Source organism: Delphinapterus leucas, chromosome X, assembly GCF_059928025.1.
Source record: "Delphinapterus leucas isolate spDelLeu-1000000601 "Yukka" chromosome X, BTC_Dleu_Yukka2, whole genome shotgun sequence".
NCBI lineage: Eukaryota > Metazoa > Chordata > Mammalia > Artiodactyla > Monodontidae > Delphinapterus > Delphinapterus leucas.
The window spans coordinates 119,912,119-119,984,207 of NC_143150.1; the positions used below are offsets into that span (position 1 = coordinate 119,912,119).

The window sequence follows — 72,089 nt, forward strand, 5'->3', positions numbered from 1 at the left end:
TAATATTTGCCTAAAAGGCAGAATTGATGAACGCTAACTCTTCCTACTTCACTTTGCCTGCTCGTGCTGGAGGCTGTGGTTGTGAGAGACTGACCACATAGAGCTCCGCAAAGGGGTTTTTTGGATTTTTTTGAGGAGGAGGGGGAGAGGGGAGGGGGAGGGAAGGGAGGGAGGGAGGAGAAAAGATTCCTGCCCCTAAAGTACTATGTTAGTCTCATGCAGGGGTCAGCAATGACAGCTCTCAGGCCAAAATCTAGCCCACCACCTGTTTTTGCAAATACAGATTACTTAAAACACAGCCACATTCATCCATTACGTATTATCTGTGGCTACATTTTTTTTTTTTTTTTTTTTTTTTTTGCAGTACGCGGGCCTCTCACTGTTGCGGCCTCTCCCGTTGCGGAGCACAGGCTCCAGACGCGCAGGCTCAGCGGCCATGGCTCACAGGCCCAGCCGCTCCACGGCATGTGGGATCCTCCCAGACCGGGGCACAAACCCGTGTCCCCTGCATTGGCAAGCGGACTCTCAACCACTGCGCCACCAGGGAAGCCCTCTGTGGCTACTTTTATGCTACAAGGGCACAGTTGAGTAGTCTTGACAGAGACTGTATGTCCCACAGTGCCTAAAATATTTACTCTCTGGCCCTTTATAGAAAATGACTGTCAGTCCCTGATCTACCAGGAGAGACCAGCATTCACACAAGTAAATATAATTCAAGGCAGGATATGATAAAAGCTGGGACCCACAGAGGAAGTGCTGTGTGAGCAGAGGAGAGCAGGAGGGCTTCTCGGAGGGAGAACACCGGAGCTGAGCTTTGAGGGATGGGGTGGATTCGGGCCAGCTGAGATCCAAGAGGGCATTGCAGGTGAGGTGGTCCTCAACCTTGCCTGCTCATTGCAATCACTTGGGGAGCTTGGAATAGGGATGCCTGGTTCTCCCCCCAAGCCAGAGATTCTGACTCAGTTGTTCTGGGGCAGGGCCTGGGCATCAGGCTTTGTTAAAGCTCCCCGGATTATTCTAAGGGTGGCCCAGGTTGAGAAGCAGTGGGCTATAGAGGTGTCGGGGACCACTCAGGAGCAAAGTGTGGATGGAAGAACTCTCTAGGTGCAGGGGGAAGGGTAGTGAGTGGGACACAAGCTTGGGGAGTAGGGAGTTGACATCCAGGCCAGAAACATTGGATTTTGTCCCAGGAAAAGGGACAGTAACAGAATGTGGGCATGAGAGCAACATGATTAGAGGTATACATAAGGAAGCATAATCTAGAAGAAATGTGAAGAATAGATAGAAAATAAGAGCCAGTTAGGGACTATTTGCAAGGGTTTAAGCAAAACAAGGAGCATATCTTATCTAGGGCAGTGACATGTGGCTGGGCAGATTCAGGGGTGAGGGTCAAAATTATAACAAGTTGGGCGTGACATGGGTGCCAAGCCATCAGAATGGCCTCCACTTTCCAGCCTCAGAGACCCCTGCTCTGGGGACTTACTCCCTTAGCTTGTGGATCATGGAGAAGTGTGGGGCCCTGGAGCAGAAGAAGTATTTTTGAACTGGAAGAACATAGCCTTTGGGAAACGGCTGCTACCCGAGACATTTTGGATGGTCATTTGCAGGCGTTGGGGGCTAGTTGGATGTGGGTGGTGCTGAATGGATGGAGCCAGAGACGATGGTGAGGTTTTGAACTTAAGTGATTGGGGGAGTTTTGACGGCCCTTAGAAGGCAAAAGGGCCACAAAAAGAGGTGAAGGATCTTGAGAGACAGTGATTTTGGTCGTGAATATAAATAACCAGTTGGCATCAAAGGAGGACTGGCTTTCATTATTAGGCACCTGCCCAATTTGGAGTGATCCCTTTTCTGTGTTCTCTTAAAATGTGCAACAAGGCAGAAACTTCAAGAGACCTAGAGACCAGTAAGGGGGTGATGCCCCTTCATCCTTGCCACGACATTCAGATAGGACCCAACTGGTTTTAGCCCTTGGCTTGTGAGATGTTTTTCTTTTTCATTTGTTCAAGCAGAACTGCACCCCCTGCTTTAAAGGAACAGCAAAGAAGCTTTTGCCTGCAGTCAGGATTCCACTTCTGAAAAGGCAGGTACACTGGACTTAGAACAACCCCTTTTGACCTAGGTAAAATTGGAAAAGCAACATCTAATCAGGAAAGCAGTACCTTCTTTGAGGTGGGTTTAATGGGCAGATAGCTCTCAGTTCTTTAAAAGAAACATTAAGCAACAAGCAGATACAACTTTTTGTTGTTGCTGTTGTTGTTTTACAAAGGTTTCTCATGGGAACGTGGGAAGCATGACATGTCCCATTAGTTGCTATCAGGTAAAATTAGTCTTTCTGAGTAAGGCATGACTTGAGTACAACAGACAACAGCCACTGTTGGTTGACCTCATTTGTGTACCACCCAGAAAGGAAAAACAATCAATTGTGTGGTGAGTTCTAAGATGACTCTAGGTCGATAAGGGCGAGCAGTCCTGCAAGGCTGATGTCCTCAACTCATATACTCCCAGCTCTTAGAGAGCAGGGATGGGACGCTGGGGGACCTTGCCACTCTGTATGGACAGAGTTTAGGTCCAAATGACTAAGGTGTTGAATTGAACTCAGGCCATATAAGGAAAGGGATTCCAAGGCTCTCAACCCAGGTGCTTTGGGGAAATGTGTAGATATCACCAGATGGCACAGAAAAAAATATCAAGCCCAATGTGGATTTCTTCACAGTAAATGATGTCCTCTGCCAGTGACCACAAATTGAATATGCATGGGATTCACTTGGGCATCTGGTGGGATTCACTTGGGCATCTGGTGGGATTCACTTGGGCATCTGGTGGGATTCACTTGGGCATCTGTTAGAATTCTGATGCAATAGGTGTGAGGCCGGGCACAAGAGTCTGCATTTTCAACTAGCTACCAGGTGATGGTGACACTGCTGGTCCACTGACCGTACTTTTGCAATACCCTGGGAAACTTCTCAAGAGTGGACACACCAACATAGAGTGTTCTAGCAAACAGCACCCTAGTGAGTCAGAGCTAGTCTAGTCCCTTTGAGAGGCACTGAGGTGGGAGGGACACACTGGGTAACACACTGGGTAGGTGTCAAAGTTGACAAGTGATAGGAAGCAAAATGCTTGACCTCCTTAATCTCAGCTCTGGGAAGGGGGCTGTGCTTTTATAAATTCATTTCTGTAATACTGAGCACAGTTCAGTCCATATTTAAGGGGAAGGACTCCTGCTTTTGTGTCGTTCTCTTGACAACATATTATCCCATTTCTCTTGTTTCTCAATATTGACCCCAGTGAACAGGAAGGTTCTCTGCCTGGTGTGTGATAGGACAGTCCTGCATGATTCACCTTCCCTCTAGCAGAAGGGCCTGATGACCTCTCCTCATCCAAGTCATCTCCAAGCCAATTAGTTTTCATTTTCCCAAAGCCTGATGACGTGTGGAAACACAAATCATGACACTTTCCTTTAACTTCCTCATTTGTGAGATGTGGGGTTGGGTCTGGGCATTCTCTGGGGTGTCTTCCAACTCCAATAATCCATGACTCTAAGAGAATATTAAATTCTCAAACTACAGCCTGTGCATTAATAAAGCTTTCTTTTCTGACATAGTAGGCAGCATGCTTCAGAGTTTCTAATAGGAAAAATCACCTGTGCTTTGAGTGGAGCTCTGAGCAATTAACATGGATCAATCTTAAATGTCAATTTGGGTTTTTATGCCCTGGGTGCCTCAAAGATTTTAGTCTTCCCATGTAATACAGGAGAACTAGAGATACAGAGTCTACTTCAGGCACAAATATGAATCATCACTTTTAGCTATTTAAAGCGTTGACACTTTCAGAGAGCATTTACAATTTAACCAGGGGGTGTACGTGCTATACTTCACAAGGGTGGGGTGCGTGGCAGGGGAGGTGGTGATATACCTGAGAATAGAGAGCCTTCTCCCAAGATGACCCCATGGTGGTGGTTATACACACCTCCACACGCTGGAGCCCCTGGGCCTGGCTGGCAGTGTGCCCCTCCCGGAATTGGCTGACTGCATCTGATGGGCATGCCTGGTTACCCCTTCTCACCTAGGGTGCAGGGAGCCTCGACAGCCCCCATTTGCGGCCAGCTGTTGTGTCGTTTCTTTGTGGCTTTCCTGCTCTCTGATGATTAGGATTATCCCGGAAAGCAGAGGCTCTCAAACTTTGGTATTCAAGCCCTAAAGAGAAAAATTTGGAATAACTGTCAAAAATATTAAGATACATGGTCTTTGGTTTCACAGTTCCACATTTAGGATTTCTTTTTCCAACACTTGCTCATGCATGAAATTATATATGTGATTCACTGCAACAGTGTTCGTAATAGCAAAATATTGGAAACAACCTAAATGTTCATCAATGGCAGACTGGATAAATAAATTAGGAGATACTCTGCAGATGTAAGAAAGAATGAGGGGACTTCCCTGGTGGCGCAGTGGTTAGGACTCTGCGCTCCCAACGCAGGGGGCCTGGGTTTGATCCCTGGTCAGGGAACTAGATCCCACACGCGTGCCACAACTAAGAGTTTGCACGCCACAGTTAAGGAGCCCGCGTGCCGCAACTAAGACCTGGTACAACCAAATAAATAAATAAATATTTTTTTTAAAAAAAAGGAAAGAAAGAATGAGGAAGAACTTTATATAATGATATGGAAAGATCGCCAAGATACAGTGTGTAGTGAAGCAAGCAAGAGGCAAAACAATGCATATAATATGCTACCATTTCTATAAAATGTAAAACGGTGGTGGGATACAGGAAAGCACATATTTGTATTTATTTGCATATGCACAAATAATGTTCAGGGGTATACACATGTAAGGAACTAATAACAATGGCCACCCTTTGGAGGAAGGTGGTGATGGATGCTGAGAACTGTGAGGACAGGGGACTACAGTAGCCTAGTGTCTTTTCACTGAATACCTTTCTGTGTTTTCAATTTTGAATCATGAGAATGGCTTACTTATTCAAAAGTTAAATACGTATTTTAAGTTTAATGAAACAAAACTCTCACGTTCTAAGGAACCCCCTAGGGTGCTTTAAAATGCAGATTTTTAGGCCACGCCCTCAGATGTTCCAGAGTCAACAGGGATCGAATTGGGGAATCTGCCTTTTGCAACAAGCAGCCTGGGTGCTTCTGGTGTACTGATAGATGGTTCTGGAACCAAGGAACTATGGGGCATATAGCCACAGACTACATTCATGCAACAGCTATATTTTTATTGAACATTGCATACATGCATCTGTCCATTTCATAAATTATGCTTTATTATATTAAGAAATAAAACACATTTCTTATCTTCTGTGACTTGAATATTCAGCTTACTACGGTGGATTTGACTTAATGTCATACAGACCAGGTACAATGTGATAGCACTGGGAACATTTCTTGAAAAATAAGAGTACAATCAATGAGCACGATTCATAGACAAAATTTTACATGGTCACACAGTTAAGTTTGCACATTTAAGAGGATCTGAATCATTCACATTATTATTGTGAAGTTCTTATAAATAATTCATTACTCTAAGGAGTCTGGGCAAATCCAAGCCATGACATTATTTATACTAAGTACCACACCTAGAACTTGTTCCGAGTTATTTAATACAGAGCACATTTTTAATGTAATAAATATTTACAGTTAATAGTAACAAGTACAATTATAATTTACAAAATATGAGTATAATATTTAAAACAAAATGGAAAATGACATTAAAGAAGTTTGTGCCAGGTATTTTTACAACTCACTAAATTGACCATTTCAACAAACTTTATTACCCAAAACCCTGCTGACTCGGATGCAAAAAGGTCATGTTTGAATCAGTTAAGCCCAAATTAAAGGAAAAAACATTTTTAAAGAAAATCAGTTTAACTTTCTTAATGTTGTACATGGTCAATATTGATATATCAATATCAGTAGGTAAAATTGAAGCAAAGTGATGAAAAATTTAGATTCACAACAGGCCCAAATTATATAATGTACTTTGAACACTCAACTCCTGGATTATACCAAAATTTTCAAGCTTGTCTGGGAATTAATGAGGTGTTCAGTGTGTGAGGTTTTACTATCCATTAAAATGATCCTTTTAAAAGGCCATAAAATTACGTGTGTCCTTCCATGGCATTATATAGCTCTGGGAATGAAATTTAAATTTGGGTAAAAAAAGGAAAATAATCTTATTTTCTAGAACGTGAGCTCAGAGAGAGCAGAGAGACAGTGATGTCTGGGATTATAACAGGGCACTTAGGGCTGGGCACTCAGATAGCTAGGTCCATACCTGAGCCCATGACTTGGCCCCTTAGTCCAGGAGATCGTTTTCTATTCAAGGCTATTCATGTAGCCTGCATCTCCAGACTCCAGGAAACCATCCACTGTCATATCTTACTCTTTTGAGGGGGAAGTGGGTGGTTCCACCTCTTCCTGACACCTTTTCGCCAACTAATCCTGATTTGAAGAAGGATGCCTGGACTGATTACTCTCACTGGGGTCCTCTCTCTGAACATGGCACTTCACCAAGGTTTTTTTCTCCTCAGTTAATCACATAACCAGGTGGGAAATTCTTCCCAGGGCCTTCGATTGCAACTGAATTGTGTCTCTGGGGCTAACTGAACTAAGGGACCTCCTTGCCCACCTACTTTGTGCTGCATTTCAGCCTCTGCCTGCAGTGAGTCCTTAACTTATATGCTTAGAAACATCTTCGATGCCCTTTGTGCATATTCTTTGACTTTATCACTAGTTCAGGCCTTTGGACAAAATCTAGAGTAGGGAACAGGACGGTCTATTATGTTCCATGGACTGAGTTTCTCATGTGGGCTGGATTTGGGAAGCAACGCTGAGCAGTGGACTGGACGAGGACGTAAAAGAGATGCAGGCCCAGGTTAATGCTCTGTCATTCAGCTGTGCCATGTGGCCTTGGCATCGTGGAGCGATCTCCCTGAGCCTTGGCTTCATCTTCTGAAAGCTCTCCAAGGTGCTGGTTAGGATGAACAGCAACGTGCTCAGCACTGCATGTGGCACGTCCTCGGGGCTTGGGGAAGTTGAGCCCCTTCCTTCCAGCACTTCTAGAGCCACAGGACTCCATTCAGACGCGGAATGCCATTCCCAATAGTATGCCTCTCCTGAGGCAACCATCGACAACTCCATTCACTCCCTCGTGCCAAGTTAAACAGAGTCACTTGCGGGGGCAACAGACTATCCTGTAAACTGGGGTGGCGACGATCAGCACTGTTCTTCAATAGCACAGAATGGACCATGAGAATGAATGAGATCAGGTTACGTTGAACCATATGAAATCATCTTTTTTAATGTCAATCTGGTCCCATACCCACACTTTCATGCTTCGGTCTCATAGTTCCCTGGGCCTTTTAATCTAATAGTGAATGGTCACTAGTCAATGTCATTTACAAATTTCCACAGTAAAGGATGTAAAGCAGCTCTCTGGTCAGCAGCGAAGGCTTGGATTAGATGAGGCAATGTAGACCATGAACACTAGGTCAATGCAAAGTATATTTTGAATTAATTGTGACTATGTAATATTTTAACCGAGGGGCTCTTCAACTTTTTAAAAATTTAGATAAATTCCACCAAATGCATTTCTGATGTGAACTTTCACGTGAGAAAAACTTGTTCTCAGTGTGCGGTTTGTTGATTGCTCCTAAAAAAGGGTGTCTTTGAAGGCCAAATATCATGGTAAGAGATTGCTTGATATTACAGTGTTTGTGTTTGGCGTGTATGTGTGTCAGGGGCGGGGGGCGGAGTTGTCCAGGTTGGGGCTGAGAGAAGTGACCATCCAGATACAGAATGAAGTAGAGCTTGTTAGGGCTCGGTTTCATTGACTAGCTCACACAAAGCCTGGTCCCAGGAGAGTGACTAATTCCTTTGTTTTCAGCTGTTAATCCATTTTATGAAAATTCAGCCAAATATTAGACAAATGTTTCAAATGTGCTCCATTCCTCTCAGCAACGCAGGGTTAATTCTAAGCTACTCTTTAATGGGAGCTCCTTCCTGGTGTGGGTGTGAAGGGCACAAATGGCAAGAAAGTTTGCACCTCCCCATCTCATCACAACAGCGTATGTACAATTATTCCACTCTCATACAGTCAGGTTCCCGGGGCCATCGTTTCTATCTGGCTCCTGGGAAAAGTGACTTAGCCACCTTGCAGTCCACAGATTGAGGGTGTCATTCAACTTGTAGTCCCCAAACAAAGCTAATCACTATTACCAGAAGCTACTTGGCACATGAGTAGACTCCGAAACCAGTAACCAACGGCTACTTGGGCACAAACGAAGACTTTATAACTTAAGTGTGCCCATGTCTTGTGGACAAGTTTATTTATTTTTATTTAACGTATATTTTCATAACAAGCTGAACTTGGTCTGTGTGAAGTAGCCTCTAAACTGTTTATTTATCTAAGGGCTCTCCATCCTTCAAGATGAACCCAAGTTGTTTGTGGGGCAAAGCAGAGAAATCCAGGGCTTATTAATGAGGCGGAAGGCCAGGTTCAGTGGGGGAGTGAGGGCAGCCAGAAGAACAGGGTGCAGCCATCTGCACTTATGGGGAATCATCACGTCAACAACAGGGCGGGGCCAGGATCTCTTGCTGTGGAAAATCCCTCCGAGCAGCAGCCATTGGTGGGAAGACTGCTTTGTTTATTGCTTAATCTGTCACTGTTGAGCTGCCTGCCTCAGGGAGGCTCAATTTAAGGTAGATTGAAAGGTAGTGTCTGAATAAACTGAATAAACACAGATGGTTTTCCACAGCCAAAATTGATTTTTTTTTTTCCCTCACCAAAGACATTAGCTCTAAACGTGATTATCTTTGGAGGCGAGGAGTGAAATGTCTTAGCTCCAGCCGCTGCCACACTCAGCCCTAACAGAGGGGTGATACCACGTGTGGGCTTGGGTCTCCCTCACCGTGATTTTAGGTTCCGGAGGTGAAATAAAAATTTGACTTCCCTAAAGAAGGGCCCGGCTGAGTTCATCCCAGTGAGAAAGTTGGAGTCAATCCATCAGTTGATTCACAAAATAATTTGATCAGTCCTCTAGGTCACTGGCTGGCAAAGGCCTCCTCCAACCTTTTCACTGAAGAGTCTCAAAGAGGTTGATAAGATTTGCCTAAGGACACACAGCTAGACCCAGACATCGATCTCCTGTTTATTCAGAAGCTAGAAGGGAGGCCAGACACAGTCTATGCCATGATGTTAACTGAGGGAGGCATTAAGATAAGTCCTACTCCCAAAATGTCTTCGGAAGCAGGGAGATCAGAGATGCTTGAACAAGTCATGCTAGGAACCCAGAATGCTATGCACTTTAGCAACTAACTAGGTATGGAGTCACTTATACTCAAGAGTTTTGAAGAAAGCCAAGGGTAAAATTGTGGAGCAGCAGTTCAAGATAACAGGTGCGTGGAGGTTGAAGAAGTGTGAATAGGAAAGGTACTCTTTGTACAAGGAGGAGATTGAGCAAGGTGTTTTCTTCTATCTCTTTCAGCTCTAATTACAAAACATAACAAGCTAACGGGATATCATTCATACAAATTATTCGAAGCAATGGAATTGTCTGTCTCCTTCCATTCCACTATTGGGAACATGCATGTAGAATGGTGGTTGAAGGATTTCTCAAGAGGAGTTGCTGCAAAGGTGGCAGAAGTGGGACACCTGTGAGTAGGTGGCTACATAAATGCTTAAGAGACAGAAATCGAATGATGGGGCTCAGAGGATCTCAGCAATAGAAGGGACTGTCCTCTCATTCTAGAGATTTAAAAAAAATGATAGCCATATATATATGTATATATATATATATATATATATATATATATATATATATACACACACACATATATGACAGAGTTGGGATGTCAAGCTAAAAATCTTGGTTCTTTCAGCTATACTACCTGTCTTCTTTTCAAACTGTCCCATGTAATTATGGAGCACCAGGAAAGCAGGTGTGTACGGTATGTAAGTGCATGTAGTAAACAGAAGTGCAGAGGTTCACTCCAGCTAATACAACTATAAATACAGATCTTTACAACAGTCTTGGTCCCAACTGCTAAAGCTCTGTAGACAGTGAGCACTTCCTTGTATCAAGACACAAAAATCTTATAAAACTCTCATGTGGAAGAGAGCTGACTGTTCTATCTCACCTGGATAGAGAAAACCAGAACTAAAACTGTCTTAGTGTGTAAGGGCTACACATGAGGGCACATTTGCAGAATTTGGATTTATCTGAAAGTGGGGTAACACATTTGCAATCTGTCAGAATTGGCCTGTCCTTGAGTCAAGAAAAACTTGATTCAGGGTATCTAAAGAAAGAGAGTCAAATCCTTTTACTCACTTAGAAAACAAAAAAGATTTAAGTCCAGTATTTTTCTGCACATGGGCTGTTCCATAAATACTCTTCATAAGTAGAAACTTAATGTATCTGTAGCTGTCTTTCAATCAGTTCTTAAAGCTGAGACCTCCCCCCACAACTTTCTTACACACACTGAGACAGAAACACATATTACTGACATTGAATTCATTTCCTGCCACAGACTTTAGGTAAAGCAGGCATTAAATGTAAACATGTTTCTATTTCCACTCAAATATGATCCCTTTCTTCTCATGTGAAACTACTTCTTCACTGTAGCAGACAAGGGCAGCCAAACAGAAGTAAATACATTTGTCTGAAAACCTATATGCCTAAAATAAACACTATACTTTATGCACTTCTATAAATGTTTGATGAATGGATAGTATGATCAATTTTCCCCGCGAAGGATTTCTCTGATATGGTGGAACCGCACCATGGATGATTGCAATTGGGTAACAGCAAAAAGGACCTGCATTGAGTAAGAATTCGGAGTGTGAGCTATCACTCCCCAGCCACACCTGGACCTCAATATATGTGTCAGTGTGTTTGGTTGTGTTTTTGCCTTAGAATGATGTGGTGAGTGTTTCTCCTACGTCCTCAGCAATGTCTTTTAAAAACAATCGACACTCAGGGATTTGTTTTAAATTGGCTTCCGGTGTTATCAGTTTGGGGACGGTCCCTTATACATGGGACTCGCCTAGGGTTGACTTTTCATATTACAAGTGTAAAAAAAAGTTCCTTGGTTTGTGATTATAAGTATTCCTGAAAAACGACTCAAATCGTATTCTTAAAGCACTGACTTCTGCTTAAAGAAATGACAAAGTGAAGTCTTTCACAGAGTGGACATTCAGTGTACAATTTCTCTGCTATATAAATCTGGTTGTTCATATAGTTTCTATGACTTAGTTGAGCACATCTGTATGTCAGGGTTTAATGCTTAAAATAATGATTTCCTATTTGTTCCCTTTTCTAAAAAAGGGAAAGTTTGCTCTGCGTCAGAAGCAGCATTCACAAGTTGAAATGGAAAACACATGCCTTGATGGGCCTTTCCAACATAATGGTGACCCATTTGGGCCTCCCCCCAACCCGCCCACATCGCTCATGAGCCTGCCAAAGGGTCTTCGGAGGGTACAGAGACAACAACAGAGGCGAGGGTTCCTTACCAGCCATAAGGCAAAACCAGGAGTCCCTAGGGGGCAGGGTCAAGGGTCAGTCTAGACGTACCCCTCGTGACAGATGTTTCCGTTGATGAGGCTGAAGGTGGCCGCGGAGGGTGTGGTGCTCTTGAAGGAGGTCATGCAGGTGGTGCTTCTGCCGGAGCTGTGAGACCGGGTCATCAGGCTGGGCCGGCAACAGAGGAGCTGGGTGTTGAACTGTTTCCTGAAACTCTTGCTCAGCAGGTAGAGGGCAAAGGGGTTCACGCAGGAGTTGGTGAAGGCCAGGAGGCGGGCGCAGATGCTGGTGACGAAGTGGAGCACGGAGGTGTCCACCTCGGAGTAGTGGTAGGAGCGGTACAGGTAGATGACATGGTTGGGGAGCCAGCAGAAGGCAAAGAGACCCACAAACACCAGCACTGTCTTGGCCAGGCGCTTCCGGGATTTGATCTGAGGACAGAGTGACACAGAGGCAAAGATGTAGGCAGAGCAAAAGATGGGGAAAATGAATTAGGGAAATGGACGGGCTCACAAGGCCACAGAAAACAAGTTCAATAGTTCCAATGTGCCTCTGAGCTCTTTAAACAAAGTTGATTACATGCTTGAGTGGACTGCACAATGAAATTCTAGTAAGTGCCCCCTTTGTCCTCAGGAGGGCATTGGTGCAGTTATCAGCCATATGACTTCATGTCTTTCTCGGCTCCACAGTTAATAATTTCTTCTTCCCTCTGATGCTTACAAAAGCAGCCAGCTTTGTTCTTCCTCATTCACCAAACCAAGATAACTGCCTATTATTTTTTTTACTCTCAAGTTTTTCTGGCCTATATAACACAGGAAGGGTCTCAGAGAAAAGCGGGCTGAACATCTCCTTTTTTTCCCAACTCCCTCTGCTATGGCAAGGGGAAACATTGTTCTCTTTAAAGAATCTGGGGTACAATGGATGTTCACCATTGAGAGGTCTTTCAAGCAGGGAGACAGTTTCACTGAGAACTGCCATTTTCCCCCCATAATTGATGAGGGAAAAAAAGAATTTTAGAGGGTGAAGCCTCTAACTGAGTCAGCTACACGTTTTAAATGGAGGGAGAGTCTTTCTGCTTTTCCATCATAAATACCACACGACCTACATTTGGACTAGAAGACAAAAACTGATGAAGACGACAAAGCCAGAGCCCCTGGTTTCTACCATTTATACCACAGGATGAAATTATGGGGGTGACAGGGGGATTGGGGAAGGGAGCCTAACACATAAGGAAGGCATTCTGCACTCTGGGCCATCTGGGGGTACATGTATCTCTCTTGTGATCCTCCAACAGCCTTACAATATATGGGTTATTACCCTCATCATGGATAAAAAACTGACTCTCAGAAAGGGTAAGTAAGTCAGGAAGCCTGGATTTGAACTCAAACCAATGTGAACCCATCTTAATCAAACTAATGCTTTTTCTTCAACCAGCCTCGTTTTCCTGCCCTTTCTGCTTTATCACATGTGGTAACTGTCTTCCTACCCAAACAATGTGATTGGAGCTTAAAGAAGTCACATCCCTAGGAGCCTCAACATTTTATTTTTTAAAAAACAACAACAGATTTTTCTCAAAAAGAAACCCATACTCCAAAGCTTTCAGGTTCTCCACACCTCGCTAGCCTAGGTCTCTTTAATAGGAGAACCAGATTCTTAAAGAACACCTGCATGCCAAGTCTTCTGAAGCTAGGAGTTCCTGTTTACCATCTGGCCACAGATCACTCACCACTTCTACTGCAGAATCAGGCAACATGACCACCCAAATACTGAACTTGTCAGTGGAGTCCTAAAGAAACGCAAGGAATCAAATCCCCAAGGAGGAAATGAATCACTTCTAAGCACCCACCTGCTTCTTGACGTGTATATTCCCTTCCACGGGTAGATTGTAAGCACTCTGGATCAGATTTTTGGCGATGAAGTAGTAGTAAACAGAGATGATCGACAGCGGGATGATGTAGAAGACCAGGAAGGAAGCCATGGAGTGGATTCTGGGGTGCAGCTCATTAGAGTGTGGGTACGGGGCACAGCTAATGAAGGTCTGGTTGGTGCTTTCCTCGTGGAAGGGATGTAGGTCAGAAAATACAGCCTCTGGGATGGCCAGAAACATGGAGATGATCCAGATCAGTGCGGCTTTGAGGCAGATCTTCATCAGGGCATGAGAGGCCTGGATATCCATTGGCCGGACGATGGCTTTGTACCTGGGGCAGGGAAGAGGGAAGTTATCTATTACTATTATGGGTGCCAGGGCCGGGACTAGGGTGAGGCCAGTGAGGCCCCTGAGGTGCAATACTTAAGGAGGCGTTGACTGTCAGGTTCATGCAAGCGCTGACTCTGAACTCACAGCGAGCGCCTCCTTAAATGCTGCACCCCAAGTACCTGGCTCACTTCATCCTAGTCCTGGCCCTGAAGGGTGCTGCTCCCTTCCCCCTGCAGTAATATTCTGCCCACATTCTTTCTTGATTTTAAGAATACTTCTCAGAAAAGTTGAAGCTCCATTTATTTTTCTTCTTAAATCACAGAAATGAATAACAACGCATGTTTAACAAAGGATGCTGGAACAAGAAGGTTGGCTTTTTTATTTTTTATTTTTTGGCAAAGCCTTCATTTTGAGTATTCAAATGCAGTTTAGGAAACCTTTAGTCACTGAGTATTTACATAAGCCTCTTTTCTTTTTCAAAGTTTGCAGAACAAATAGTCCGCTGAAAAAGTCACACACAGAAGCATCCGTGTAATTAACAAATGAATCTCCCCGCCCCCCCCTACTCTCTTTCAGCCTTATCTTCTCTTGCAATATTTAGGTCCTTCCTGGTTTCTGTGCTACCTGTGCCCCTGTTGTGGGTCGAGTGCTCTGGGAATGAGACATGGAGATGTAGTCAGGAGGACACAGAGTTTATTGTTGATGAACACCTGTGGGGAAAGGGAAGGAGGCAGGACTGGGCAGAGGGAGCTGTCAGACCCTGATGCAGATCTGACAAGGTCTACACCAACCAAGGTGACCAACCATCCTAGTTTGCCTGGGCATTTCCCAGTTTTAGCACTGAAAGTCCTATGCCCTGGGAAACTTCTCACTCCCAGTGACCGTTGACAGCTGGTCACCCTACAACAGCCCAATGAGAAGCTCAGGAGCAAAGATTGCCCAATGAAGGGGTCCTGTCTTCGTGGAAATGGCCAAGCCCTTGCATCATCACCTTCCTTGGTCGCTGGCTGGGGCCACCCAAAAAGAAGGTGACCTCAGTTGCTACCTGGTTCTGTCACTAGGCAGGAGCTGCCCAAGAAGAGCATGACCATAGCTTGAAAGGTGAAGTGGACCCAGAAGGAGCTGAGAGCTGAACAGCAAGTCTTTCCTTCAAGGGAGGTCTGAGCAGAGCATCTCCATGCCTGCTACAACTCCCCATACAACGCCTAGCACAGTGGGCCACACACTTATTTTGGGTCCACCTGTTGAGAACCCACTAGAGGATGAGCCTTTGGTGGGCAAAGACTGGGTCTTTTTCTATCTTGGTATCTGCCAGCACTGCGATTTGCACACATGGCACAAACATTTGTTCTACTGCACATGAGCTGCTATAGTGTAGAAGGTAATATGAGTTGGGACCACCTAAATGTGAGGGTGTTCATTGTTGAAAACGCCGTGCTGACACTGGGTTCTACCTGTGATACTCTTTTATATAGTGGACTTCAGTGAGAAAGGAACAGTTATTTCCACTTATTTCCATGTTGATTAAACATCCATTGAGTTACCACTCTTGGCTGCACTCTGACTCCTCGCTCACTTTCTGCGTCCCTCCAGGGATGGGGAGTGAGTTTTGAGTGGTGAGTTTGGGAAAAAGAACCCAGCATGTGCATTGGGCTTCGAGAGGCCTGTGCTTATCTAAGTGTCCCTGACAAGGGGAGTGGCATATCTAATATAGGAGATCAGAGTGTCTGCAAGTTCATTATTGCTGGGCACCTAGGTCACATTCTCCAAACAGCTTTATGAGATATAGAAGTAACTATTTCTATTGTCATCTGTCTTATTTCTACATCTAGTTCTCTGTTCCCACTTCAGGTAGGGGAGAAAAGGTGACTATTTATCAGATATCCCCAACACTCCAGAACAACACTGTAGTCCTGCTTCTGTGTACCCGGGTTTGCTTTTCCGTCCATAATTTGTATTAGTGCATTTAAAACAATTACAGGGACTTCCCTGGCTGTCCAGTGAATAAGACTCCGCGCTTCCAATGCAGGGGAGGGGGGCGGGTTCAATCCCTGGTCCGGGAACTAAGATCCCACATGCCACACGGCGTGGCGAAAAAAACAAAACAAACAAACAAAAAAAACACTTATTAAAAAAAAAAATTTCAAAGGCGGTTCTACTGTCCTGTGGTGCTTTCTCTAGTCACTAGTCATTTCAAACATTTTAATTCCTAGTTTAGAATGTAGGCAAGGAATTGATTTTTTTTTTTTTTTTTGCGGTACGCGGGCCTCTCACTGTTGCGGCCTCTCCCGTTGCGGAGCACAGGCTCCGGACGCGCAGGCTCAGCGGCCATGGCTCACGGGCCCAGCCGCTCCGCGGCATGTGGGATCTTCCCGGACCAGGGCACGAACCCGTGTCCCCTGCATCGGCAGGCGGTCTCTCAACCACTGCGCCACCAGGGAAGCCCGGAATTGATATTTTTAATGAAAGATATGTGAATATCCTCAGCCAGAGATGTATATGACTAAAGATATCTCTGATAAATCCATTAGAGATAAACTGGTAGTTATGACTTCCATGTGCATTTTCTGGCAGATAGCAGTCACAAGTACCATTAACTCTCCAAGGGAAGGTGATTCCCTCAGGCATGAAGCAGAAACCAGAGCCAGTGGCTTACCTCCTTCTCTCTTGGGAGTCTTGTATTCCTAAGTGCAAAATGCCATGGGAACTATTGAGCTACTATTTCAAATTCACAACTTTTAAAACATAAAAGATAGTATAAAATATTTCTTTTATAGCTTTGCCAGAGAAATAATTTGAATCTAAATCTAAATAAGCCTCTAGATCTATGTACCAGTTTTCAAGAAATGTGGGGATAGAAGAACCTGCTAGATGATGCAGTCAGTCAAATCCTGGACTGGAAAATTCTACAGGAATAATGACCCCATTTTTTCAACAAATATATGGCATAGAAGAGCAGAGAAAATGGTTTATAGACTGACTGATATCAGTGCAATATGTAGACTCCTTTTGGATTTTGATCCAAACCAAACAACCATAAAAAGATATTTTTGAGACTATTGAAGAAAATCAAATATAGATTTAGTACTGGTGATATCAAGGAATTATCTTTAATGTATTAGGTATAATAGTGGTATTGTGGTTCTGTGCTTTTTAAAAATCTTTATTTATTAAAAACACACCCTAGGAGTTCCCTGGTGGCGCAGTGGTTAGGAATCCGCCTGCCAACGCAGGGGACACGGGTTTGAGCTCTGGTCCAGGAAGATCCCACATGCTGCGGAGCAACTAAGCCCATGTGCCACAACTACTGAGCCTGCGCTCTAGAGCCCGTGCTCCGCAACAAGAGAAGCTACTGCGATGAGAAGCCCGCGCACCGCAACGAAGACCCAACGCAGCCAAAAAAAACCCCCCAAAACAAAAACACACCCTAAAATATTTATCAGTGAAATAATATAATGTCTAGGGTTTGCTTTAAAATATTCATATATATTCATATATCATTTGTACAATTAAAAAATAAGTAAAAATGCATTGCCAACAGTTTTCTATTATGAAATATTCATAAAATATCAAAGAAATTACAGAAATCCCATTTACTAAGCTCTTGCCTTGTGCCAAGCAGAGAATAGCATTGAAATCATCTCATTTATGTTCCAGACAACTCCAACAGGTAGGTGCTATTATCCCCACTCTACAGGCAACAAATTGAAGCTCAGATGGTTTCAGAGGTGGTGAAGTCAATATTCAATTTGGGACCAGCTCTTTTCAGGATAGTACAGCTCTTTAAGAAGAAAGCTCTGGGAAAATCCTTCCTAGAGATAGAAAAATAGAACAGCCATTTCCCAAATGTGTACGGAACATACCAACTGTTCCCTGGAAGTCTAATGGTTCTATAGAGCTTGGAACATAGCAGTCTATATCTTCTGGTTTGGGCTGCTCTGCCTGGAGCTCCCAATGAAGGGAGACCCCACTGGGCGGTTCTTGTTTAAGAGTGATGACTGGTTGGACTAGGATGGATACCAGCCAATAATAATCGAAACCAGCCAATAAACTGCCTGGCCAACTACCAAAGAGTCTCTCTTTCTCTTAAGCATTTAAACTGAAAAATTGAGAGGATGTAGTTAGTCAATCGTAGATGATGGAAATAAAATATTATGATGCTGAGTAAGGGATCAGTGCAAGATGAATAAGCAAAGTAGGTAGAGTGAGACAAAGAGAATGAGGCAGATATAAAAGCAGAAGGAGCTGAGATGATGTGGCTCTAAGTCATGCAGAGGGTCCTTGGTTCCTGGCCCACAAACCACTTTTGAATGTCCAAGAGGTGTTCTGTTATAATCTTACAATTCTCCCGTTCCCTTTTCACTTGAGGTAGTTTAAGTGGCAACCATTCTTTGTCAACAAAAGAGCCTTATTTAGAACAATTAGACATGGTGGTCATTTAAAGCCATCATCAGATTTTATTTCCAGGATCATTTCGCATAGATTATCCCCCACTTCCGGTCCTTTGAAAGAAAGAGCTGTCAACTTTCGATTGTACTCAAGAGAGAGACTAGTCTATGTCCTATTCTTAAATTCGCCATCACTTTCTTGCCTCTGCCCTTTCGTCATGCCTGATTCCAGAGTCTCCATTCATCTGAAGCCTGTCCTTCCAAATTCCAGCTTATAAATATCATCTTGAAGCTTTTGCTGATCAACCTAGGCCTCGATAATTCCCGTTCCTTCTCCCAACCTGTGTAATTTTACTCTTCTCGTGTTACGCTTACTCTGCACTACCTTGAATTGCTTGCTAGCTTTCCATGGGCATGTCTTTTCTACCTGACTTTCTCATAAGTTCCTGAGGTCAGAAGCTTATATCTTCTCCTCTTCTCTTCTTTCTGTATCACTGAAAATGCTCCAGGTCCTCTGTCCCTCTTACCACTTATTTCAAAGTAGAGGCTCAGCAAATACTTGCTAATCAATTAAGATTAATAATATGTGACTTGCAGATGTGTCTTTTATTTTCAACTTCTCATAAGTAAGCGACAGCAGATTCACTTTCGCACACCTAGTAAGAGTCATTCTTCCACAGAATGACCAATTCACTCCTCTGACAATATGGGGCCAAAGACAATTGCTTCCCACTTCTGAAAACATCCGGTGCTTCATTTTTCTTATGCAAACACCGGAAAGGTCAAAAACATTCTCTGTGCAAGATTAACGTGTCAAAGGGATTCTTGGCAAGTAGAAGTAGCTGGCTTCCACACCCAGGGTTGGCAACCTTTGCCCACAGAAAGGTATGTCTTTTATTCAAACACGGGCAGTTTGTTTAGTTTTAAGGGTCCAGCATTTCAGCCCCTATTTGTTCACAATTACCTACCGAGGTCTGTAGGAATTGTTGAACAACAATATTTTAAAACCTCGATTACAATCCTAATGCACGCTACCTGGAGAGGCCTGAGGTGAAGAGAAAACGAAATGAACTAAATGTTCTCTAGGGTAATTGACACATTGTCGGCATTTAAATTAGAATCCTAATACCTAATAAGATTTGACAAGACTATTAAACATTGGCTTTATTTCCTCCTGAGAATAATGCCAAGAACTTTTCTGAAGAAATGTGGGGCAATTATTAGCTGGTTTGTAAAATGACTGTAGTCCAGAGCAATGGAGTCTTACCTCCTTTGAGCTATTACACCGCAAATGGAGAGTTTGCTGGTCCTTGGTACCCATCAACTGTTATCTTTAGTTATGTAACAGATTGTAGTCATCCTTTTCTGTTCTTCTCTCTGGGCCAAATAACTCTAATGCTCTTTTTCACTCCTTCTTAATATACTCCAGTTTCCTTGGGGCTCTAATGTGAATTTGGGAGCAGAGACACCTAGTTCCTAATGGTGATTCTACCCACTAGCTTTATGATCTTGGACAAATCACAGACTCCTTGCACCTCAGTATTCTCATCCCTGAACAGGACATAATTCCTGCAACCTTCAATGTAATAACTGATTCAAGCAAAAATAGTAAAACCACTGAGGGAGAGGTTTTCGGGGAACAAGATATACACATAGTCTCAAAGAGTTTCCCCACAGATTACTATTTAATTACAAAAGGAAAATGCACCTTTATGTTGGGGAGGTCCAGAGGTCACCTCTCTAATCAAGGGGTCAAACCCAGGGCGAACTTCTCCATTAGGCAGGCACGGGTCTGGGGCCCATGATAACTTTAGAGGCTCGGGAAAATGTTTTAATTTCTTTTAAAATCAGGAAAAAAATAAACATAATCCACAATGGATTTATCTTTGTGCCAATACAACTATAAAATATACTTTTTTATATGTTTTATGGCGATAGGATCCCATGAAGGTAAAAGTGCAAAGGGCCCAGGAAATTCATAATGTGGCCCTGATCAAACTTAGCATCACTGATAGCAGGACAATCTGCGATCCTGTGCCTCCTATGCAATGCAATGGGAAGGACATAACATTGCCTATGCAGTGTTCTTGTCTCCAATTTTTAACCTGAATCTACTTTGAAGAAACAATCAGACAAATCCACTTCTGGCACATTCTACAAGATAACTGGCTTGGATTCATCAAAACAGTCAACATCATTGTCTTAGACGAATGTAGGGGAGCTACTATTCTACCTCAAAGGAGATTAAAGAGATATAACAAGTAATCTTTTTCATAATATGTCCTATGTCAAATTATTATGTTATACACCTTAAACTTATACAATGTTATGTGTCAATTATATCATAATAAAACCAGAAAAAAAGAGATATAATAACCAAATGCAATGCATATGCCTTGATTTGGTCCTGGATTTAGGGGGCAAAAAAAGCTATAAAAGACATTTTGGGGACAATGGAGGAAATTTGATCATGGATTACACATTACTTGGTATTAAGGAATTATTGTTAATTTCATTGGGTATGATAGCAGCATTGGGGTTATGTAGAAGAGTGTCCTTGTTCTTAGGAAATACACAAACATACTTAGAAGTGAAAGGTCAGGATGTTTGTACCTTACTTTCCAGAGTTCAGCAAAATAAAACAAAACAAACAAACAAATATATATACTAGAGAGACATATAATTATTATATACTTTATATACATATGTGCTACAAAGAGAGTAAGAACAAAATCTAGGAAATGTTCATTGTGGAATGTGGGTGGGTATTAACACAAGAGTTCATAAACAGGTTGGGGAGAAAACTTACTCTAAAATATAGAATTTTTAAAAGACGAGCAAGTAGTAAAATAATAATCTTAAAATAATGTGGTATATATTTTATTAACAGTAAATGCTGTTGTCATGGGAAAAACTTTATTATAATTATAATTTCAATGGGATTGAATGTGTCATATCTGATTAGCGACTCTACCAGGAATGAGGGAAGTGTCTTCTCTGCTATGTTCATATTGTTCTCTTGGAGTTGCAATTTTAGTATCATCTACAATCTGTGGGGTTTTGTTTTGCTCTGTTTTGTTTTGGCAGGAATATTTTTAAGCTAATGTTCATTTAGGGAGGTTAATTAAAACTAGATCATGCACAAGCAGATGTCAGTCTGTAATGCCTCTCCATTAGCTGAAAGTGCAGGGAAGAGTAAGGTCATTGTTGAGACTTGTACATGGTGGGAACCCCACTCCTGCTGCCTGAGCTGCACATGACAAGGGACCCTCTGACGTGGACTCAGTGACAGGTTGAGCCTCAATTTGGATACTACACAGTATTAACTTTTAATTCATCCTTATTTTTAAATAAAAATCAAAATAAGTAGAAGTGAACTCCACTTTGGGGTCCATTGTCCCAGAACACACTTTCCAGAAAATTTAGCTAAGGTTTCAGGGGGCTTTCTAAGGGTCTGCAGTGAAGACCTTCTTGTCGCCGGAAGAGGGGAGCTTAAAACTCAGACCAAGACAGAGGATCAAGATCCACATTACAAAGTGTACTCATATTTTTTCTTATTTTCTTCAGAAAGATCCAGATACAGATCGTGGATCCACGCAGGACCACCTCTGAGTAAAATCCTGAAGTTACACCTTTGTGAATCAAAATTTCCCCTCCATTGTGTTCTCCCCCTGTAGGAGCCCACTGTCTCCCTGCTTTGAGGAAGGGAGTGTGTATCAGTCATTTGCTCTTTAGTATGGATTCAAGTCAATGAGATGACCTTCCTGTATGTAGAGTTCTACCTCTGATTATGTAAGGAAGGCTCTGTTTCCCAATCAAGGTATTTTTGTTTATTCCTCCATCCAGCAGATGGAAGAGACATTTGGGGTACAATGGATGCAGGCAGTTAGACTTCTAAATATTTACTTTCTTCAAAGGCTTACTCTGTAACTATCATGTGGGGATTCTTTCTTGTAACAGATTGCGGAGGAACAAGACCATTTTGTACCTGGGTTTCAATTAGATTGATTCTGTTAAAAACAACAATAATAATAGCTAAAACTTACTGGAGACTTCCTGTGGATCAGGTAACTAAGCTATGAATTTTGTTTAAAATGTTGCCTTTTATCCTCACAACAGTTCTAGTAGTAAAATAATATGTGGCAGGTACTAGTATTATTGCTCTTTTACAGATGAGGGAAATGATGTGAAGTACGCTTTCCACGGCCATCAGTGCTAAGCAGTGGAAACAAGATTTGAGCCCATGCAGGCTCTCCCCTAAGCCTCTACCACCAGGCCCTACTGCTTCCTATAATGATGGTCCTGTGGTTGACCAGGCAACCTGGGCTTTCTAATGTAGGGGAAGAAAAATCATTTTCCCTCTACCCTTCTAGGTTCTTGACTAAGACCCCATACAATAAAAGGCAGCTTAACAGGAGAAAAACAAACAGAAGTTTAATAACGTGTATACCTCCTTGACAACATGGGAGAGACCCAGGAAAACTGAGTAACTCCCTGAAAAGACCCGAGCCATCACCTTAAATACCATCTTCAGCTAAAGGCCAAAGAAGTGGGTGAGGGCTTCCCTGGTGGCGCAGTGGTTGAGAGTCCGCCTGCCGATGCGGGGAACACGGGTTCGTGCCCTGGTCCGGGAGGATCCCGTATGCCGCGGAGCGGCTGGGCCCGTGAGCCATGGCCGCTGGGCCTGCGCGTCCGGAGCCTGTGCTCCGCAACGGGAGAGGCCGCAGCAGTGAGAGGCCCGCGTACCGCAAAAAAAAAAAAAAGAAAAAGAAGTGGGTGGGGGAGCCAGTCCTAGGAGGTTACCAGGCAAAGAACAGTAAAGTATAAGCTCATTCTACAGATTTCAGTCCATGCCTTCTACATTGATAAGTTTCTAGAGATTTACAGTCATCCTCTTTTTCCTGGTACCAAAAGGGAGACACCCTTACAAATGGAGATTTCCCTTATAAATGTAAATGTTTCCTATAACAGGGTAACTTCTACTCAGTTTTTAGAGCTTCTCCTATATGTGCTATTTTCTTTTTAAAAATTTATTTATTTATTTAATTTTGGCTGTGTTGGGTCTTCATTGCTGCACGCAGGCTTTCTCTAGTTGAGGCGAGCAGGGGCTACTCTTTGTTGCGGTGCGTGGGCTTCTCATTGCAGTGGCTTCTCTTGTAGCAGAGCATGGGCTCTAGGCGCATGGGCTTCAGTAGCTGTGGCACGTGGGCTCAGTAGTTGTGGCTCGCGGGCTCTAGAGCGCAGGCTCAGTAGTTGTGGCACCCGGGCTTAGTTGCTCCGTGGCATGTGGGATCTTCCCGGACCAGGGCTTGAACCCATGTCCCCTGCATTGGCAGGAGGATTCTCAACCATTGCGCCACCAGGGAAGTTCCTGTGCTATTTTCTTAAAGAATAAAAAAAAAAAAGCCGAAAATTATCCTTATGCCAATGAGGCACATTTTGGGGCAAATTCTGCTCCCCTTTACTGGTATTGGAACTAAGGAAGAAAACCAAAGAAAGGATCAGAGTGTCTCTTCCCTGCCTGCTGCAGCCATGGGGAAAGTAGTGTCTTTCTAGACAGACACAAAATTTTTATTCTTCCTCCTTGAGTCTGTTATACCTAATCTCCTGCATTTTCACCCCCATATATACACCCTGAAGTTCTCTGTGGCCTGAGGCCAAGAGTGAGGTCTGGACTCTTTCATATATTCAGAACTCGCAGGGCTTAAAGAGGCCATCTCAGTGAGACACTGGAGCAGAGGTAAAAAGGCATCAGGGAAGGACTAAAAACCAAAGGCTGGAAGGAGGCTAGAGAAAGAGCCAATGACATGGGGAAGGTTTCAGAAGTGTAGGGCTCTGAGGGATGTAGAAGCTGAGGTATAAAATGGGAAGACAAACACAGGCAACTGTTGGACATCTGATGGTGCTTTGGCAGAAAGAGTTGAGCAACTATTGACCCTTGGGCCCAAACTGGGTTTCAGCAGGATGATCTAATTCCAAAGCTCAGTGCTAATCCTGTAAGGAGCCCATCAGAAGGGGTATAAACAGGATGAAATATTACAGTTGCCAGAGGGTATGTTTAAAACGACAAAGGAAAGCAGTAACCCAGTTAAATTTCAGTAGGTGTGCAAACATCCTGGCACAAGTTGTTCGAAGGCCATTCCTCAAAAATGTTACGGAGAGAGGAACATATATTTATAACTTGTTAGAATTTTTCAGCAATTTATTTATTTATTTATTTTTTCTTTTCCTGCGGTACGCGGGCCTCCCACTGCCGCGGCCTCTCCCGTCGCGGAGCACAGGCTCCGGACGCACAGGCTCAGCAGCCATGGCTCATGGGCCCAGCCGCTCCGCGGCATGTGGGATCTTCCCGGACCGGGGCACGAACCCGTGTCCCCCGCACCGGCAGGCGGACTGCCAACCACTGCACCACCGGGGAAGCCCTCAGCAATTTATGAGCCAAGAAATTTGAAGAACGTTTATAAATCCCATCTCAAATTATAGTTACGCGGCCTGCATTTACTCTACTGCGTGGCATAGAAGATACACAGAGAATCGGGAAAAAAATCACAAAGACAGAAAAAAAATCACCCATGCTCTAGCGTGGAGGGTATAGTAGACTCTGGGTAATTAACTGTCTATATAAATTGTCATTCACCCCCAAACAGACCCTGAGACAAGGATTTAGGTGCATGTAGTTTATTTGGGAGGGGCTCTCCGGAAGCACAGGGAGGGAGTGGGGAAGTGGCACAGGGAGCGGATGAAAGGCAATATAGGGTACCACACGGGGCAACTGGAGCACAGGCCAGTTGGGGACCCCCTGAGAGACTGTGGTGAGCACATTCCAGAACTTGCCACCAAGGGCTGAGGAGGCTGGGGTGTCTACCCACCGACTCCCATCCCTCTTTGGTCGAGAATTGTCCTGCAGTATTAATTCAGGGCACTCCGGCCTGCCGCACACCTTCCCTTGGCCAGGATCACCCTCGGTCAGAGAAACACAGGAAGCCCAGGTCTGTAAGTGACCTCTGGGGTCCACCAACCGCATCCAGTATGTCAGTTCTTCCCCTGGTCCAGTTAGGTTATCAAACATATACAGAAAATGAGACAATTTCAGTTTTTAAATATACTTCAAATTATTGGGGATAAAAATAGAATTTCTGGGCTTCCCTGGTGGCGCAGTGGTTGAGAGTCCGCCTGCCGATGCGGGAGACATGGGTTCGTGCCCCAGTCCGGGAAGATCCCACATGCCGTGGAGCGGCTGGGCCCGTGAGCCATGGCCGCTGAGTCTGCGCGTCCGGAGCCTGTGCTCCGCAACAGGAGAGGCCACAACGATGAGAGGCCCGCGTACGGCAAAAAAAAAAAAAAAGAATTTCTAAGTTTCTAAATTATCTCAGTAAAATACATTATCTTTTTTTTTATTTCAAAATAAGAATCATTAAAGCTCAAAAATACCATCATGGCATATGAGTCATTGTGGCTAATTATAAAAATTTAAAAGCACTATATCTAAATAACCTTTTGTGAGAGGTTTTATACGTGGAGATATGGTGACCCAACTTTGTAGCTTATCAGGTCTCCTGGCCCAGAAGGCTGATCCTGCCAGCATCACGGAGGTAAACGCTAGTGGTGAAGGAGCCCAAGACAGGGAGAGAGAGGGACTGGAGGGAGACTGGGAGCCCCGTGTTCTACTCCCACTTCCATAATTAGCTATTTCTGTATAAGCAGGCTGTCTCAGTTTCGTTTTCTTTTTCAATTTTTATTTAACCAAAACTTATTAGCACTTATTGTGTGCCTGGTACAGCACCCAACACTTCTCAAGTGACTGTCCACTAGAACATCAATCAGGTGAGATTTCAACCACACTCTCTTAGCTCCCTTATGAACAGAAACAACAATCATGCTAATGGTACACTCACTTTTTTGACTGGGAATTCTAACATTTCATAAAGAAGTCAACACATTATTTCATTTCACCATGACAAAAATTACAACAGTCCTGTGAAATATGAAAAGTAAATACCCTTATCCCTTTTTACAAATCAGAAAACTGGCTTATAATTTGCCCAAAGTCACACAGTTGACAATTAGAAGAATCAGAGCTCAAACTCAGACATCTCTTCAACAAAATTCAATGCTTTTGAATTTATCCTTACTATGAAAAGTGCTCTATTAAATGTGAACCTCCAAAACATAATAGAAGGAAGGAAGGAAGGAAGGAAGGAAGAGGGAAGGAAGAAAGGAAAGAAGGAAGAGGGAGGGAGGGAGGGAAAAAGAGTTTGTAAGTCTGTCACCATGAAATTTTGGGGGTATCCTAAGAACCAATTGGAAAAGTTTGCTTTGATTCAGCAAAGACAATGTCAAGGAAGGTGGTCTAGAGGCAGTTAGTTAATTTGAACAACTTTTTTCAGTTAAAAAATTTAATATAGAAGTGTTAACAGTTCATTGTAGAAATTTAGACAGAGAATTCTTAAAAAAAAAAAAAAGAAGAAGAAAATCATCCATAAGTCTTACATGTGATGTTTTGATATATTTCTTTCCAACTTTCCTTTGTCTTTTGGACAGAATCCAGAGCATACAATTTGAGATCTTTTTTAGAGTCTATAGCCTAAGCATTTCTGCCTCAAGATGCCCATGACTCCTCTAGCCAGCAGGCGGCGCTCTGCAGATACCAGCTGGCCTCTCTGGGCACCATGTCCATTTAGCTCTGAGGAGCCCTGGTGATCACTAGAGGACAATGCCCCTGCCTTCACAGATCCCTCCTAGGATTAGCTCCAGCGCAACACGTCCCGTCTAAATGAAGTGAAGCATCCCCACTCCTCAAAAACTAGCACTTTTAATAATCAAAAGCATATCTTCAGCACCTACTTTTGCACGGTCCTGTACTAGGTACAGAAGAGGTCAAGAGAAGCATAAGCCCTGGACACTCAGTGACATTTTCTCTTATTCCATCCTGGAAATTAAAAAGGCTCATGCACCCTGGGTCACAGGACTATGAGTTTCTTAAGTGTTGGGTCTATGTCTTGTTCATTTTATGCCTATTTTGCTTATTGAACAAATATATAATTAAAATTAAAAATCTAGAACTGTGCACCCAATTTGTCTGGCCTGTATTGTCTTACTTGCAGGTAAGGAAATGGGTTCACAATGCTCAAAATAACCCACTCCTCCGCTGCTACGCTCCTAGCCAAATCCTCCTCTCAAGTCCACTTAGCCCAGATCAGTCTGGACACCATTTTATTAGGCTTTTCCCAAGAGATCTCCTGTGACCCAAACACATCCTATTTCTCTAACCATATCAAGCCCAGAAGAATCCCTGGGGGTACTGAAGAAATGATTCTCCCTGAGCACAATTTCCCTTTTTAGCAATTTTAAGGTGACTTGCTTACATGAGCGCATAATGAAAAGATGCTCCCTCCTATGGGAGCTGGAACCCAGCTAAGTCTGGGTTTAAAACTCTCATTTTCTTTATTTAAACAACTGTTAGTGTCACAGAGGACCCAGGCATGCTGGAAAAGACACGTGGCTTAAAAACGTTGGCTTGACTCTCAATTTTTTGATGATCCAAAAGCTAATGTGCCTGATATGATGGTGCCTCATACCGTAAAGCATCACACAGCTGTATGATCTGTCTTTATGATCTTCCCTAGGAAGTCTGTCCTGGCTAAGTGGACAGGGGTCATGGATCCCCTTAGGTCCCACTCCATCTAAATAGGAAACTCTCTCTGCTAAATGACCACCTCAGCAAGTGTGTACACGCCTGCATATCAGGGACACCAACCTAAGGCCAGCTGGCCAAACCTGGCCTTCTGCCTGTTTTCATATGGCCCACAAGCTGAGTGGTTTTGACATTTTTTATGGTTGGGGGAAAAAAATCAAAAGAAGAAGAATACTTCACAACATGTGAAAATTACACGAAATTCCCATTTCAGTGTCCATAAATAAGGTTTTACTGAAATTCAGCCATGACCGTTTGCTGACATCATGTCTATGGCTGCTTTTGCGCTATAACGGCAGAGTTGAGGGGTTGCAACAGGGACCTCATGGCCCACAAAACCAAAAATATCCACTATACGGCCCTTTACGGAAAAGGTTCCCCGGTCCCTGGCCTATGTGCACTGAATGTGTGACCAGGGCTCACGTTTCTGTTGCTCTCTGCCTGTCCACACTGGAGCTGTTGGTTCCTTCTTTAGACAGAGGAAAGCCCGTCTTGCATTTCACACTGAACCGCCCGTTAGGCTTATTAATTTGTGATAGTGAAGACTACAGGCCACTAACCTCTGGCACTGGTCTTCCAGTGTTAAACACTCATGGCTCAGGATACTTAGTCAATCTGTCAGCACATTTAAATACTAATTTGGTATCTCAGGCTCTCCTTGGCACTATGGATATAAAAGTCCCAGTCGAGGGACTGAGATACATCCAGGTAAAGTCCTTAAAGAACAAGAGAATGATACTCACACATGTATATTCTCCTTCGTGGAACACTCAGAACAAATGATGCTAGGTCGGTATATGCCCTGCTGTCATCATGGTACAGACATATGAGAATATGTTTGATTATAAACCTGCTTTACATATAACTATGGAATATAAAACTTAGGCATCCTCAAGTCCCATTTCCTTAACTTAAAGAAGAGGAAACTTGTGCCCACAGAGTTCCCACAGCCGGTTAGCTGAAAACCAAGAGTAGAACCTCCGTCTCTGGATCCCCAAGTCACTTATATTTGTCTACAGCACTTCGGATTTGCAGGCTTTTTAAAGCACAAGTGAAGAATGCTTAAAACTAAATACTGACCACAATTATCTTCATCTTGTAGTATATATATGTATTCCTGAAGCCATTATTTTAACCTTCAATTTCACCTCTGTTGACAATCTAGGAAAGAAAAGATGCCAAATTCTGATTTTTCTGCTCTTCTGTGATGTTTCCAATCATTTAAAGTGGAGAGGGAAAAGATAATAATGAAATTCTTAACAATCTGTTCTGTCCACCATTTATGTTAAAATAAATAAGCATTTCCCATATGTTCTCACGGATAAACTACTGTAATTTTGTTTTTACATAATTTTATACTGTTTTAAAATTATGTTTAAAGTATTTCTCATAACAGAGGCCTGACCCTGGTATTAAATTGCCTGACAATAAAAACAAGCACCACCAAAGAGAATAAAGAAACCCTGAAAAGCTTAAAGTTGACCTGTAGTTATTCTATTTATATGTAGACAGCATAGAAATAAGTGAGTCACATGGACCTATTATCTATTGTCACAGTAAATTCTTCTCACACTGGAAATAAATTTCTTTATGTGCCGCATTTCACATTTTCCCCCTATTTCTTTCCTATGTAACCTTTAGCTATCACCACTGACCAATTAGTCTGGGTACAATACAAAAAAAGAAAAAGTAATAAAGAACTGAAGTTTAAAGAAGTGTATCTTAGCAACATTTTGGCGCTGTGCTTCCCACAAAATTGCAGCTTTTATCAATCACTGCATAACTAAATGTCAGCTCTAGCTCCTGCTTATTGGGGCTAAGAGACCTGGCCTAGTTGAAAGATCCCAGAGGCTTTGATGTACCTATAATACTTGGCAGTGTCCACTGCCGCAGGCCTCAGCTGAGATTCCTGACTTACTCACTTTGAGGTTAGCCAGAGCTCATTTCTCTGCATCTAAATTGCTGATTTAATTTGAGCAATTAAATGCTGATGCTGATCTCTCTGATCTCTCTGAATGCTGATCTCAAAGGTCTGACTAGGTAGTTCTGGACTCCTCTTTAGAGGAACTGGGATGTGGATAGCTTGGTGGGCAGCAGATCAGGTCTTTAAGAGAGGTGGTACAGGATTTTCCACTTCTGATAATGGCAACCTAGCTTGTTGCTGACCAACTCTCCAGAAATGAAAAGCTAGAAAATCCCTTTGAAAACATCAGAGAAATAACAAGGCAGTAAGGATTCGAGGGGCCAAAATCCTGGAGAGAAAGGAAGTGCAAAGAGATGAAGCTATTATTCAGCATCATTTTCCCCTTAAGGCATTTACCAAATTTCAAGCAGCACCAAGAGAAACTGAGAGCTGAGAAGAGCTTCTAGCAGTTTCAGGATGAAGGGGAATAATAAATGGAGTTCAGGGCCCACAAAGGAGAGAAGCCAGGGTAAACACCCCAGGCTTACAGTTGAGATGCCCAAAGAGGTACATCCTAGTAGTAGCACTGAACCAGAAATAGACCAGTTCTCACAAAGACCAAGCCGAGCCTCCAATCTATTCAATCCCTGACAAGGTCAGATACACCGCCACCTCCTACCTGCCCACAAGAAGCAAAAGCTAATCTTTTCTGGAAGATAATACTATCCAGAGCCCCAAATTATCTACACTTCTTCATATACAAAATCAAGTTGTCAAACAAAAATTTCCTCATATACTGGGAGAGAAAACAAAATGGTCGAAAAACAAGAGAAGAAATATATAATAGAAACAGATTTATAGAGGTTCCACAAGTTAGAGTTACCAAAGAGGGATTTTACAATATATTGGGACTAATTCAAGAAATTAGGCGACAAGATGGAATCAAATGGAAATTCTAGAATTGCAATATACAGTAACTGAAATTAAGAATTAAATGGAAGTTTCAGAAGCAGACTAGACACAGCTGGAGAGAATTTTTGAGCTGAAAATGGCCAGAGTGAAGTACAGTGAGACAGAAGGATGGAAACACAGAAAAGGTAATAGAAATGTATGGGCAAAATGGTGAACTGAAATTGTGTTTAAAATAGTTCCCAGTCACAGAGGCCTGACTGAAGTATGAAATCGCCTGCATCAATAAAAGCAAAAACAACCAAAAGGGGAAAAAAATTTGAAAAGCTTTAAGTTAACCTGCAGTTATTCTATTTACATGTAGACAGCATAAAGAAGGAGAGCAAAAAGAGAATGGGGCAGAAACAATCTTTGAAGTTGTTATGGTTGAGAACTTTCCAAATGTGGCTAAAATCATCAAGCCACAGGTTTTAAAAAAGCTATGAATCTCAAGTAGGAAAAATACAAAGAAAACCACACCTAAGTGCAACATAGTAATGCTGTTGAAAACCAAAGATAAAGAGAAACATCTTAAAATGAGTCAAAGAGAAAAAAATCAATAATTTTAAAGGAGCTACAATGAAACTGACATCTGACTTCATAGCAGAAGTCAGAGGACAATGAATAGCAACTTCAAAGTGGGGAAGACAAGAACAGCCAGCCTAGAATTCTATCCTCTCCAAATGACATTAAATAAAGACATTTTCAGACAAATGAAACCATAAAATGTATCCCCATTAGACTTACACTAAGTGAAATACTTAAGGACGTTCTTTGGGCAGAAGTGAAATAATCTCAGATGATGTCACAGAGATGCAGGAAGGAGTGGAGAGCGAGAAAAGGTGAATACAGGAATAAATCTAAAGGTAAATATGTGAGTAAATGTAAGTATGTAAAAGCAATTAACATAATGTCTTGTGGGGTTTAAAATATGGATAGAGTTGAAATATAGAACAACAATAACCAAAAAAAAAGGCAGGAGGAAATTAGAATGAAGTTAAAGTGTCCTATTACCCTTGTCTGGGAAGTAGGAAAGTTCTAATTTATAGTAAATTTTAATAAGTCAAGGATACATGTTGTAAACACTAGAGTAGCCCCTAAAAGAATATTGAGTTTGTATAATTAACAAATTCATGCCAGGAGGTGGGGGGAGGATAGAATAATTTAAATGTTTAATTAATTGAAAAGAAAGCAAGATGGGAGGGAAAAAGGATTATGAAACAGGTGAGACCAACAAAAACCAAATAAAATGGTAGATTTAAACCCAAATATAGGGACTTCCCTGGTGGCACAGTGGTTAAGTATCTGCCTGCCAATGCAGGAGACCTGGGTTCCATCCCTGGTCTGAGAAGATCACACTTGCCATGGAGCAACTAAGCCCATGTGCCACAACTACTGAGCCTGCGCTCTAGAGCCTGTGAGCCACAACTACTGAGCCCGCGTGCCACAACTACTGAAGCCCATGCACCTAGAGTCCATGCTCTGCAACAAGAGAAGCCACCACAGTGAGAAGCCGGTGCACCACAATGAAGAGTAGCCCCCGCTCGCCGCAACTGGAGAAAGCCCGCGCGCAGCAATGAAGACCCAATGAAGCAAAAAAATTTAATTAATTAATTTAAAAAAAAAACCAAATATATCAGCAAAATTGAGGTTATCAGAGTGTCTGTGTTTATAGGGCAGAAACCTATAGCCAAGTTACAAATAGCAAATACATTTGTGGGAAGTCACTCATGTCATGCATACCCACAAAATACCAACATTGACGAAGGTAACTTAAAATTCATAATGCAAAGACATCCATGGCAAATTGGTTAATGGGCGTCATCAATTAAATGAGTATTTAAGATTACTCAAGGCACAAGAAAACGTGAAATGCTGTGAAATTTTACAGCCCGTATAGGAAAGAAACTTGATAGTGTCTTTCTCAGATGATCTTAAACATTTGATAATAATCTTAAACACTTATATGACATTACCAATAATGAGTTATGAAGCTGAAAGAAACTTTTCTAACCTCTCATTAATAATAAGTCAATTTGAATCAACCATGCGAGAAGACTGAGGTATCTTTCTAATTTCTCTATAGAAAAACATATCACCCAACAGGTACATGAAAAGATGCTCAACATCCTTAAGCATTAGGGAAATGCAAATCAAAACCATAATGAGATATCACCTCACATCTGTCAGAAGGACTGTAATCAAAAAGAACACAAATAACAAATGCTGGCGAGGGTGTGGAGGAAAGGGAAGCCTCCTGCACTGTTGGTGGGAATGTAAATTGGTGCAGCCAATGTAGAAAACAGTACGGAGGTTTCTCAAAAAACTAAAAATAGAACTACCATATGACCTATTAATTCCACTCCTGAGCATATATCCAAAAAAACCAAAAAACTAATTTGAAAAGAAACATGCACCCCAATTTTCACAGCAGCATTATTTATAATTGCTAAGATATGAAAGCAACCCAAGTGTCCATCAATGGATGGATAAAGAAGATGTGGTATATATATATATATATATATATATATATATATACACACACACACACACACACACACACACACACACACACACACACAATGGAATACTACTCAGCCATTAAAAAGTAAGATTTGCAGCAACATGGATAGTAGAACCTACCAGAATTCATTCATTCTTTTATTCCTTCCTTCATGTATCCATCTATTCATGTGTTCAATACACACTTATCAAGCACCTACTACAGGTTAGGGACTGCCCTAGTGTCAGTGAATATGCTAATGAATGCCATAGCCTCTCTCTCTTTTTTTTTTTGAGCTTATATTCTAGTGGTAGGAGACAGAGAGTAAGCAAGTAAACAAACAAATGAACAAAAAAATTCTCAAAAAGATTATAGCGGATGATATTTATCCAAGAGAAATGGAGACATACATCCATACAAAAACTGTACGCGAATGTCTATGACAGCTTGATTCATCATCATCCAAAGCTGAAAACAACCCCAATACCCGTTAACTGAAGAATGCATAAACGAACTGTGGCCTAGCCATGCAATGGACTCAGCAATAGAAAGGAAGGGACTACTGATACATGCAACAACATGAGTTGAAAGAAGCCAGACTCAAACAACTACACACTGTATGATGTCATTCATATATTTTGGAAAAGATCAGTGGCTGCCAGGAGATTTATTTTCTTTCTTTCTTTCTTTCTTTTCTTTTGCTTTTTCTAGGAGCTTTATTTTCTGTAAGAACAACTTAGTGTGTAATGGAGGTTATAAACTAAAGAAAGTTTGGATGTGGAAAAAAAAATTCCCTCCTGGGTGGAAGAAGAGGATAGACTACAGAGGGACATGAGAGAATTCGGGGGGCTGATGGGATGTTCTATATCTTGATTGTGCTGGTGGTGGTTACATGACTGTGGAAGATTGTCAAAATTCATAGAAATGCACGACTAAAAGTTTACTGTGTAAGTTACACCTCAATCAACCTGAAAGAAGAAACTGGATGATAGAATAGCGTTGGTCATTACTTTAGTCTCAGTGGCCAACAAAGGCCTCCTACAGAAGGTGACATTTAATGTGTAAAATGAACCTGCAGCCTCTTAGGGGTTCCTAGGGAAATCAAATCATTTCATGTAGCAGCAAATATCAGATACTAATCCAATACTTAATAACCAGAATTTCAAAGATGGCTGTAATAAAAAAGATCCCTTGATCTATTACAGGGAAGTAGAAAAAGGAATGAAGAAAAAATTTTTTCTTTTATTCTGCAAAACATGTGTTTTAATTAAGAGAGAATTTATGCAAACCCCACACACTAGGAGGATTTACAAGTGCAAAAATGCAAATTTAGTCTATTTTCAAAGGATGGTATTGAGAAGCACAGTTCAAAAACACCTCACCAGGGAGTCCTTTCAGTCTATGCTCTACGTTTCATGATTAAGCATGTGACCTGTCTCGCCTCCATGCATTTTAAGTCGCCAGAAATGATCATTAATCACATAAAAGTCTACCACTTTAAAAGACAATGTGTGAGAGACAAGGTCAGACTTCTTTGCTGCCCTTGTCTCCATGGCACTCCAACTCAAAGAGTCTTGCTGGGAACCCCCCCTCCCATTGCGCCTGCCCTCTGAGCACTCCCAGAGCCGGCCAGCAGCTGTGACAGATCCCGCCCCACGGGGAGACAGGAGCTGAGTTTCCCTCTGGAGAGGCAGCATATGCTTCACAAAAATCATACCCTAGAGAAGTTATGGACTGGTGATTCATGTAAACTCCTTCAACAGAGAGACTTCCTGGGAAAGTTGCTTTACGAGAGATTAAATTGTCCTCCCTTGTGACAAATGGCCAGTCTCCTTGGGATCAGTGAAGCTGGGCTCTAGAACAGTAGAGGAGCTTTGGAATGACTGGGGTTATCCCCTCAGAAGAGGGCTAACTTGGAATCACTCAGGGCATCTTTCCACAGAACAGTAGAGTTCAGGATCAGTAGCTCCCACTGCCCAGAGAAGGGAAATGGAATCAAACTTTGTTTTGATGGTTTCTGAAGAAAAGTTTTCAGTTTCCCTGAAGGAATTGGGACTTGGAATGAGGAAAGCGGGGTTCTAGTGTGACTCTACTCTGAATTTGTTGTGACGAGGCCAAATTCCATCACCTCTTTTGGTCTCTGTGTCAAACAAGGTGAGATATTGTGATTTATAAGAAATATATATTTGGTCATTCAGATGACCAAATACATATTTCTCATATACATTTGGTCTTGTCCAGTCCCTGGCTCACACTCTTAAAACCCTTGGAATTTCCTAAGTGTGTTGAGAGTGATAAAGGTGTCTTTTGTTATGTTAATGACTTCGGGAAAGGAGTTAAGGTTGGGGGCTGGTCACCAAGTGATTAAACTCCTGATTAGAGGGCTGGGACTTAAAGTCCCAGCCCCAGACCTCTGGGGAGGGGGATGTGGCTGGAGGTTGAATCAGTTGTCAGTGGCCAGTGGTTTAATCAATCATGACTTCGTAAGGAAGCCTCCATAAAAACCCAAAAGGACAAGGTTCAGGGAGCTTCTGGGTTGGTGAACACATGGAGATGCAGGGAGAGTGGCACCTGGAGAGGGCCAGGAAGCTCCCTTTCCTTGTATCTTGCCCTATGCATCTCTTCCACCAGGCAGTTCCTGAGGATAAAAGTATTGTACCCTTTTACAATAAACCAGTGATTTAATAAGCAACATGCTTTCCTGAGTTCTGTGAGTCACTCTAGCAAATTAATAGAACCTGAGGACAGGGGGTCATGGGGACCTCTGATTTTTAGCCAGATGGTCAGAAGCACAGGTTTGTGACTGGCATCTGAAGTGGGAGTGGCGGGTGGTGCAAGTCTAGTAGGACTGAGCCCTCAACCTGTGAAATCCGACGCTACCTCTGGGTTAATAGTGTCAGAATTGAGTTGAATTCTCAGACACCTAGCTGGTGTTCTGAGAATTGCTTGTTGGATGTGTGGGGAACTCCTTCCCCCAATGTTGGAAATTGAGTCTCAGAACACCATGTATAAGGGTATGAACTTGAGAATGACTTCTACTTGTAGCTGCTACACTTTATCATCTTGTCGCTGCTTAAACATCAACCACGCTGTAGTTATTGTCCTCTTACTAGATGTAAGGTGGGCCTGGGCGTTGTAGCAGGCACAGACCCCATGGAGCGTCTCATATAATGAAGGAAGTAGAAAACACATCTATAAAAAGGACCTAGTAATACAAGGTAGGATAAATTTGATATTTAAAGAACAGTACAGGCAAAAGCATCTTAGGAAAGGGGAAAATATCAATGAAAGCCAAAGGGTCGGGGAATCTTCATGGAAGAGAAGGGCTTGAACTGTGCCTTGAAAGATTGGTAGCATTTGGATAGATGGAGGGAATAGCTCAGTCATCAGGGAGGGGCAAGTGAAGTAAAAGAGGGGAGAAGTCAGGCAGCATGTATGGGAGGCGATAAGAGTTTACCTAGAGCAGTGTTTGCTCTGGTGAATTTTGAGATAAGAAGGTAAAAAGATAGACTGGTAGATGGAAGAGGGCCTGGCAAAAGAGAATGGAAGGATCAGACAGAAGTTCATAGCGCAGACTGGAAAGTGAACCCCATGGGTATTCTTCAGAAAGTCTCAAAACTTCATCAGTGGGATGCCTAAATTCCCCAAGCCTGTGACTGGTGATTGCATTGGTTGCCTGTATTCTTCTCTCTTCATCTTTGAGCATCTTCCAATAGAAGATATTTTACAGACAGGAAGAGCCCATGCAGCTGGGAGGCATTCGTTATTTGCCTGAGGGATTCCTGATACCCTCAATGAACGAAAGCAGCTAACATGGACCCTGGGAAAGAGATTTGGACGCCAAGGCACAGAACAAACTTTCTTCTGCGTTGTCCAACAGAACTTTCTGCAATTATGGAAATGTTCTGTATCTGTGCTGTCTGTGCTGTCCAGTAGAATCACATGTGGCACTGAGCACTTGACATGTGGCTGGTTTGACTAAGGAACTGAATTTTTAGTTTTATTTAAATTAAATCTTGGGCGTTCCCTGGTGGCCTAGTGGTTAGGATTCCGGGCTTTCACTGCTGTGGCCCAGGTTCAATCCCTGGTCAGGGAACTGAGATCCCACAAGCTGTGTGGCGTAGTCAAAATAATAATAATAATAATAAATTAAATCTAAATTTAAATAACCACATGTAGTTAGTGGCTCCCATGTTGGACCATGCAGCTCTAAATGTCAGGAAAGGCTGAAAACTACATTATCTCATAAATTCCTTGCAGTGAATTCAAAGAATCTGTACTTCAGGAAGGTTGCATTAATGTAATACTTTCCTGTTTCTTTACACATTCCAAATCACAAGGGAGGGGAAAACTTAGGAAAAGTCTTTTCTATGGAATCCAAGAAGGATCACTTTACAGTGGAGCACATCTGGCCATAGGATTTATTCTGTCAGCCCCATTCTAGCAGAAATAATACTGAGTAATAATACTGCAGCAGACACAAGATAACTTGGGCATGTAATATAAATGCTATTAACATTAAATCCACCTTTATTCTTTGCTTTTATACTGGAAAAGAAAACGCAAACTCTCCTTACCCTTTTCCTGTTAGGTCTTAAATTCCACTTATATAATACTGAGGCACCTAGCATAGAGATGGGCATCTAGTAGCAAAGACCAGTATGTAAAAAAAATATCCATCCATCCCAAACATTCACTATCTCTCCATCCATCTGCCCATCCACTCATCCAACCACCCATCCTCCTATCCATCCACCTCTTTCCATCTATCCATCCATCAACCCATCTCATCCCCCAAATCTATTTACTGACTCACAAAGAATAGATTTTCTCTCATTTGCCCAAATAATGAGAGCTTAATAGAGAGGAACAGAGAAGAAGCAGGTGACTGTGTGATATATTTTTTAAGAGTATGCTTTCAGATGATTAACCATACTTTTAATTAGTCAATATTTATTTATTTATTTTTAACTTTATTTTAAAAATTTTTTAAATTTTATTTTTGGCTGCGTTGGGTCTTCATTGCTACGCACAGGCTTTCTCCAGTTGCGGCGAGCGGGGGCTACTCTTCGTTGTGGTGTGTGGGCTTCTCATTGCGGTGGCTTCTCTTGTTGTGGAGCACAGGCTCTACAGCGTGGGCTTCAGTAGTTGCAGCACGCGGGCTCAGTAGTTGTGGCGCATGGGCTTAGTTGCTCCACGGCATGTGGGATCTTCCCAGACCAGGGATCGAACTTGTGTCCCCTGCATCGGCAGGAGGATTCTTAACCACTGCGCCACCAGGGAAGCCCCTAATCAATATATATATATATATATATATTTTTTTTTTAAATAAATTTACTTATTTAGTTTTGGCTGCTTTGGGTCCTCGTTGCTGCGCGCGGGCTCTCTCTAGTTGTGGTGAGCAGGCTCTAGAGCGCAGGCTCAGTAGTTGTGGTGCACAGTCTTAGTTGCTCCACGGCATGTGGGATCTTCCTGGACCAGGGCTCAAACCCATGTCCCCTGCATTAGCAGGCAGATTCTTAACCACTGCACCCCCACGGAAGCCCTAATCAATATTTTTTGATCACCCATTAGGTACAAGAAACCATCTGAGGCACTGTAAGATATAATATATAAGCAATCTCTGCCTTCTACATTCTTAATAATCTACTTGAAAAGTCAAAGCAATGAATATACGAGAGACTAAAATAAGACAAATGAATGAAATACGTCAAAACAGCAAGATGAAAGATGTCACGAGATAATTCATGTATAAGCCTCATGTTTAGAAGAGGGCCAGAAAATCTGGACTAGAATGGTCCAACTTAAGGCTTTAAGGAGGAGGCTTGAGGCAGAATCTGAGTGATGGGCAAGATGACAGATAAAAATCATGAGTTTAAAATTTGGAAGGACCTTAGAAATAATCTAGCTCAAGTCTATTATTTTACAGATGATTTAACTAAGGTCAGAGAGGTAAGAGACTTGGTCTGACTCCCTTATATGGGTAGTAATGGCAGAATAAAAGAAGCCTAAAATGCAGGGCTGTTGATATCCATTCCACTTCCATACATCACATGGGTTGGGGAGAAGAGTCTTCTATTTAGGAAAGGAGAAAGGATTCTGGAGAGTGGATGTGACTCAGCATAAGCAAGGAAGCAGAGCCAGGAACTTGTTGGTGTAACAACCGTGTATGAGGATCTCAATGTGTGTAAGGAGGGGAAGATAGCATGGGATGAGGGGGAGGCTGGGACCAATAGTGAAGGGGTTTGAATGCAAATCTGCAATTGGTCAGTTTCGTGAAACACAGAATTCTGGTTTCTGGGACTGCCTTGAAGTCTCCCTTTAGTGCCCCAGTATAAACTTTTCTAGAAAAATGTTATTCTTTTCATATTAACAAAGACTCAAGTTCACCTGGGGGAGAGAAAGCTGCAGAAGGGAGGCTGGGATGAGTACTCGCATTGCTGGTCAATCTATAGGGGTCAGGGATGGATGGGGGCTAAGAATTTGCATACTTTTAAGCTCCCCAATGATTGCGATGATCATCCAGTTTTGAGGGTCTTCTGGTTCACCCTTTGACCAATCCATCAGATAAAGACTACCACTTTGGAAAACTCTTTGACAATATTTACTAAATACCTGCCCCTGTGATCCAGCAATTCCTCTCCCAGGCATATACCCAAGAGAAACACTTTTGTTCCCCCAACAGGCATGAATAAGAATACCCAGAGCAGGTTATGATCAACCCCAAACTGGAAAAAATCCAATGTCCGTCAGTATTAAAATGGATAAATAAACTGAGGTATATTCATACAATGGAACACTACACAACAATTAAAAAGAATAAGCCATTGCTATGTGCACCAACGTGGATGACTATCCCAGACATAAGGATAAGCATAAGAAGTATGATTCCATGTATATGAGATTAAAGAGCTGGCAAAAATAATACATGGTAATTGAACTCAGAATAGTGATTGCCTCTCTATGAGGTTGGGTATTAACTGGAAAGGGACATAAAGGAAAATCTTGGAGTGCTGGAACTGTTCTTTATCTCTATCTGGGTGGTGGTTATGTTGTTATACAGAATATGTGAAAATATATTGAGCTGTACACTTGTTCAGTTTACTGTAAATAATTATACCTTGTTGAGAAGAAAAAAATACAGATATTGTGTGTGTGTGTGCGTGCGCGTGTGTATTTGCCCTGCCAACCTCATGAGGTTGTTATAAAACTCCAATAGCTTTTAAAGATGAGACACATAGATAAGTACAGTCTTGTATATTTTAACTAGCTCAATACCTATTCTTGTTGAAATTGGTTAGAGGCACTACTTGTGATTCAGGTAATTGGTCAGCTCTTTTAAGCCTTAGCAAAACACAGAAAGTTAGTTATATGGAAGCTTACAGTAATTTCTGAACTTGGGAAAGATGTGCGGTAACTGTAAACTTACTGAGGACACACCAGAGCTGCCAAATGGTGCAGCCTGGCTTTTGAGAGAGCCTTTCTGCTGATGGGGAATTTGGTCTGCTTTGAAACCCCGGAGAAGAGTTCCCTGCAGCTGTATTTTTCCATTGCACTCCCTCATTTTCCTCTCCCTCACTCCCCCCTCCCCCACTCCCCACCCCATCCCAGGAAGACAGGAAAGGCCATCTGTACCACTGCACTCACCAACCCGGAAACCAAAATCTCATCATCCCATCAAGAAAATGACTGTCATCCTGAGGTGCCCTTGGCCACTGGTAACCAGCCACAAACTTGCTGCCAGCTCCACAGTCTGCCTGCCCTGGCTCAACAGTGAGACTGCCTGTGGTCATCAGGCCTTGGTGGGCATATGTTCAGGGTTAGAGTGAGCTGAGAGTGAGTGGCAGGAACCGAGAAACCCTGCCTAGTGGGCGCCATGTGCAAGCCTCGTTCCTGGGCTATTATTTTTCAGTCTGAAAAAGTTGTGTGTGCTGAGCAGTGTACTTCAGGCAGCTAAGTATAAACACATGTCTACAAATACTGATAACACTCTCTTTATTTGTCCATTACTCCACAAACCCAGATCACCTGGGGACTGTTTGTTCCTCTACAAAGTGAGAATCCAGCACCTTATGTATTAAAATGTGGGACATTTTCTTCAGAGTATAAATTTTCAAGAGCTGCTTCTATGCCTTCCTCAGTACACTCTCAAATCCCTTTGTATCTTTAACACCATAACATACAGTTGATTTTAAAATAAAAATTGATAGTCTCTGTTTCCTTGCACCAGTTTTTCTTAATTTGACCATATGGTTGACAATGTGTCTGAAGCCTATTCATTACTGTGTCCAGTTCTAGAGCCCAGAAGTACATAAGACATGCTCAGCAATTTATGTGAACAATCTGCAGGTATTTCCTGACTGGTTATTTCAAGCAAGTGTTTTTTACGTGATAGACACCTGATAAATGCTCAAAGAATGAATATGAATGTTTAAGAATGAATAAATGTGAATTTTTAAGGAATATGTTCACACAAGAAATGCAGTTCACAAATATGTGTATTTCCCAGAATAAAACACTGTACTGGACTCCCTCCCCCCGCCCAAAAAACAAAAACCCTAAAAGTATTGTATATGGAAGTACATCAATAAAGATACTAAAATTTGAAATCAACCTTGAATGGAGCTTTCTCAAGGAAAGAAAAAATCCAAATAATGCTTGGTTTCACCTAAGAGATACTTAGAAAAACCAGCACACAAACTGTTCGGTTCCAGAGAACCAAATACAACATCAGCTGTGAGAAAAGTTAAACTGTCTGAAGAGAATGGATTTCAAGGAAATGCTGCTTATTTTCTCCTCTTGGTTATTTCTGAAAGAACATTTGAAGAAGAAATGCAGTGGGACTTTTCTGTTCTCTGAAGACTTTGAATTGCTTCCAAGAAACATTTACCTGGGGTTTAAACTCTATTAGGTGTGATTTTTTTTTTTTTCCTCACCAGTCAATTAATTTTGCAGGGAGTGAGAAGTTAGGAAGAAGCAAGGCTAAATCAGCTGTCTCCAGAAAATGCACCTCAATCTTATACTCAGAGATCTTTTTTCTCAGCCCCCCCCACCCCCCACCCCCCGCTATCCACTGACTTTTCTTTCTGAAACCAATATGTCAAACTCAAGAAGTAGTCCCTAGAACAGAAACATGCCTGGAAGGGAATGGGAGTTTGAGTGAAACTTCCCTGCACACAAACAGCCCTGTTTGTCCCGATGTGGTAGCTCATTTACCGAAGCATCTACCACCCTCAGAGAGAAGGTCGCTGTCCTCCAGGACTTACCTGTCTGCTGAGAGAGCTGTGAGTGTGAAGACAGACACCCCTACCGAGGTAAGCTGGATAAAAGGGATCAGTTTGCAGCCAATCCTGCCAAACAGCCATCTGTCGGCCAGGTACCTGCTGGCATCTACAGGCGCACAGGTTACCAGGAGCAGCAGGTCTCCCACAGCCAGGCTGGAGATGAATAGGTTCGGTACATTTCGCATGGACTTCACGGTACAGAAGATCTTGATCAGGGTGATGTTGCCAACGAGGCCTATCAGAATGATGACCCCGTAAATTGCAGGGATGACATACAGGACCCCCGGGTGGAACCAGTCGTCGTTCGTGGGGAGATCCACACTGTGATTAGAGATGTTGCAGTGTACGAAATGGTCCACGTCCAAGTTTAGAAGCCAACAGTCATTCAGAGCCATCCTCTAGGTTCTTTCCCACCTAAAAAGTGCCCTTAGATGCTGTTGCTTAACTTTTGACTTTGCAGTTTGGTGAAGATGATGATAAAATCTATGCTGGGCTCTTTATCTTCTTTAATAAAAATACTCTGAGTACATAGAGACTATGGCATTCAAAATTGTCACTATTCTGACGCTGGCGCTGCTCTGGTCTTTACGTGACCAATGTAATACATCTCTAAATTCAGTAAGTTAACAACAAAACACCCACAAAAACTCAGCTCCCAAAGGGCTTAGACTCAAACCCACTCTGTACCAACTCCTTCTACCTCCATTCTAGTCTGAGTCTCCCTGGCTGCAGTTTACTAAGAACTTTTGGCCTGCTATTTTCACACGGCATTTCCCGTCTTCCCTGATATTTAGAACCTGAAGGTTTAAAGAGGGTAGAAAAACACTGTACCGAGAAAGCCTGAAATGCTATAGGCAGGAACGCTTTGCACGTCACCGGCTTCACCAGCAAACTGCAGCTCTGCTGAGCTGAGGCTCTGAAGAGGAACAGGGCTACTTATAGGCAGAGAGTGCCAGCCCCCTGCTGGACACTTCAGTCACTGCCCGGCCGCCTGCTCTGCCCAGATGAGACTCGCCCAACAATCTGCGGGTCCTAGCAGATAATTTGGGCTTCTCTTTTTCAGATGCAGCACTCTGCAAAGCACTGGAAATCTTTCTGATACTAGGCTCCAAATCCAGACTCACATCCCATTTTTTCGTCTTTTCCAATACATTAGGATGACATGTTAAGGTTGCTATAAAATGAGGTCTGTCCCTGAATTAAATTGCACACAGATGAGCAAGGCGTCCACATGTGAGTGGCCCCACTCGGCCTTCCCACTGCCTATTTGAACAGGGACTGCTACTGAGGGCAAATAGGCACACGACTCCTGCCTTAAACCTTCAGCACCTGACACCTGGGAAGAGCAGAAAGCAGAACGCACACACGCTCTGTCCTGTAGATCTGCCAGGCCATTCTTTTTCCCTTTACCAGAGAGAAATAAAATCAGAAGCCAGCTGTGTTCTAACTCTCACAGATAAGTAGTCTTTTCCAGGAGAATTTTCTCATTGGATCTAAAAGGTACATGAACTGGCATTCTGGTGCAGCTATTTGCAATTTTAAATTAATGTTTGCTGCGTTTTATAGCAAATTTCCTCGTAAGCTCTGAGTGAGAAATGAACCGTAAAGGAGTTACAGACAGAATACTGAGGAATTGGGGAGTGGAAAGAATAACTTAGAGTTGACAGGTGCCAGGAAAGGCTTTACTGAGGAGGTACTATTAGATTTAAGCTTAGACCTTTAGCAAAAATGTATAATTACATTACAAGCGTGAATCTTCAAGACACGTGAAGCTCTTCAAGCTCTTCCAGATACATCACAGGAAGCCAGTTACTAGCAGGCGCTGCCACTGAAAGTTTGTTTTTTCAGGATTCATAAGGAATAAAGAAGCTTGCGCTCATCACCATGCCAGGGCCCACCAAGTGTGTTGTCATGGAAATTTCCAACGGCAGCTTACAGCACTGCGGCGGCTGCCATGCTTCTTCCGTAAACCCAAGGGCTTGTGCTCCTCTCAGCCAGCAGTAGAGTCTAATGTTACATGCCCAGAGGGGGAAGAGCTTCTCAGTGTTGATCAGTAGCACCATTAATGAGTCAGTAACCACAAGCCTAGCGGTGTTGATGAGTTACTGGCAGTAGAGCTTAATAATGCTGTACATGGACTCCCTGCTTAAGTCCCGGCTCCCTCATTCATTACCTTGGCAAGTTACTTGGTGTCTTAAGCCTCAAGCTCCTCATCTGTAAAGCGGGGATAATTCGTGAAGTTAAATGAAATTACCCGTGTTAAGACTTCATAGTATTCGGCACATAGTAAGTGCTCAAATAATAATCAGCTGCTGCTACTAAACCTATTATTGTTGTTGTGATTGAAAGAGACCATTCTTGTGATTTGATTTGGGAAAAGCCCAGTAAAGTCAGAAGAGAGACTGACCTCAGATCAATAGGCTAAAAGTTCTATCATAGCAGCCAGTCCTCCATTTACTTGAAAGTCATTTATCAAATACCTGCCAGTTTCCAGGCACTGTGTAAGAGGCTGAGAAAAATAACATGAAGATACATGTTATGATAAGACCCGTCATGATCCCAACTACTCAAGCGTAGAGTCAGAGGACCTGGTTTCAAAGAATAATGCCAAGAAGGGTTTTCAAGAAGATTCTGCAAATGCTTCTGTTCGTTCTATACCGTATTCAAAATTCTGCTTCTTGAAACTGCTGTGGTGGCTTTCTTCTCTGATCATTTACCTTTCTTCCTCGCAATGACAATCATTGCTTCTGGCGTTGTTTTTGTTGTCATTACCAGAGGGACAGCCTTGTAGGAATTATGCCAAAACTCAGAGAAATTCACCACTCTTGGACTAGAAGAATTAGTGAGGCATTGAACTGCCCAGGGTAGTCCTGAGCATTTCGAAACAGAGGTAGCAAAAGCCAGAACCTGGCTATATTATTATATGAAACCCGGGCATCTTTGGGCCTTTTAACCTTCTGAAAGTTCCTTGAGTATTGTTTAAATAGAAATAAACTCTGGCTTCTTTAAAAAAAAAAAAAAAGTCGCAGCATTTACACCCCATCCCCTCCCTTTTCTCCAGAGAAGGTGACATTTGATCTTTTTTTTTCAAGATTTATTTATTTATTTAATTTATTTTTGGCTGCATCAGGTCTTAGTTGCTGCATGCGGGATCTTTGTTGAGGCGCGCGAGCTTCTCTCTAGTTGTGGTGAGTGGGTTTTCTCTTCTCTAGTTGTGGCGTGCAGGCTCCAGAGCACGTGGGCTCTGTAGTCTGTGGCACACGGGCTCTAGTTGAGGCGTGCGAACTCAGCAGCCGCAGCACACGGGCCCAGTTGCCCCGCGGCATGTGGGATCCCAGTTCCCTGACCAGGGACCGAACTCGCATTCCCTGAATTGCAAGGTGGACTCTTCACCACTGGACCACCAGGGAAGTCCCGACATTTGACCTTAAAGGCTATTTGGCAGAACCCTTTGAACAGAGAAAATAGTATGCACCTAGGATGGAGGCTTAAAGGAAAGAGCATGGCATTGAGCAGGGGACAGCTTCAAGCCCGGAAAGGGCATCCAGATTGGAAGAGAGGGGGCAGGGAAAGAGCAGTGTGAAATGAAGCCTGAGGCAGGTTTGGGTGAAATTGTGATGGATCTTGTATTCTTGTTAAGAAGTTTGGTCTGAAGGGCGTGTTTTTGGTTCACAAAAAGGACTCCCAGATGTTGTTTCCCTTTATTTCTTTAGACACACCCGTGTGCTGAGTCAACCACACCTCTTAAATCCAACTGGGCTGTTAGTGTTTCTTCCCGTGTAAGTTACACTGATGCGGAGAGTTAGCAGTGGTTCCTCATGGCTGTTGTTGGTGTTAGGTGTCCCACAACACTATAGGCTGTTCTGATGGTATTTTAGGAGTGAGGATATATTGAGGTTCAACACCTAATATTTTCTGGGAGCAAGGATGTTTTAGAAAGCTAATTAGAGAATTTTGATGTCATTTCAACTAATTAGCTATAATGACTCTTTCTATCCCTACCACTATGTGTCGCCTTCCAGCAGATCACCAAACATACTTAGACATTTGCTTAGCTTTTTATTTAATTGTGAGCATGAGATGCCTTTGACTTATGAAAATGACATAGAACAAAAAAAAAAAAAAAAAAAAAAAAAAAAAAAAAAAAAATGACATAGAACAAACATAATACAAAGTCCCCGTCCTCAGGGACTCCAGTTTCTGAATAGAATTGGAGTGTGACTCAGCATCCTTTCTTACGTGTTGGGGCAGGAGCGTCACTTCTGTTTCAGTCAAGAGAGTCACATTTTCCACTCTTCCAGACAATTGGATTTTTTTTTAAATATGGGGGTGGGACACAGTCATTTGGTAGAATTTGGGAGGATGGGTGGACTCAACAGGACCAAAGAGAGTAAAGACAAAGTCTCTGCCCACCAGCTATGTGCATGGCACTGTGTCTTCCAGCAGCTGGCATTCTTGGTAGACTGACAATGAACATACACAGAAAAGATTAATTATAGAGTGGGTAGAATTTGTAGGTGGAACCAGAGTAAAGAGAAGGGGATGCTTTGGGTCTGTCTGTGAGATAGTCTTGAACAAAGCTGTAGAGGGGAGTAATAAATGAGAAAAAGGAGATTGGATCTGCTGGGGAAGACTTTACATTTAAGGTTTCTGGTTGGACTTCAGTCTATAGAACACTGGTTCTTCAAAAAAACTCAAGATTGCCTGGAGTGCTTCTTAAAAATACAGATTCTGAGGCCATACCCCAGACCTATTGAATGAGATCTCCAGGGATGGAACCCAAGAATCACTATTTTTCATGAGGTCCTGAAGGGATTCCAGCCTTCTGCTATGCTGGGGACCAATGATGCAGGCAGTGTGTGACCCCGAGATCACGGCAACATTACAGTCCTTGTGCCTGCCCTCTGTGGAGGGAGAGGGTGAGCAAGGAAGCACATTTAGGAGATTGTTGCTATGGGCCCTTGATACCCAAAGTGTGGTCCTTGAGCCAGCAGCTTGGGTATCACCGTAGAGCTTGTGAGAAATGCAGAAACTCAGGCACCACCCCTGATCTCCTTAATCATAATTTGCATTTTAACAAGCTCCCCAGGGATTCAGGTGCATGTTAAAGTTTGAAAAGTACTGCTCTAGGCGTTAGGGAGCTCTGGCAGAAAAGGTTAAGAAACGAGGGCAGGAACTGGGAACAGATAGGAAACTGGAATCTCAAACTCAGAATGAAACCAGCAACTGGACCAACTGGAAGCTGACTGAAGAATCCCTCCTTTGGGGTTTTTGATATCCCCCTGATAATGGCTGGGAGTTGTCCCGGACTGCATGGCAGGCAAGCTGTTTTTGCCACAAGACAGGGGCCAGAATCCCATTACAAACGTAGGGAATCTAGGCAATGGAGAAGCCCAAGATGGTGAAATTTTTTAGGCTTGTGACTCAGTATAAACAGCAAGAACAAGAGGGAAGCCACTCTGGAGGGAAATGCTGAATCTGGTTTTAGGCATATCGAGTTCACTATATGAACAAGGGAAAGGAAGGAAGTCAACGGAAATGACAGCTGAAGTCTGGAGGCAGAGAGGTAAATAATTAAGAGGACTGGCTGGGAACCAGGATGATGAATGACAGTAGTTTAACTGTACAGAGAAATCACCAAGAATCAAGTGAAGTTAGGCTTTGAGGAAAAGGTCATGTGCTGAAAATCAGTGGGTACCAAACATGATTGCAATATTACATTTGTGGCAGCACCATGGAGAAGCTGCTGAAAAGATTGCAGCAACTCTTGCTTGAGAAGAATCAGAGATGTCAAATTTTAGTGCTGCAGCAGGAACAAAAGAGATGGATGACTGTATCCAGATCCCGTAATGCTGGGATCACTTCAAGTCCCTTCTTTTCTCTTAACATTCTGTGGCTTTTCATGGTGCTTGGAAACTCAGGAGAGATGGGGGGAGTCTTCTGAAAGAAAGAGTCAGGTTTCATTTTGTGCCACACAAAGCTGCAGAAGGGCAGGTCGATGCCCAGAGAAGGCCTGGAGTGGAACACCGGACTCTCAGTCAGACCCAAGGCTGACAGAACACCTCGCATGGCGGTTTGAACATATTCCACCAGTTCTTGGTACTCTTTCCTTCAAGAGGTGGAGATAAATTTTCCTCCCCTTGGATATGAGCTGCACTCAGTGACTGGCTTCCAACAAACAGAATGAAGCATCAGTGATAGTGTGTAACTTCCAAGATTAGATGACAAAGGACATTGCAGCTCCCTCCGTGCACTGTCTCTTAGATTACTTGCTCTGAAGGAAGTCAGCCCCCATATTGTGAGGACACTCAAGTGACCCTATGGACAGATCCCCAGGCTGAGGAACTGAGGCCTCCCGTCCACAGCTCTGTGAGTAAGTCATCTTGGAAATGGATCCTCCAGCCCCAGTCAAGCCTTCAGATGACTGCAGCCCCAGCCAACATCTTGACCACGACCTCAAGAGATACTCTAAGCCAGAACCATCCAGTCAAAACACTCTCGAATTTCTCACCCACAGAGACTGTGAGTTAATAAATGTTTTTGGTTTTAATCCACTGCTTTATGGTAATTTGTTATGCAGTGATAGATGTGGAACACCTGGTAAGTAGAATGGATGAAGGGCAGGGGGAACCACCAAAAAGACAAAATAAAACAGAAAAGAAATACCAGAAAAGGCAAGTGCTATAAACCAGGTTGAACCTTGAGTGGTTAGAGTGTGAAGGAAAGTATGGTCAAATCTAGAAGAGTTATGGAGACCGAAATCCATTTGTTATTCAGTACCACCAGAGTGTTTATCTGGATAAAATATGTGTATTTTTAAAAAACTATAAATGAGGTGAACTTTCTTGCCTGGCCACCATGTACCTGAAAATTAGACTATTTATATCCCATTTCCCCATCTGCTCAGTGAGCTTGGGCAAGTCAGTTCAGTGAACATTATTTGCCACTGAACTGCTCTGTGCCATGGATTCCCCATCCATAAAATACAGAGCATTTTCCCTTGGCCTATGCTTCAGGACAACTTGAGGCATTAGTATCACCCAGTGGCACCTAAGGCAACATAAAGTGGCACCTTCCCCTCTGCTCTCAGCCATCTCTTTTTCCAGCTCTTCTTCTCTCCTGGAAGAATCCGATCAGTGAGACCCCAGGCCCCCCTGAAACGCATCCCTTGTATTATGTCTATACCTCTACTAATAGATGTCTGACAAGACAACATGTTGCTGGGATGAATTCCTTTTTAAACATTTTATTTTGAAATAACTTTAGGTTTATAGAAAAGTTGCCACGATAGTACAGAGAGTTCCCATATACCCTTCTCCCAGCTTCCTCTATTGTTAGCATCTATAAAACTAAGAAATTAGCATGGGCACAAGACTATCATCTAAACTATGGACTTTATTCAGATTTCACCAGGTTTTCTACCAGTCATTTTCTGTTCCACTATCCAATCCAAGATACCACACTGCATTTACGCATCATGATTCCTTAGTCTCCTCTTATCTGTGACAGTTTCTAAGACATTCCTGTTTTTTGTGACCTTGACACTTTTGAACAGTACTGGTCGGGAATTTTGTAGAATATCCCTCCATTTGGGTTTGTCTGATATCTTTTCATTGTGAGACTGGAGATGTGAATTTGGGGTAGAAAAACCATAGAGGTGAGGTGCTCTTCTCATCACATCATATCAGGGAGTATGTATTAGTTGCTACTATAATAAATTACTATGAATTTAGTGGCTTAAAACAGAAATTTATTCTTTTACAGTCTGAAGGATGAAAGTCTGAAATAAGTTTTACAGGCTAAAATCAAGCTGCTGGCAGGCCTGGTTCCTTCTGAAGGCTCTAGAGGCCCCCATCATTCCTTGGCTGGTGGCCACATCACTCCAGTCTCTGCTTATGTCATCACATTGCCTTCTCTTCTTCCATAGGCAAATCTTCCTTTGCCTCCCTCTTATAAGGACTCTTGTGATTACACTGAGCCCACCCAGATAGCCTAGAATAATCTCCCCATCTCGACTGCATCTGCAAAGTGCACTTTGCCACATAAAGTTTTTTGTTTGTTTGTTTGTTTTTAAAAGTAATTTTATTATTTTAAAATAAATTTATTTATTTATTTATTTTTGGCTGCCTTGGGTTTTTGTTGCCGCATGAAGGCTTTCGCTAGTTGCAGCGAGCGGGGGCTACTCTTTTTTGTGGTGCGCTGGCTTCTAACTGCGGTGGCTTCTCTTGTTGTGGAGCATGGGCTTTAGGTGTGCGGGCTTCAGTAGTTGGCACACGGGCTCAGTAGTTGTGGCTCGCGGGCTCTAGAGCGCAGGCTCAGTAGTTGTGGCGCATGGGCTTAGTTGCTCTGCAGCACGTGGGATCTTCCCAGACCAGGGATTGAACCCGTATCCCCTGCATTGGCAAGCAGATTCTTAACCACTGCGCCACCAGGGAAGTCCCACCACATAAGGTTTGCCATATAAAATAGTCACAGGTTCCAGGGATCAGGACCTGGATATCACTGGGGGCTATTACTCAGCCAACACAGAGTACATGATATCCATATGATTTATCAGTGGCCATGTTAATCTTCAACACTTTGTTAAGGCTGTGTAGGTCAGGATTCTCCACTGTAAAGTTATTGTTTAGGGGGCACAGATTCCTTTTAATTACCAGAAATATGACTGTATTCACACCCAAAGTAATGATGTTGACATTACGTAACCATTCAAAATTACTTATATTAAGTGTCATTCCCTACCAGACCAGTTCTAGACCCTGGAAATACAAAAATTAACAAGCAATGGTCCATACCCTCAAGGAGATAATTGCCTAACTAGGACAACATTTGCAATTTGTTTAAAGAAAGCAAGTTTAGGCTCAAAGTTTGCGGCCGCCCTTGCGCCCTTGCGCCTGCCCGATGTATGGGTGATATACTGCAGCGGGTGTCAGGGTGAGGGACGGCCATATTTGCCGGTGCGGCCCGAGCCGTCAACAACAAAAAGTGCGCAGGAGCTTGGCGGGCGCACGGACGCGCGCACGGACGCTAGGGCCGCCTCGCTGTCTCCCGGCCTCGCCGCCTTCGCCGCCACCCTCGCGGGCTTGGCCCCGCTGCGCCCCGCCGCTAGGGGGAATGCCTTACAAACCGAACATGACCGCGCACATGCCCGCCGCCTCCCTCAACGCCGCTGGGAGTGTCCACCCGCCCTCCACCAGTATGGCGACGTCTTCACAGTACCGCCAGCTGCGGAGTGACTACGGGCCGCCATCTCTAGGCTACACCCAGGGAACTGGGAACAGCCAGGTGCCCCAGAGCAAATACGCTGAGCTGTTGGCCATCATCGAAGAGCTGGGGAAAGAGATCAGACCCACCTACGCGGGCAGCAAGAGCGCGATGGAGAGACTAAAACGAGGCATCATCCACGCTCGAGGATTGGTGCGGGAGTGCTTGGCTGAAACGGAAAGGAATGCCAGGTCCTAGCTGCCTTGTGAGCCTGGACGGTTTTCCATCTTCGGAGAGAAGAAGTTACAGTTCATCTCCCCTGTTCAGACGAAACTTTTGTTTTCAAAATGGTAACAGTTTGGTTTCTCCTCCCCCTGCCCCTCCCATGGTTCACTAGGCTCCGAATCTACAGTCTGTAAGATTGAGGAAAGATTTTGCAGTTGATTGGGAGTTACATTTTAAATAGTTAGGAACTACCCAGGTGTTTGTTGTTGTTTTTTAAAGCATTGATTCAAAAGATGCACGTAAAAATTACCTATCTTACAGCAAACTAGTTTGCCTCCAAGATACCAGTGTCTCGCTCTCCTCTTTTGAATACATTTATGTTACCCGGATTGTTCTTTGATCCTTTTCGTAAGCTGATACAACTTGAAGGGTTTTTTTTGTAGTGCGGACTTGACAGCACACTTAACTAGTAGCTGGTCCCCTCGTTTCCCATACACTATAGATTCTGCTTATCGTAAATTCTTTTTTGCTTAAGCATTTGCATGACTATTAGTGCTCTGAAGTCGATTTTTTAAATGCACAAGTTATACATACAGAAGAAAGAGCAACCTCCCAAACCAAACCCAACAAGGATCCCCGAAATTTTTCCCGAGACTGTATGTAGATTTCAGTTCTGCCTTTCCTGTAAGTTGATCCAAACATCTGGAAGAAAATGGAACTGTTTGCATCTTTGTATTTATTACTCGATGTAATAAAGCTTATTTTCATTTAAAAAAAAAAGAAACCAAGTTTATAAACATAAGCAAGCTTTCTGTTTAAAGAACCTGGACACTGTTTTGGTGATGACCTTTAATTGTATAGAGAGTTTTAGGTCATGTGAAAATGGAAACTAATTTTCTTATACTTTCTGAAGTCCGATTGGACTTTCTGTGACCATTTCCCACTTTTTGTTTTGTTTTGTTTTGTTTGCGGTACGCGGGCCTCTCCCGTTGCGGAGCACAGGCTCCGGACGCGCAGGCTCAGTGGCCATGGCTCACGGGCCCAGCCGCTCCGCGGCATGTGGGATCTTCCCGGACCGGGGCACGAACCCGTGTCCCCTGCATCGGCAGGCGGACTCTCAACCACTGCGCCACCAGGGAAGCCCCTGTAATTATGTTTTTAAAAGTCCTTATCTTTTAGAGCAGGGGCAGCCAACTTTTTCTAAAAGGCCAAATAGTAAATATTTTAGGCTTTGTGGACTATAGGGTCTCTGGGAAAGCAGCCAATAGAAAATAGGTTAAGGAATGGGCGTGGCTGTGACCCAATAAACTTTATTTGTAAAACAGGAGGTTGATCCATGGGCCAGAGTTTGCCAACCTTTGTTTCAGAGAAACTTACTGAAATAGTTATGGGTGAAATGATGTGACAGCCAGGATTTCCAAACCATGGAAAGTGGAGAAGTGAGTAGGGGCAAAAATGAAACAGGATTGGCCAAGTAGGTAATTGTTGAAGAAAGGTGAGGGAATGTGGGGATTCATGTAATGCATCTATTTTGTATATGTTTTAAATTCTCCACTAAATTAAATAGTATCAAAAATGTAATTTATTATTAACATGATAAATAATGCCAAACAAGTAACTACACATGTATCTTTGAGAACTTGGCATAGAGTGGAGCTTCCTAGAAGGTTTGCAGCATCACTCTGGCGATTCAGATATGCATTTCCTCTATTCCACATCAATCTGGAGACCCAGGATTGAAGTGGCATGGAGCACACATGATTTGGGATGGGACTGATTTCAGAGTGGCTGTTGGATTGTCAGCTTAGGAAAATGCCTCTTAGATGCAGTGGGGAAATAGACTGATTTACATTTTTTTACTACCCCGTCCCTCTCTCTCTCACACATCCTTTCTCGTTCCTCTCCATGGCCACATTAGTGTATTTTAAATTCTGCTTGTGTCCTACAGAACTCAAAAATGTGAGACCAATTTTTAGACCAAATTCCTTTTCAAGACTAGGTGTCCTAACCCAGGCTCTTTATCAAGGAGTCCAAAAAACTAGAAGTGGCTTTGCCTATATCCCTATTTTCCCGTATGAGTTGTATAGGCTCAAATGATTGTTTTAGACCCTTATGCTAAAATTCTAGAAAGGGCCTTCTTATACTTCAACAACAACTAAACACTCCATTTTCCCCCTGCTTGAAATCTACTACCAGCATTTACCTTTCTATTTCTCTTAGCAAGTTTTCTCATCCTTTTCTTGTAAATTGCCAGATAATGAATAGTACAGGATCTATGGGAAGGGGAGAGGACAAAGGATAAAATAATAGAAAGAACTAACATTGATTCCAGATATTATATACGTGTTCCCTCATGGAGTCCTTACAGCCACCCTATATATAGGACTATTAACATCCCTTATACAGATGAGGAAATGAGGTATAGGGAGGGGAAGCAACTGGCCTAAATTTACACAGTTAATAAGTGTGTTCTGGTAACTGGGTGCTTAACCACTAGACCACACACCTCTCAGGGGACAAAGGGTAGCAGCAGAGAGACAGTCATGCCTCATAGTTCTCCTGGGAGGTGAAACAGACAAGTAGGAAAGAGGGGAAACACTGAAACACAAGGAAGTAGAAATTAGGGAAAATTAGGGAGCTGAAAAACTAGTGGAAGAAAACCACAGAGAGTCCAGCAGCTGTGGTTTCTATTTCTTCTTCGGCAATGGTGTCCTGTGTTTTTTGTTTTTCTGTTTTTTTGGGATGTCTTCAGTCACATTTCTTTAATATCAAAGTAATTTAAGATGTAGAATAGAGAGAAGAAGAAACTCACTGGTTTCTAATGGTGATAGGACCTCAACTGTGCTGCTTCTTTCAGTAAACAAGATGAAACATCCTCATGGAAACATGAGCAAATTATGCATCATTTTGCTGAAAACACTGGCTTCAGAGTGACTCTTAACAACAGTGAACACGCCTCCATTTCTGATCTCCTGGCAAAGAGGCTACTCATGGGCTCAGAGCAAGGTTTGATGCATCGTTTTCCATTCCACTCTCACATATCCTACCCCTCTAATAGTCCTAATTCCACTTCTGCATCGCTTTGCCAACAGTAAGGACACCACCTTTCAAAACGAACAGCTTCAACCACACTGCTGGGATGAGAAAGACCTCACTGCAGTCATTTAACAACATCCACTCCTCTTCCCTCACGTGTAACCTCTCTTTTTGATGATTATGATTGACAAGAGTCTTGCTCTTTGGGTTTTGTACTATTGGAATCAATTCCCCAAGCACATTCTCTTGCTTTAATCAAAGGTCTGAAAGTGTGGGAACCCTGCCTTTGAGAAGAGATTGACCCGACCTCCCCTGCCACCACCAACCTCCCGGCTGCAAAGCTGACTTAAGAGGGATGTCTCATTATGTCTACAGCAAAGACAGCCTGGTTGCCAAGCATCCAAAAAATAAAAGAATAGACAGTTAATAACTTTGAGCAGGTGAGAACAAACGATGATGTTTACGGGCTTCTGAAGTATTTTGTTTGAGATGCAGTGACTTCAAATGGTCAGGGGAGCAGAAGTCAGTTAATAATTTTTAAAAATCTTCAATTAAAAAAAAATTGTTGAGTTGAAAACAATCAGACCAGAAAAAGAGTGAGGAGAAGCTTTCGTTACTAGGCAATCCAGAAGCATCACAAACTGTGCTCTGGAAGAAAAGCACTTTTTACCCTTTCTCAGAATCAAGGAGATATAAAAAGCAGGGCTAAAGTTTTTCCTTAGACTTAGCTGCTGCTGGGCCTAACCTGGACCCATTTGCCCCTTAAATTCTCACTCTAAGGTCGGGTCCTTTCAAGAACATGTATAGGCAGGGAATGGGAGTTACAACTAGTATTTGCTGAGGATTCATTCACCATGTGCCAGGCACTATTCTAAACGCTCTCTTCTCTTTGGATTTTCAACCCTATTAGGTAGGTACTAGTATTAGTCCCATTTTAAAGATGAGGAAACCAAGGTCCAGAGAGATTTTATAATTCACCCAAGATTACACAATTAGTCACGGCTAAAGTCAGCTTTCAAATTCAGGCAATCCATGTTCTTAATACCATTCTCATTCCATGGGATTTCTGAATAAGAATTCTTGCTATCTAGAATCAAATATATTCTAGATTTCAACCAGAATCCCCACACCTTCCTAGCTGAGAAAATTGAGACCCCCCCCCAAAATTAACAGACTGTCACAGTAAACTAATGTTGAGTGGGGGTCAGAAACTAGGTCTTCTGGGAGCTTACTGACTTCTCTTCTTCCACCTCCCGTCCACGGTGCTCTCTTAGGAGACACTTCATCAGAGGAACAATGCATATACAGAGATGTGTTTCTCAGATCTTCCTTGTTCAGATACAAGGAATACAGTTAGCTAAGAAATTCCAGTTGATAAATGGCTTCAAGATCCACCTTAACTTTTAAGCTGAGGCCATGCTCTTCTCAGCAGCCCCCAGCCAAAGACCCCAGCATGGCGGGAACACTAAGACCTGGTCATTTCTGCCCAGTGAGGGACTCTTTTAATGGGCAATCTTTGCCCCAGAGCTTCCCACTGGGTTGGTGAAGACTTTTCTGGAGCTGCATCCTGGTCTGAGGCTCTCCCCTTGTATCTTTCCTTCCCCTTGTATCTTTCACAGGTGTTACCTCCCCAGCACATCTCTTCCTCACCTAATGCTGTTTCATTGCCTGCTTTATGGGGAGGACCCACTGGGAACAGGAACCAAGTCGACTTCTTTGATACTTCCAACATTGTAAGTGACAGAAAACAATCAAATTTAGGAGTCAGTGTTCTGAATACTGCCTTTGCTCCTCTCTCTTGTCTTTATTACATGTAAGATCTCTCAGTGCTAAGATACAACATTGTGCTTTCAACAGTCTCTTCCATGAAGGTGATCCTTAATGTAACATTCCCCCTTAAGAAATTCCTATACAATTAAGAATGTAATGAATTTATCCCACAGAAGTGCTTGTTCTTCTCTAGGTAGGCTCTTTTGCTGCCCTATAATTTTTCAAACATGCTGCTTGAAATGCCCTAAATCCCCTTCATTCTCTCCTCCAGAATGTCACTCCTATAAGACCTTCCTGGAGTTCCCCAGGCAGAACTGTCCCACAGCATCATCACCACTACCACCACTACCATACATCATCACTGTTGACATCTATTGAACACTACTCATTACCAGAACTACATCTGAATTACCTATTTCACCCTTACAACCACACAATGAGGTAGGTAATAGTATTGTACCCATTTTACAGATGAGAAGTCAGAGGCACAGAGACGTTAAAGTCACATATCTGGAAAGGAATGGGGCTAGGACTCAAGCTCCAGATATTGAAGGACTATGCTATGAAATAGCAGGCCCTGTTCTTGTCTTTTCCTAGACATCTCTTCTTAAGAAGTGAACAACTTGCAATTAAATCTGATTAATACTTAAGAGGCCTGGCGGGAGAAAGAGAGGGAAAGACTCTCTGCTTCTGCTGCTGATAAAGTTAATTCTGCAGATTTCCCAGGGCCTGCTTGTCTTTTATTCCCTTTATTTTCCTCTCTCCTCAGTCTCTTCTCCTTTCTACTCCTTGATTCCCTGAAATGTGAAATAGAAAACTGGAATTGCTGTTATAAGGGTCTGCAGACTGGGGAGTGGAGGACAAACCTATGTCACTTTTTCTCTGTTTACAGTTTTGGTATAAGAACAACGTGATTTCTTCTTAGTTCTTATTGCTGGGCGCCCATGTATGCATCCCACTGAGATGAGGAGCAAAGAGCATGGGTCGGAGACACGTTAAATTGGTAGTAATAGTGCAACTCTCAATACAACCTCCCCCACATATGAGACATGCGACCTTGGGCAAGATTCGCAACCTCCATGTATTTCTATTTTATCATTTATAAAATAGGAATAATAATCTCTAAGCCACAAGGTAGTTGTGAGCATTAAATGACACATAGCAATGCTCAATAAACACTGGTTCCCTTTTGCGATATCACTGACTAACTTCGTGCTTGATATTCACAGTCAGCTCCAGTATAGTCTTTTGAACCACATTGTATACAATTAACTGATTCCTGTCTTTTATGGGAAGACTTGATTTTTACCCATAAGCACACTGCCTTTATGTGATTATATAATATAAATATATTACATATAATAAAAATACATCATAATCACGATAGTCGTTTTTGGACACACAAATCAAATGATTTGATAAGGAAGCTGATGTGTACATCTGACTGTAAAAAGTAAATCTTATTGGTGAATAGGAGAAATTTTGTTCTAATTTATGATATGATGAAAAGGGATGTTAGAGTTCTAATAAGGCATGGAATGGCAAAAGGATTGTTAATTGAATGTAACCCCTGGGTAATTTATGACTATAAGGGACTAAAATATTAGGAAAAATAGGTTTTTAAACTGCTGTAACATTTATTCACACATCTACTCACTCATCCACGTACTACTTCATCTACCCATCCATCTATTATTCATCCATCCTCCATCCATGCATCCATCTTTCTAACCATCCATTAATTTATTATCCAGCCATTCATCTACCCATGCATCCATCCTTCTATTCACCCATCCATTCCACTAATCCACTCAAGGGAGTAACGCTGCAGTGCATATAAACACATATAAGAAATGGTCCTTAAACAAAAAAAAAAAAAAAAAAAAAAAGAAATGGTCCTTGCCATATGAGAACCTTGCATTTAATAGGGGAGAAAAGAAAATAAGAGAAAATATGAGATAAATGCTCCCGACAGTTGTATGTCTACAGATTTCCAAAGCATGAGAACTCACATCTGACAGAAGAGAAGGACAAACTTCTTCAATGAAAGAGACAGAATTTACTTTGGACTTTGAAGATTCTTAAAGAATTGGTACGATACCATAAACAGAAGAGAGAGTACATTTTTGGGAAAGAGGTTGGTAGAGAGGGCAAATCGGAGCTCTGAGAATGGTGAATATTTTTAGCCAGATGATGGTGATAGAAGGTTAAACCTAAAAGGTACGTTGGGGGGACTTCCCTGGTGTTGCAGTGGTTAAGAATCCGCCTGCCAATGCAAGGGACACGGGTTCGAGCCCTGGTCCGGGAAGATCCCACATGCCGCAGAGCAACTAAGCCCGTGCACCACAACTACTGAGCCTGCACTCTAGAGCCCGTGAGCCACAACTACTGAGCCTGCGTGCCATAACCATCGAAGTCTGTGCGCCTAGAGCCCGTGCTCCACAACAAGAGAAGCCACCGCAATGAGCAGTACGCGCACCACAACGAAGAGTAGCCCCCACTCGCCGCAAGCAGAGAGAGCCGGCGCACGGCAATGAAGACCCAATGCAGCCAAAAGTAAATAAATAAAATAAATAAATTTTTTTTCATTAAAAAAAAATAAAATGTTTAAAAAATAATAATAAAATAAAAAGTATGTTGGGGGGGGAAGATCATGAAAGGTCTGCAATAATGGTCTGGGAAATTTGGTGTTTTCTTTGGTAGGCATGCAAAGACACTGAGATTTTTAAGTAGTAGGCTGATACAAAGTTCTATGTGCCAAATATTTTTAATCAATTTCAATTTTCAATTAGCTATTTAATAGACAAAATATAATAAACCCAAGGTTCCAAAACTTTCTCAGTTTACAACACTCTGTGTCTCTGTAATTTTTTCATGGGACCCCTGGGCCAAAAGGAACACCTAACAACTCCATTTATTAAGTAGTTAAGTCCAAATGACTTATTGAATATTTGTATCCTAACAACTAAGTAGCTATCTGAAAAAAAATAATGCATGGAAATAAAAAATATATATTATAGAATTTCATTCTTGAATGACCACAATTACTTCCCAATGGGATGGGTGTACCTGTTGGACACTGTACAGTTTCTCAAACCTTGCAGTAAAATTGGCCACCACCACCCTCATTTTCTGTTCTACACTGATTTTCACTTGGTATTTTCTTTTTACCACAGCAACTGCTGAACTCCCACCTTCAAAAAGACATCATGCTATCAAAAGTAATGTCACCAGATCTAATGTTGAAACTGTGAACTACATCAAGCAATTAGCTTGCATAGTGTCAAAAAGACATTGCATAGCCCCGGGTTTCTCTCAAAAATTTAAAACATCGGGCTTCCCTGGCGGCGCAGTGGTTGAGAATCTGCCTGCCGATGCAGGGCACGCGGGTTCGAGCCCTGGTCTGGGAGGATCCCACATGCCGCGGAGCAACTAGGCCCGTGAGCCACAACTACTGAGCCTGCGCGTCTGGAGCCTGTGCTCCGCAACAAGAGAGGCCGGGACAGTGAGAGGCCCGCGCACCGCGATGAAGAGTGGCCCCCGCTTGCCGCAACTAGAGAAAGCCCTCGCACAGAAACGAAGACCCAACACAGCCAAGATAAATTAATAAACTCCTATCCCCAACATCTAAAAAAAAAAAAAAAATTATTAAAAAAAAAAAAAATTAAAACATCTTGCTGACCCCACTCCTGGGTATATCCAAAGGAAAGGAAATCAGTATCTCGAAGACACAGCTGCGCTCCCATGTTCATTGCAGCATTATTCACAAGAGTCAAGCCATGGAAACAATATTAATGTCCTTTGATGGATGAATAGATGAAGAAAATGTTTTACACACACACACAAACACACACACACACATATATATATATAATGAAATATTATTCAGCCATAAAACAGAAGGGAACACAACGTCACTTGGGCAACTCAAGGGTTCCCAGTTCTGGGGCACCTGGGACATCAGCACTCTCCCAGAGGGGCTGGTGTAGCAGTGAACAGCACCAATAGCAGATATTCTTGAGGTGTTCAAGGGGAAGAAGATGAGAAGGTCTCTCATGAGCCGCCAGAAAGGGATTTTGCAAAGCCAGTGAAATCTGGACTTTTCTTTTTAATATGAGCAGTTTAGTACCCATGGGCTGGAGAAACTTGGGTTGACACTGAATGAAAACAGTACCACGTTTAACATGCATCGATGTGTCATATGCCTCTGTGGATAATAATTATAGAAATCTATGAATGGCTTTTAATTATGTGGATGGAAAAGAGAAAAATCTAGATCAAATAAATGTAACCACTTGTGCAGTGTAGTAGAATTCTAGTCTCCTAATTGAGGCATTATGTAGCTTTTTGACCTTAACCAAATTTTGTATGGATGATTAAATGACTGGCCCTAATTCTTCATCCCATCCTAAATCCATACCCTTGGCAGGGCCTCATTGTGGGCAGAGAGTATTTCCCTGCCCTTTAACTTTGAGCTTGGCCATGTAACTTACTTTGGCCAATGACATTTGGGTAGAAATAACAGTGTTTCAGTTCCAAATCTAGACCTTAAAATGTCTTGTGCACATCTACTTGCTCTCTTGTGCCTTCACCATTACCATGAGAAAAACCTACGCCAGTTAGCCCACTGGTACAAGGAAGGTGAGAGTCACCTGGAGCAAACCCAAGGACCTAAAATGTGAAACGAAACTACCCTAGGCACAAAAATCTAGATCAGCCAAACCCCAAATCAGCAAATGCCCAGAGGTGCATGCTAAACATATGCTTGTTCTAAGCTTCTAAGAGTCTGCAGTTGTTCGTTATGCAGCAATAGCTGACTGACACATCTTGTTATCTTTCTGGGCCTCAGTTCAGTTTCCTCATCAGTAAATGGAGTAAGTTTACTAAATAACTTCAGATCTCTTCTAGCTTTAACATTTTTATTTCTAAAATGAACTCCATTTCTATGTAGCTGAATATTTTTCTTTATCATTTCTTGTACTTCTAAAGCACACTGATTTCAGAAGTGCTGCTCCTGTGGCTAGATATGTCAGTTCTATATTTAATAACACTCACTGAACAACAGAAAGTCTTTCAACCATAGCTAAAGAGCCACATGAAAAGTGCAGAATTGATCCTCAGAAAAATAGTATACATTTAATTTCTGACTTTCAAAGTAAAAGTTTCAGAAAGAACTCCTTGTTTCTTTACTGACTAAAAGTAAGTATGTCTCCTGGACAGACAGATGTGAGGGGAAGAAGGGTCAGCATCTTCTAGACTCCTGCGAAGCATTTATATTTTGGCTTATGGAATTCTAGCCAAAAGGGTTGAATCAAGGCTTACCTTTGGGGACCAACGATCATTAGCCTCTTCCCTGGTAAGATATCTCTGTACTCGTTTTTTTATAACAACTTCTCGACTATACCACGTAATTTCTGCACATAGCAAAATAACACTATTTAACTTTTTTTCAGTATGGAAAGTTAACTTTCTCCTTTGTTTTTCTTCCTTTTCTTTGCTGCATTAGAAGAATATACAAAAACCTACTCCACCACCAGCACTGCCACTACAGTTGGAATGCATACACAGAGCTGAGCCCGCCAGGCTCATGAAGGCTAACGATTTGGTTCATCCAGCTCTATCAAGAAAGAAAAGGAGAAGAGATGGAGAGAGAAAGAGGTAGGGGTGTGTGTGTGTGTGTGTGTGTGTGTGTGTGTGTGTGTGTGTATAAATAGGGTGTAGGGCTGAACCTTGGAAGGAATAGGGATGGAACAAGATACTGGGTGTGGTAGGCTGAAAAATACCACCTCCCCAAATATATCAGGTCCTAATCTCTGGAACCTTGTAAATATTACCTTATATGGAAACAAGATCAAGGATCTTGAGATGAAGAGATTATCCAGGATTGTCAGGGTGGACACTAAATGCAATCATATGCACAGGGAGGTAGAGGGAGATTTGACAGATGAAAGAAGAGAAGGTAATGTGACCACAGAAGCCGAGATAGCAGTGATACAGCCACAAACCAGGGAAGCCAGCAGCCACCAGAAGCTGTAAGAGACGAGGAATGGACCATCCCTAGAGTCTCACCCTGCTGACACCTTGATTTCAGCCCAGTGATACTGTCAAGATCCTTAGCTCAATCACATCTTCAATGATCCTGTTTCCTTATAAGGTAACACCTCTCTCTCCCCCTCCACCTCTTTCTCTCTCCCTCTCCACCCCCATCCCCACCCCTGCTGATGCCAAACTGGGGAATGAGATAATAGTTTCCTCTCATAGTACATTCCCCAATCTCTAAGAATTACTTTATTCCTCCCCTCCCAATGCTTCACATGGCTTCCCATGTGGAAAAGAAAACAATCATTTTATATATATATATATATATATAGAGAGAGAGAGAGAGAGAGAGAGAGAGAGAGAGAGAGGGAATATATGTATTGTATATATTATAGTTATTTATGAAATCGTATAAGTTTAAGAATATAGGCATATATATTCATCAAGTAGTAGAACTTTCAATGCAAAGATACATTAACGTTTTTCCTTTTTTAAAGAACCATTACCCATGTGCTAGCTTAGAGACACTTAGGGGATCTGGTGTAATGTGACTTTTTCCCATTGTCCCAGTGGCTCTGAACATTGCCCAGAAGCCAGTTCAGTTCTTCATGGTTTGTTCAAGGAAGATTAGAGTTCAGGCTGATCTTCTTTATCTCCCTAATTGTTGGTGAGCGCAAACAGTCCTGAGGCTGTCCCAAATCTAGCAGTCTGCTTAATAATCACTCCTCCCCGGTTTCTAAGGAAGGAGGAGATCAGTCTCTGACAGAAAAAGCTACTGTGTTGTGAATGTATTATCTTAGCCCCTTTTAAGCACTCAAACAAACCTTGGATGCAAAGAAGACTTGTCAAGAGTTATAGAAAAAGCTCTATAAGCTCTAAGTCGTCAATAAAACTACTGAATTCACTTTTTTATTCTTCTTCTGCTTGTCTTTAAAATCCCCAGTTGACTATCTCAGGATTCACAGTGTCACCCAGCTAGGGCTGTTTCTAGTTGTTGGCAGGGAGTTCTCAAATGAAATAGCAATTATTTGGTGTTGTTTTGTGCAAATTCAGCAAGTATATCACACAAAAGGGAAAGCTCTCCCTCGACTCCAGCTCTTCTGGGGAGGGGTGTGTGTGTGTGTTTCTTGGCCAAATTCATTTCTCCTGCTCACTCCCTTTTGGTTGTGCACCTATAATAACTCAATTTTGCTTAATCTGATTATACCTGACTGAAAACGAAAAGCAGTGTTTATATGATATATTGAAGGATTTGTAAGGGGAAAGTGTTTAAAATTTTAACAGACTGTAATAGTTTAAATAGTTTAAATGCAGCGTTTCTTTGCCTTACCACCATTGACATTTTGTGCTGAATAATTGTTGGGGGGAGAATGTCCTTTGCATTCATAGGATGTTTAGCGGCACCCCTGGCTTCTACTCACTAGATGCCAGGAGACCAAAAATGTCTCCAGACATTGCTGAATGTCCCCAGGAAGGGGGGTTGAGAACCACGAGTTTAAACTGTAAATCCATTTTGAGAAGATGCTTGGAAGAGTCTGAGAGAGACTGCATTGAAAATGTATACTAGAGGGCTTCCCTGGTGGCGCAGTGGTTAAGAATCCGCCTGCCAATGCAGGGGACACGTGTTTGAGCCATGGTCCGGGAAGATCCCATATGCCGCGGAGCAACTAAGCCTGTGCGCCACAACTACTGAGCCTGCGTGCCTACAGCCCGTACTCCACAACAAGAGAAGCCGCTGCAATGAGAAGCCCGTGCACCGCAACGAAGAGTAGCCCCCGCTCACCGTGACTTGAGAAAGCCCACACATAGCGACGAAGACCCAACGCAGCCAAAAATAAACAAATAAAATAAATAAATTTATTTTTTAAAAAAGAAAATGGGGCTTCCCTCGTGGCGCAGTGGTTGAGAGTCTGCCTGCCGATGCAGGGGACACAGGTTCGTGCCCCAGTCTGGGAAGATCCCACATTCCACGGTGCGGCTAGGCCCGTGAGCCATGGCCGCTGAGCCTGCGCATCCGGAGCCTGTGCTCCTCAACGGGAGAGGCCACAACAGTGAGAGGCCCGCGTACAGCAAAAAAAAAAAAAAAAAAAAGAATGTATATTAGAAATTGTGGTAGCCAGCCTGTAAGAGGGCTCCCCACGATCCTGCTTCCTGGTATTCACACCCTTGTGTAGTCCTCTCTCACACTTAACAGATCTGACTTGTGTAACCAATAGGATATTGTGGAACTGAGAGAGTGTGATTTTTCAAATTAGGTCATAAGAGACATTGCTTTTCGAGATTTCTTGCTCTGGGAAAACTAGTTGCCGTGTCATGAGAACACTCAGCAACCCAATGGGCAAGGTCCACATGGAAAGAGCCTTGAGTAAGCCACCTTGGAAGTGGATCCTCCAGCCCCTGTGAAGCCATTCCTGGAAGTACATTCCTGGATGACATCTTGACTGCAACCACATGAGAGACCCTGAGCCAGAATCACCCAGCAAACCACTCCTGAATCCCTAATGTATTGAGATTGCTTACTGCTTACTGTTGTTTTAAGCCTCTAAGTTTTAGGGTAATTTGTTACACAGTAATAGATAACTAATAGAATTTAGAACAAATATTACTTTCAAGCAAATAAAACATTTCTCTGTTCAATAGTTTGTTTCCGTTTGTTTTATAAGAGAGGTTTTCTTTGATCTAGTTAAACAAAAATTTAAAGAGTAGGTATTATTGATCACAGCATAACTAACAGAAGAAGGACAGAAGCAGATCGAAAGAATAAAGCTAAAGTTTTGGTGAGGAAAAAACAGAATGCCTACTTTAACTGGCTAAATTTAGGGAGATGCCTAATTCCTGAAGTAATGGGATTAAGCAAATAAATAATTTATTGCATAAAAATATGTCTTTGTAAATGTTGGCTTTTTATTTGTTAATAAATTGGGTTCCACTTAGAATGTTACTATAGGTCATTAAAACACTAATATTTGTTTCAAAAATTAAAATAACTGTAGTTTATTTTGTGAGATTATGCTATCTGGGTTGTGTATCAGTTAGCTATTGTCACACTAACGCTGCATAACAACACCCCTCAAAAACCCAGTGATGTACAGTAACAAATATTTACTTCTTACTCATGCATCCTGGGGTCAGTTAGATTTTGGCTGGGCTTGGCTCTAGGCTATGGGTTCAGTTCATCTCTGCTCCATACATCTCTCATCATTAGACCAGCAGCTTACTCGAGGTATGCTCTTCTCATGGTGATGACAGAAATGTAAGAGTGTAGAGCAGAAACACCTGATATCTCTTTAAGGCCTAGACTATGGCGGTCACTTCTGCCCACAACCCATTGGCCATAGCAAGTCACATGGCCAAGTCTAACATCAATGTGGAAGGGAAATACACTTCTCCCATGGAGTTTTGGGGAAGTAGGGTGGGAAGGAATGAATATATCATGAACAACAGTCTAATCTACAGGTTGATTTCTTCTTTTTGTCTGTTTCTATACAGTTATCATTCTTATACTGCTGTAGACAAATAGAAACTTATGTTTCACAATTTGCAACATGACTTACGCTTCACAATTTACAAAGCTGATTACATGTATTACAAGGCTTCACTTTCTATCATTTTTTTGACAGGTACAATACTTTTTTCCTTTGGTTAGTCAGGCTGTTATATTAAAACATTATGGGGGAAGGTGAGGCTTATCCCATGGAGGGGATGTCAGTTGGGAATGCATTCAACAGTAAATAACGTGAAACTCAACTTACGGTTGCTGAAACAAATAGGAGCTCATTTTTCTCATGTGATGAGCAGTTCAAAGGCAGGCAATCTGAGACAGATGATATCATCAAAGACCCAGTTCTTTATCTCTTTCTGCTCCATGATTGTTAGTGCACAGGCTTTTGTCTTTGTGGTTGTAAGATGGCTGGTGTAGCTTCATATGTCGAGTCTACATTCCTGGCAGGGAGAAAGGAGAGAGGACCATGGTAGCTGACAGTCTCTTCTTATGTTCAGAAAGCAAAACTTTCCCAGAGCCACCCTAAGTAGATATCCACTTATATCTCATTAGAAAATAAGGTTTCAAGCTCTATATCCTTTATAACAAAAGAAGGCAAGGGTGAAAGCTATTGGAAAGGGTTGTCGAGGCAATCGACGATATCTACCACATAAGGGACATGTGATCCCTGTACTCAACCACCCCTACCTCTAAGCAATCTTTACCTTCAGGTACCCACTTGTAATAATTACAAAATACACATCCCATGGATACCCCTAACTAAACAATAACCTTGTCCCTGGGCCTCTGTTCCACTTAGGAACTTGCCCATCTGAGCGTTTCATCAGGTGACATAGAAATTAATCCTGAGTTTTCTGTATTGATTTAGAAGTTTTGATATTCTCAAGCAATGTTATAACTTTTACTGATTTGAAAAATACCAGGCAAAGCTATTATTTTAAGATTGGTCCTTGGGAAAGTTAGTTAACTGCTCTGTGCTTATTAAAAAAAAACAAACCTATCTTGCAGGGTTGCTATAAAGATAAAAACCATATCTGAAAAGGGTTTCACACTTTGCCTGGTATTTAGAAGGTGAATTTTGTTACTTGCAGCCAAATGCATTCCTAATTGGCGTACTCACTATGCTTTCAGCCTCTCCATGTATCACAATGTTTCAGTGTAATACTCTGAGGAACCAAAGGGGTAAAAGGTACTTATCAGAAAAGGAATACACAGTGAAGTCTTATAATCTGCAGCTGATATTATTATCATTATTGTTCTAGGATATGTCAACTCATTCTGATTGGACAGTTCATCCTCCCTTAAATATTTGGTAGCTTTGCAAACAGTTTCAGAGCATGATAAGGCTACCAATAATATGTCCAGAACCTGTACCTAGTATTGCTTTAGCAGGCTTCTAAGTCTGCATCATCATTATGTATCTGGCTTCTAGAATGGTCACATGGTAAGAGGATGGGTGGGTAGGACTTTTTAAAATATGAAGGGGAAATGCAGGGTAATACACAAATATCTTTCCTGAAACATAATCTCTAGGCCAGGTAGAAACTGTCTTCCTCCTTCCCTTCCTGTCCCCTCATCACCAAAGCTCCTCTCTGCTTCTCCTTAGAGTGGAGGTGGAGCAATGGGAGAGAGTAAGACAACTTCTGCCTGTGCCACACTTTTCTAGAGATAAAAGCATTTGCTTTTTTTCTTTCTTTCTTATTCTTCAAATTCATTGGTCACAACACTTACACATATGTTATTTTCTACTCACTGCTCTAATTGAGATTCAGATACAACCATTAAGCTAAAAGTTAACTAGATCAAGAACCAATTAGACTAGTCAGTCATTAACTGCACATGACATTAACCCAGAGGAATAGACACATGACCTGTTACAAACTCATTGGTAGGTTGAGTGTTCATGTTGAATTTCCCTCAACTTCACACACTAGAAGTAATCGTAGGTTCTTTCCCTTTCTTATCAAAGATTAACCCCAGTAATTTGGGGGTGAAGAGGAAACAACCATCAAAATTTTAAAAAGGAAGTATTTCTTCCTATTGTTAATACCTAGTGATTACTTTGAACGTGAGAGGCCTTAACTTTAATAATAGTCCTTAAGTCAAGATGTCATTTAAAATTTTTCATTCTGCACATACTTCCATATTTAGATTAATTTTCACAATCCCAGTAAGTAGGAGGGTGGATACATGTTTTGCTCTCTTGCCAACTGATAGGTATGAATAAAGTGGTGATGGTGCTGGTGGTGGGGTCTTCTAAGTGTTATTAGCATCTAAACAAGAGAGAGGACAATCCTGACACTTCAGCAAGGTTTACCCAGACCCTGGATTTGCTTAAATCATCATAAAAGATCAGGACTTGAAGGTGCCTTAACAATCACACCCTCACTACACAGGTGGCTGTTTGTTTGGTGCTTGTGTGTATGTGTATCATAGAGCAGAGACCCCTTGATGTGTGTGTAACAACTACACCAACAGGTCCAGTGCAGTAAGGATTCCTATATAGAGGAGATTTGCCTAAATCAGTCCTAAAAAGTCGACATACACACTGTGTCCCATTTCCTAAGCAGGGATGTGTCCCAATGCCAATTACCCTAGAAAAGGTAAGACATTGCCTTAATGCCACGCTAATGTTTGATATAAAATTCTTCCTTGAGAGCAATGTTTGGTAGAGGAGGTCAAGGGAGCATGACAATGCTGGGTGCATGAAGTGAAATGGGAAATGAAAAGAGGAAGGAAAGGGGCAAAGACAGGGAGGGGAGACTTGAGGAAGATGAAGCCAAAGAAGCCAGGTTACCACCCTGCCTGGGTGCTCCTGAATGCTAATGAAGCCTAAATATCCTTGAGATAAAACCAATGGTTCTCAAAGTGTGGTCTCCAGACCAGCAATATCAGCATCACTGAAGAACTTGTCTGGGCCCCACTCCAGACCTAGTGAATCAGAAACAACCCCTTCAGGTGATACTGATGTACACTGAAGTCTGAGAACCACCATGCACTAAATGTTATCACTGAAGTCCACCTGGGCATGAATGAGTTCCCATTAGACATTGAGCATCTCAAGGGCAGTGACTAGGGATCACCAATGCATCTCCAGCACTGGAGCAGGCTGGCATGGAGCCACTTAGTATATATTGCTTGAATCAATAAACTATTCTTGAGAACAGGTTAAGTCTTTTTCATTACGGTAAAATTTAGTATAATAATTCCAAGTTGGAGAGAATATAGGAGAAGGAGTGAAAGTGGGGTGTATGAGAAGAATACCAATTTCACAGTTTGGGGCAGCATTGTCTCTTCCTGTTTATTAAAAAAATACTCAGAAATATCACTTTAAAAGTAGGTTCCAAGTACTATAGAAATAATTTTACTATCCTCTCTCCTTTTTGTTTTCCACTTGGGCAACAGGTTAAAATAGCAATCCATATGATTTTTAACCTGTTGCGCAGTTGTGCACCAACATTTCAGATTCTATACCCTTTGCGTAGGAGGATATTCTGTTCACAGAAAATATTAATTTACCTGGAAAACAATAATTCTGCTTGAGGGCGTTTTGAAATAAATATCTTCCCATTAAAGCATTTGCTTTAAATAGTTTCCTTGAGGTTGTCATATGAACAGTTCAAAAAAAAAAAAAAGAAGCAAATAAAAGTATCCTTGGTAGGTTATATTTTAGAGTTTTGTGACAACCTGGTAAAGTCTGCCTGACCACTGTCGAGGTCACTGGCCAGGGCAGATGTTCTCAACCAGGGTGATTATGCCTGCCAGGGGACATTTGGCAATGTCTGGAGGCAGTTTTAATGTCACAGCTGGGAAGGAAGCTGCTACTGGCCTTGAGTGGGATGCCGCTAAGCATCCTTCAATGCGCAGGACACAGCCCGGCGAACAATGAAGAGTTATCCAGTGCCAAAGGTCAATAGTGCCACAGTGGAGAAATACTGGTCAGAGTCAAGAAACCCTGCTCTCTACAGTAGAGGAACCATATCATTTATCATACTAACCAGGACACTCTTGAGATCAAAAGGGGATGCTATTAGTAGCTATGCCAAGACAATAGGCATAAACAAGGACAGTCCCAGGGAAAGCCCGCGTTTCCACACCTAAAGGCTATGTGAACCCAGGCGAACAGCATCCTCATCTGTAAAGTGAGGTGGAAAGATTATCCCCAGGTCCCTTCCTGGTCCAGCGTTTTAGTTCTAGGGATGTAAACCTTTAGTGTCTCAAGCACACATTATTCTTTCTGTGTCACCTCTGTCAGTCCATGAACTCTTCCAGAGTAGGCCTCTATCCTATCCATTTTTCTGTCCCCTTTACTCTCTTAACACAAGCCCTGCAGAAACAATGTTTGCTGGACCTTATTATTTCCAGCAGATTTACAACTTCCCACACCAGTAAATGTTAACACGAAAGATTTTAATAACAAACATATTTTGGTCATACTTCTCCATGAGGAATGCAGATGGGGCTTGACTTTAGCTTCTTGAGTTACTACCATGGCCACATAATTTGCCTTCTAACTTAGGACATTTTGAAAGCAAAAGGGTGTGCTGTTAATAACTACACAGGATAATAGGCATGAACTGGGGGGCAGGATTGCCCGAGCCAGGTTAAACGCCATTAGGATTCAAATTGCCACTAAACAGATGTGTGAGGCTGGCAGACATATCATGCCCACCCCATATAACTGCTGACCCCAATTACATGGCCTCTTTGAAGATAAAACACAGCTAGTTCCTTTCATCCACCTTGGATAGTATTTGAGTCTTTCCTTCATTCTTGCCCAAAGCTCATCTTTCCGCACACGTATTCCACATTAAACTTGCTGACCTTTTAAAGCAAATGGAAAAAGTCCAGGAACCCAGCTCACATTAATTCCACTGAGTTTTACCCCATTCCTCGGCTTATACATTTGGACAGCACATCATTTAGAGAATGCTGAGGCCCTTCTCGATTCACTTTAGTGGGTGAGGAAATGGAAGGCTCTGAGCTTGTGTTCTCCCTCCTTCTGATGAAAATGGCAAAAGCATTTAACTCAGGGCTGGGAGGTTGTAAGGTGAAAACAGGCTCTTTCCATTTATATGCATTTACTTACTGATCTGTTTCCCTCTTCCAAAGTGTCACTGTGGGTATGATTTACCTCTCTATTCCAAGATCCTGCACAAAGTGAGCGTTTAATACATGTTTATTAAATGAATGGATGGATGGATGAACCACAAAGAAATTCCACTTGTCCCCAGTATGGATAGAAATCGATGACCCTATGCTGCACTCATAACAGTCTTAGGAGTAAAGAATACTTTAGCTGGAAAGTCCTTTTCTCTCCTTCCTGCCCCAGTCCTTACCTCCTTCACCAAATTGTTGACCCTTGCACAAGCCATGTAGCATTGTTTCAGGCAGAGAAATCAACTTGATGAAAGCCCATAGCCAATGGGAACCAAAATATATAAAGGAAATGTAAATAGAACTATCATACGATCCAGTAGTTCCACTTCTGGGTTATTTATCTGAAGAAAACCAAAACACTAACTCAAAAAGATATCTGCACCTCTGTGTTCATTGCAGCATTATTTACAATAATCAAGATGTGGAAGCAATCTAAGTGTCCATTGATGGATGAATGGATAAAGATGTGGTATATAAACACAATGGAAAATTATTCAGCCATATAAAAGGGAAACCTTGCCGTTTTCCACCACAGATGGGCCTTGAGGGCATTATGCTAAGTGAAATAGGTCAGACAGAGAAGGACAAAAAACGGTATGATCTCACTTAAAAGTAGAATCTAAAAAAACCAAACCCATAGATACAGAGAACAGATTGGTGGTTGCCAAAGGTGGAGGTGGGCAAAATAGGTGAAGGGGGTC

General features: G+C 42.4%; 1 protein-coding gene and 1 pseudogene across 1 annotated transcript; one reads left to right on the plus strand and one right to left on the minus strand.

The window, feature by feature from the left end:
- Positions 1 to 5,175: 5,175 nt before the first annotated feature.
- Positions 5,176 to 43,337, minus strand: GRPR (gastrin releasing peptide receptor). Its single transcript, XM_022562655.2, has 3 exons — positions 42,435 to 43,337; positions 13,382 to 13,733; positions 5,176 to 11,966 (listed from the first exon to the last, which is right to left on the minus strand). The coding sequence occupies exons 1-3, from the start codon at positions 42,845 to 42,847 to the stop codon at positions 11,577 to 11,579; spliced, it is 1,155 nt and encodes a 384-aa protein (XP_022418363.1). The 5' UTR covers positions 42,848 to 43,337; the 3' UTR covers positions 5,176 to 11,576.
- Positions 43,338 to 51,555: 8,218 nt separating this feature from the next.
- LOC111168892 (cyclin-dependent kinase 2-associated protein 1 pseudogene) lies at positions 51,556 to 51,931 on the plus strand (annotated as a pseudogene).
- The last annotated feature ends 20,158 nt before the right edge of the window (positions 51,932 to 72,089 follow it).

Excerpts from the sequence above, each read along its gene's own strand:
- GRPR (XM_022562655.2), bottom strand. The coding sequence starts at position 42,847 with ATGGCTCTGAATGACTGTTGGCTTCTAAACTTGGACGTGGACCATTTC. Across the intron at positions 13,734-42,434 it reads ACAGCTCTCTCAGCAGACAG|GTACAAAGCCATCGTCCGGC; the intron begins GTAAGTCCTGGA and ends TCCCTGCCCCAG. Across the intron at positions 11,967-13,381 it reads ATATACACGTCAAGAAGCAG|ATCAAATCCCGGAAGCGCCT; the intron begins GTGGGTGCTTAG and ends CTCTGTCCTCAG.